The 64,313-nt window shown below is 36.3% G+C and overlaps 2 protein-coding genes and 1 long non-coding RNA gene across 3 annotated transcripts; 2 read left to right on the forward strand and 1 right to left on the reverse strand.

Moving 5' to 3' along the window:
- Positions 1 to 5,271: 5,271 nt before the first annotated feature.
- On the reverse strand, positions 5,272 to 5,928 carry LOC127813957 (uncharacterized). Its single transcript, XR_008026251.1, has 3 exons — positions 5,815 to 5,928; positions 5,653 to 5,724; positions 5,272 to 5,567 (listed from the first exon to the last, which is right to left on the reverse strand). It is a non-coding gene; the product is annotated as an uncharacterized LOC127813957 (long non-coding RNA).
- Positions 5,929 to 18,191: 12,263 nt separating this feature from the next.
- LOC127787496 (uncharacterized) lies at positions 18,192 to 19,662 on the forward strand. Its single transcript, XM_052315557.1, has 2 exons — positions 18,192 to 19,406; positions 19,462 to 19,662. The coding sequence occupies exons 1-2, from the start codon at positions 18,192 to 18,194 to the stop codon at positions 19,660 to 19,662; spliced, it is 1,416 nt and encodes a 471-aa protein (XP_052171517.1).
- A 25,440-nt stretch (positions 19,663 to 45,102) lies between these two features.
- Positions 45,103 to 45,766, forward strand: LOC127787040 (14 kDa proline-rich protein DC2.15-like). Its single transcript, XM_052314883.1, has one exon. The coding sequence runs from the start codon at positions 45,199 to 45,201 to the stop codon at positions 45,571 to 45,573; it is 375 nt and encodes a 124-aa protein (XP_052170843.1). The 5' UTR covers positions 45,103 to 45,198; the 3' UTR covers positions 45,574 to 45,766.
- The last annotated feature ends 18,547 nt before the right edge of the window (positions 45,767 to 64,313 follow it).

The following is a 64,313-nucleotide window of genomic DNA, read 5'->3' on the forward strand; positions in this document are numbered from 1 at the left end:
TTAATGCATACGATTTTATAATTTTACGTGTCAGGGACCTCCAAATGATTCAAATCACATATAAAATCAAAATTGAGGTAAAATTGGAGTGAATCGTGATTCAAATCTATAAAATCGTTGAAATCGCAAGTTTGATAGCGATTTTAACTATTTCACTTTTGACTCCAAGAAAGGTTAGAGACATAAAGAATTTCATCTCTAACCAGTACTATATTAATTCTTATTTGATGGTTGCCTTCTGCCTTTGCAAACCCTTATCTCTCTCAAGCCTCAAACACATTTCAGTCACAACCTTCTACCACCGTTCCTCCCCTTTCCATGCAGTTGCTCGGTGCTTAGTGCCACTGTCAATTCACAACTCCAATTGCTCTATGTCGCCATCGATTCACAAACACAAGCTATTGGGTTGTTGGCTTGGCTAAGCCATTGTGAGTCCATGACTCTATCAATTCACTCACACATGAATCAAATCGACATTCACCTACTCAGTGTCACCATTTCCCTTCGTGCAACACGAATTGATTCAGCACACTCATAGCTTTGATTGCTTGATGTTGCGGTTGTACCATCAAGTTAACTTAAAGACTGAGTCAGACTATTAGAAATCTCGTTTTCTTCTTTTGCAATTTTTTGGTCATTTCATGTCTATATCCACCTTCTAGCTTGTATAGGGACAGTGACAAATTAGTTCACCCTACCACCTATAAGGAGGCGATATCTGATATCGATGCCTTAAAGTAATAGATAGATATGGAATCTCAGATGGAGTCTATGTACTCCAACCAGATTTGGATCTTAGTAGATTTGCTCAAGAGAATTGTTCTTGTCGGGTGTAAATGAATCTTCAAGAGAAAAATTGATTTAGATGGATAGATTTCAACTTATAAAGCTCGATCGGTGGCAAAAGGTTATCGTCAGTGTCAAAGTATTAACTATGATGAGACTTTCTCACCTGTCGCAATGCTAAAGTCCATTAGGATTATGTTAACCATAGTTACTTACTATGACCATGAGATCTAGCAAATGGATGTCAAGACAGCTTTTTTGAATGGATTTTTTGAAGAAGAGATCTATATGGAACAACCGAATGGATTTGAGTCCACCAATCCACATCAGGTGTGTTTGCTGAAGAGATCGATATATGGTTTGAAACAAGCATTGAGAAGTTGGAACATCCGTTTTGATTACGAGATCAAAAGGTTTGGTTTCTTGAGAAATCCAAATGAACTATGTGTATATAAGAAGGCTAGTGGGAGCAACATTGTGTTCCTAATCTTGTTTGTAAATGATATTCTAATTATGGGTAACAGTGTGGACATGATGATGTTTACGAAAGCCTAGTTGTTTAGAGTATTATCCATGAAGGATCTAAGAGATGCTACCTATATATATTTTGGAGATTAGACTTTATAAAGATAAAGTTAGAAAATTGATAGGTCTCTCTCAGAGCCTGTATATAGAAAAAATGCTGAAGAGGTTTAACATGTTGAATTCTAATAAGGGGCAGTTTCCTGTCCAGGTTGGAATTCTCAACGGTTTGGATCCTTATGTATGCGATGATATGTATGAAATTGGATATTACATACGTTGTGAGTGTTATAAGTTGATATCAATCTGATACAGGTGCGAGTTACTGGATCACAATGAAGCACATTCTGAAGTACTTGCGAATGACTAAAGATCTACTGTTGATTTATGGAGGGGGTGATTTTTATATGGATGGATTTACTTATTAATTTTCAATCGGATGTTCATGATCACAAATCAACATCTGGTTTTGTATATCTCTTGAATGGTGGTGTTGTGAGCTAGAAAAGTTCCAAGCCTTTAATCACAGCAGATTCAACCACTGAAGTCGAGTATGTTGGGGCATGTGATGCTACTAAGGAAGCTGTTTGGATCTGAAAATTTCTTTTGGAGGTTGATGCGCTTCTGTCTATTCAATCACCACTACCTTTGTATTGTGACAACAATAGAGTTATCATGCAGGCGAAGGAACCTAGGTCTTATCATAAGTCCAAACACATTGAACGTCGATTTCATTTGATTCGCGAGATTATAGCACATGAGGACATGCAACTCCAGAGAATAGATTCAACAAATAATGTACTTGACCCACTCACCAAATCTATGACTTAGTCACAGCTGGATCAGCATCTTGAGAAAATAGGTATTTGATTCCTGCCAATGGTGACACACTAAATGTACATGTGATGTATTTTAATATTAGTGTAAGTGGGAGATTGTTAGTATTGCGTGCCCTAATGCTAGAGTTGGATGACATCTAGTGGACTTGTTTTATGCATTCATTATATATTTGTATAAATCAATAAAAGTCAAGATTTTCTACATTCATATTTTCTCCAATCAATTATATGAATGAGTTCCTAGATCTTCTATGTGAAAATCTTATTCTCAAGGTGTTGAAACTGTAATATCCTAAAATACGGAGATAAATAATAATTTATATTGTTTTGAGGAAATGGGTAATTAAGATAACTAATTATTTTATTTGGGGGTATTTATGAAAATAATGAAAGAATAAAATAATTTAATGGTATGTGGAAATAATTGGGGATGTATGAGAATGTGATAATCTATTTGGGTAATTTAGGAAATGTTGAATTATTTAATGGTATGTGGAAATACTTATTTATTGGGTTAATTTAAAGAAAAATATTTAATTATTTTATTTTTGGTGGGTAGGTATTATTTGGAAAGAGTTAAGATATAAGTGGTCATAACATGGTCCAATGGAGGTGATGGATGAGGGAGATGTGTTAGTGTATTAAGTCAAGTAGGATATGTAATAGACTTGGACTTGTGGGAATACTAGAAAATGATGATATGGAATGTTTTGGAGAGTGTGGGATGTTGTCCTGAGAATTACGAATTCATTTTGTTGAAATAGAGTTAAATGCGAGTTTAATAAATCTAATTCATTATAATAGGTGTGTCTCCCTGATTGGTTTGAGCTAACCAACGAGTCTATTAAGGAGGGGAGAACTCTAATATCCCAAAATTTGGAGATAAATAATAATTTATGTTGTTTTGAGGAAATGAGTAATTAAGATAACAAATTATTTTATTTGGGGGTATTTATGAAAATAATGAAAGAATAAAATAAATTAAATTGGTGGATTTTTGGAAGTTTTAGGGTGTAAGTGGAATAAGAATGAATTGGAGTTTGGGGGTGTGTGTGTGAATTTTGAAAGTTTCTAGGTGCTGGTGCAAATTCAGAAAGAGGGCCAGATGTCTTCATATAATTAATTTGGGGCGTATAATTAATGAGGGAAGCGACCAGCCCAGCTGGTCGCATGCGCGGGTGCAAAGGTGGGGGTCGCCGGATCAAACCCGCGTGGGCACACGCGAGGCTGGGGGTTTTGCCACTTTTATTCGGCCAGGGGAGGGCCGAAACGACGTCATTTCGGCCCTAAGGTCGTCCTGGCGTGCGCGGTTCCTGGCTACGCCACGTGACCAAGCCCCTGCCCTTTGTTTTGGCTAATTTAAAGGCCAATTTCGGCCTTCTTCAAGCCAGCAATTCCAAAGAGCAATTGAAGAAGAATGAGCAGGTGCCGAAGCTGAGAATGGAGGGAATTTGGGAGCAAAAATTAGGATTAAACGCGGTTTAATCGAGGTTTAATTAGCCAGGTGAGTAGAGAAATATGTATTAAATATTTTATACGATTGGAATTTTATTTTGGGTCCGATTTTGTTAATTTTGGAAGTTTATGTTAATTTTTAGCGTGTATTAATTTGGTGGCGTGCGAGCGTAAAAACGCTGTAAACAGCTAAATAGAGGCAAGCTCTTTTCCACCTTTGTGAGCTCTTTCCATTTTATGAATTCCATGCCTTTCCTTAATTCATTTCGATTTCGCGTATTAATTATATGAATTGAGGATGTTATTGGCATGATTTAAGTTAAATTAAATATGAGACTTGTTGGGGTTTTACTTGTTATGTGTCTACGAGGGTTTGTACTACCCCTATTCCTTTCGAAATGATATCGAACCCAACTTAGGGACTAGGTTCCTAGTTGTGCAGGTTTATTTATGATTTTCTCGGGTATGGGTCGATTAGAGCTATCGAGCAGTGGGGTAGGGGTCGGCTGTTGGGTGATGTTAGAGTAGACTACTGTACGGCCCTAAAGTGGACCATCGGGTGGACACTCCTAATCATTGACCATTGACCGGTGCCAGACACTACTGACTAGCTCTGCCATTATGTGACTTATTGCATGGTTTGATATGTTGTATTATCGCTCATGGTTTGATATGCACATGGGTACGAGATGTATGTTGGGATATTCACTTACTGAATATGCTTGGAGACGGACATTCTAGCATGGTTAGATTGCATCTGGCATGGGCACATGCATCGCATGTGGTTTACTATGTGGGTAGAGCATGGCCTGATGCCTGGATGTATGGGTGCTAGTGTATCACATTGTTGCTCACTACGCTATTGCATTTTTATGTGCATTGCATGGTTACCAACAGTTCACTAGTCTTGGACGGGAGGACCGTTCCGAGGGAGCCTACGACTCGGTTATTCTACAACTCGGGTGTCGGGAAGACCGACACGAGCATTCGGGTGACGGGAGCACCAACCTGGGACGGTGCACACAGGTTTGTTGGAGGCATATGTTGCCTTTCAGGGCAGCGACAGGTTGGTATGAGACTTAGGTGCCGTGTGTCTTGTGTGGGCCCCAAGGACTGATATGTGCTTTCATTTACGCTTTTGTACTGTGTTGGGCATCTCATGGCTTGTGTGTGCTTGGGGGTTGGTGTTCTGGGGAGAGTTTATTGGATATATTCAGCCTGTAGCCTCTTTTCTTTAGGCTTGTTGAGTCTCTCGACTCACTTTGCTTTCCATCTTTCCAAGCAGCGACAGTGTGGAACATGGGTAAGGAAGTCAACTTCTAGCGGCAAAGTCGGTACGGTGTATAGGTAGTTCCGTCAATTTGAGTCATTCCCCCGTCAGCCCTAGTTGACTCTGATGTTTGAGTAGAATTTACTCTATTATTTTTTACTATGCCAGGTCATTCCTCATGTCTCATGTATGTTGACACAGGTGTCTGTATGTATTTGTTTATCATGCGACCGCTGTGCTAGCGGAGTACCCGTAGTGCATACATGTGTATAGCTTAGCTTCCGCTGTTTTAATTCTTGTGTATGCATGCTAGGGTAGCTCCAGTCTTGTGTTTCATTCTTTATCCTTTTGTAGGTGCTCCCGTTCGGGTAGTCTGGGTGGTTGGGATTAGGGTTGGCAATGGTTCGGTTCGGTTTCGGTTTTTGCCAAAACCATAACCAAACCAAACTTAAATTCCTAAAACCAAAACCAAACCAAAACCCATTTGGTTTTAAAAATTTAAAACCATAACCAAACCATTCGGTTTCGGTTTAACCATGGTTTTTTTAGTTTAATCCATACCAACAAACAAAGACAAATAACATTCATAAAAATTTTTGATAATTTCACAACAAATAAAGATAAATACTAATAAAGTTACCTTATTCTTGTATAAAGTTACAAAACTTCTTGGATATAAAATCACATCTCCAAACCTACAATTGTTAAGATCAATAAATTAATATTTGCATAATTAAATTATAATTTAAGCTAAAAAAATTTAGCTACGAAAGTTAATACCTTCATCAACAACATCAATATCTTCTTCATAAATTGATGCATATCCATCTGAAATGAATGAGCCAACTCCATCTAACAAAATTATAAATATAGAAAATAAATTAATATGAAAATGTTAAAGTCTTAACAATAAAAAATAACTAGTAAATGAAATAAATTCACCTTTTTTCATTTCATTTGACAACCAACTTTGGGCACACATCAATGCTTCTATTGTCTTTGGATGAAGTCGATTACGATGAGGACTCACCAGTCTCCCACTAGAACTGAATGCCGACTCTGAAGCAACAGTAGATACAGGAATGGCTAATATATCTCTTACAATAGTTTGCAAGGTAGGATACTTCACCCCATTCACTTTCCACCAAAGTAAAATATCAAACTGACCATTATCTACTATAACATCTTCATCCAAGTAAAGGTTTAATTCAGTTCTGAAACTAGTAACTTTAGTAGTTTTCCTCTTTTTAAGAAGAGATTGATATTCATCATCAAAAGAAATGAAATTCTCTCTTAGAGTGACGCTCCCATCCAATGTACATTCTTGGTTATTCACATCATTCACTTTGTTCTTTTTAATGTGATATTCCTCCATCAAATCATAACAAAGGTACTTGATGCTACTAATTTGTTCATCATAGTCATAAGGATAGACCTTAGGAGAGTAAAAATCAAGAAAAGTCATCTTATACCTAGGATCTAACACTGCAGCAACACCCATCAACTTATGAATCACATTCCAATATGCATTAAACTTATCTGACATGCTTTTTTCCATTGTACTAATCACTTCATTGGGAGACTTAACCCACTCATTCAATGTCAACTTGACCTTACAAATTATTGGAAAGTACATATTAGCAGTTGGATATTTTGTCCCAGAAAACAACTCAGTTACATTATAAAACAACTCTAATCTGTCACAAACATCTTTTGCAGTTTCCCAATCCCCGTCACTTGGCACATTCTTATACTGTGATTCAAATAATTTAAGTCGAGGAAACACAGACTTATAAACCAAAGCAGTTTTAAGCATCAAATAAGTAGAGTTCCATCTAGTAGGACAATCCAAACCCAACCTTTTAGTATAAGGCACTTTCATTTGTCGACAAACGTCCTCAAACTTTTCTATTCTTTTTGGAGATGCTGTCCAAAAAACTACACTTTCCCTCACATTATCAATGGCATGCTTAATCACATCTAAACCAATCTTAACAATAAGATTCAAGATATGGGCAGAACAACGCATATGCAATAAAGATCCACCATTCAAAAGACATCCAACATTCAATTTTGCTTTAATCTTACCAATCATACTATCATTGGTAGAGCAATTATCCACTGTAATTGTGGATAATCTTGAGTCCACATTCCACCCAAGCATAGCATCAATTAACACATCGATCAACACATCACTTGTATGAGGGCAAGGGACATAGATAAACCTAAATGACATACAATTATAAATTATTAGTAAATTTAAAGTTTAGAACTACAATTATCAAATTTAACAACAATAAAACAATATACTAAGTTAAAAAATACTTGTCATATCTCAAAATTTTGCTATGCAATGTCCAAGACTTATCAATGAAATGTCCTGTAACAGCCATAAAACCCCTTTTTTGGTTACTAGAAGTCCACATATCCGTTGCAATAGCCACCCTACTGTCAATGTTTTCAATCAAACTCATCACTTTATCCCTTTCTTCAGTGTAAATCCTCATGATATCATTCTTCAAAGTATTACGAGAAGGACACTTGAAAAGAGGTTGAATGGTAATTGTGAAATCTTTGAATCCACTATGCTCCACCATCGAAAGAGGATAATCATGCATAATGATCATCTTTCCTAATTTCTCTTTTCCTTTTCTTTCATCATATGGACCGGAAGAGATCTCTCCTTTCAAATCAGATTTTATAAGCATTTGCCTTATATCTCCTACCAATCTTCTCTTAGGACACCTATTGAGATGTTGCTTCATAGTTGATGTACCATTTGTTGATTTACCCGCAAGTAATTTCTTACAATAGTTGCATTGATACTTAATTTCTTTATTAATGACCACTCTTTGAAAATGTTTCCATACATCACTTCTACCACCAATTTCCTTATCATAAACATTTACGTCTTGAGAACTCTCCACCAGTATTGATTGATGAGTTTGTTCACCGGACGAAGATCCGCTCGCAAAACATTGTTGTGTGCTACCACTTTGCGAGCATGCCATATTCTGTAAAAATTTACACAAAAAATACAACAACCTCAACAACAAATGAGCATGCCATATTCTGTAAAAATTTGCACAAAAAATACAACAACCTCAACAACAAATGAGCATGCCATATTTTATAAAAATTTGCACAAAAAATACAACAACCTTAACAACAAATGAGCATGCCATATTCTGTAAAAATTTGCACAAAAAATACAACAACCTCAACAACAAATCAAGCATAAATAAGTAAACAAAATATGACCGAAAAAAAAAATCATACCAATAACCAGTTATATGAGAGCCGAGAGACCGGCAGAAGGCGAGAAGGAGGCGGGCGAGGCTGACTGGCAGAAGGCGAGCAAGGGCGGGCGAGGCTGACTGGCAGAAGGCGAGCAAGGGCGGGCGAGGCTGACTGGCCGAGCCCTCGAGCAAGCGTGGGGGAGAGGGCGAGAGCCGAGAGGCAGAGGGCGAGCGAGGGCGAGAACCGAGAGGCAACAAGGGCGAGCAAGGGCGAGAGGGGTCGAGCGAGAGGTCGGAAGGCAAGCGAGAGCAAGAATGGCAGAGAGCTAGGGCGAACGAGGGCAAGAGGGGCCGAGAGCAAGAGAGGGCCAGCGATGGCGAGCAAGAGAAATAGAGAGGCAGAGAGTGAAGGCGAGCTCCTGCCGACAAGCAAGAGAAAGGAGACGCAAGGGTGAGAGAGATCGAGGGCGACCGAGAGCAAGAGAGGCCAAGCTGAGCCCTAGCAAGAGAGATCGAGCGAGGGTGAGCGAGAGCCGAGAGCAAGAAAGGCCGAGTCGAGACCTAGCAAGAGAGATCGAGCGAGTGCGAGCGAGAGCAAGAGAGATGCGGAGAGCTATAGCGCGCGAACGAGCGAGAGCAAGAGAGATGCGGAGAGCTAGGGCGCGCGAACGAGATAGAGCGAGAGCCAGATCCAGAGAGGAAGGAGAAGAGAAAGGGAGAAGAGAAGGGGGAGAAAGAAGGCCAGATCGGGTGGGCTGGGGTGGGTTGCGCGCGGATGGGTTGGGCTTGGGTGGGCTGGGGTGGGTTGCGCGCGGGTGGGTTGGGCTCGGGTGGGCGCGGGTGGGTTGGGCTTGGGTGGGCTGGGTTGAATTTTTATATAATACATATATTATATATATATTATACCTATTTTATTATATATATAATATATTCGGTTCGATTTGGTTCGGTTTGGTTCAGTTACCCACTATTCAGTTCGGTTTCGGTTCGGGTTTTGGTTTGGTTTTAGTGAAAACCATAACCAAACCATACCCATTGAAACAGTGTTCGGTTTTTCCCCAAACTAAACCATTACCCAGTCAAACGGTTTTTAACCGCGTTGACCGGTTCGGTTTCGATTCGGTTCCCCACGATTTCGGTTACAATTGCCATCCCTAGTTGGGATATCCGGGTGGGGGTGTAATAACCCGTTCCCACTTACGGGCGCCACCGGTAAATAATCGATCGGATTACTCACCCGGCGAGCCACAACTGAAGGGTTGGACTATGTTTTAATAGGAAACGCCCTAGGTGGGAACTAGGCTTCGTCCTTCCCTTTACTCCACTCAGGAATCGGTCTCAACTCAAACAAGAAAAACTCAGCAGACTGAGACCCGAAACCCGAGTGAGCTTCGTCTCTCTTCAACTCGCCTCAAGCAAGCCAGAGGTGACCCAGGCACAAAGCTAGCATAACAAACATTTTGCTGAGTATTGGGGATTTATGAGAACATACCTCGCTAATCTTTACTTGGTCCGAAACTCGGCTTCTCCAACTAAGCCGTATACAACGAACAATCTCACAATCATTTATCACACCATGATGATTACAACAATTAAATACATTTAACGTTCAACAACACATACATTTATTCACAAGGGTATACATACATAACACCACATGGCTACGCACAAGAGAAAATAAAAAAAATACACAACTCGGGCAACACCGCTAGTTGCCACCACAGCCTCCCGGCGCCATCCCTGCTTGCATCTGGACTTGTAACATCTACACGTGAGGTAAAACCTCATGAGTCATAAAGACTCAATAAGGGTGCAATGCATGTAAATATGAATATAACCATGTTTATGTATGCCAAATGCATGCAAATGAGGCTAGGCCATCTCGTCCTCACAACCCTCCAAGGTTTGAGGCATTAACCTATCAGCCCTCACAACATTAGTCCTCCTTATGACCACAGGTCCACTAGATCTCGCATCACGCAAGTGTTAACTACTACATGCAAATGCAACATAAAAACATTATCAAACACATTTATCAACTTGCAAGGCCACCTCCACATGGGGCCATCTCTTACCTGGCTCGAAGCCTCATCTCTACCTCGACACGAATTCCAGCCTGAACCTCAAGTTCCTCTAGGATCACTGCCTTCTCGGTCGAACCTAGAGGCAAATAGGAAAAACCCCACAATATCAAACATTAACCAACGCCTTCACTTTTGCTTACACTGCAAAATCACCCATCAATACTGTCTCCAAACAACACTAACCACGGCATACACCAGCCATCAATAATTTCCAAACAACCCCGACCCAGGGTTTAATCCAACAAATAATTATTCTACAACATTTCACATAATGCATTTAATTTGAAAAGAAATTAGTAATTTACCTTTACTCATTTCTGGAGAAGAAATTCCAGAAAATGCCCATATCGGCGCTGCCTCCTTGACCTCAAATCTTGTGCCCAAATCTCACTCTCGGGCCTCCAGCAAGCTCCTCGGGCCCCAAATTAATTTCCAGAACTTTCCATAATTTTTCTAGAATTTTTGGCTATTTTTCCTTATTTCCCCTTTCTTTTATTTTCTTTTATTTCTTTTTCTTCCACTACTCACCTTCTTCTCTCCCGTGCGTGCGGCCTTCCTCTGCTCATCTTCTTCTTCTTCTTCTTTCTTCTCATGCACCCACACATAGCAACTCGGCTGCGCACGCCGGCCGCCGCTGCCACCAACTCGCCCTCGCCATCAGCTTCACGAGGCCAAGCCACCGCTCGCCACCCTCAGCTGACCTAGCTTCCACCGCCGGCCTTTGTTCGCTGCTGCTCTGCTACATCCATGGCTGTCGGCCGCTACAGCCATTACTGCTGGCTGCATCCGCCTCTACTGCCATTGCCGACGTCGCTATAGCTGCTGCTTGCGCGACCCACTGGTTGCCTCAGCTTATTCCCGAACCACCCGCTTGCTGGCTGCTCGGCTCGACCTCCCTGGCTGGCCAGCCATGGCCGTTGCATCCTTGGGTGCTGTTCGGTTCCCCGGCCAGACCTCATCCGACCTCTTCTCCCTCGATCTCGCACTCTCGCCAATGCTCTCTCTCTCTCTCTCCCTTTCTCTCACGAGCACTCTTCCTCTCTCATGAGCTCTCTCTCTGCTCTCCATCTCTCACCTTCTCTCGGTTTTCAAATAGGCAGAGACACTAAGCTTCATGGAAGCTTCCTCGCGCACCAGTCCATATATATATATATATATATATTACATCTTTAATCCCTCTAATTCTCATTAATTACACTTGAGGACCCTTAATTCCACTTAGGAATTTTTAATAATGACATTTGGGCCCTCCAAGACCTATATTAATTTTCATTAACCCACACAAATTCTTGATTCTTTAAAAATTAATAATCGGCATCTACTTGGGAATCTTGATTTCGACTCTACACCTGCATAGAACCTTTATTTGACCCGAAAACACTTAAGGGTTACCTTACTCAGAAAACCGAACCACCCCTAGGGTCCCCTCAGCTTCCAGGAGGTCCCCCACGACTATTCGGTATCAGCATCCACTCGGGCTTATACAAAATTTATTCCAACAATTATTCCCGATCAGACTGCTTCCTGCATCATAAACCTAATCTTGAGATGCTCACCAATCTTTTGCCCTCTTTTCTGGACATCCTAGTCCCGGGGCACTCCCTGCCACCAATTCGACAATTTTATTAATTAATTTCTCGAAACCGACTCTTGGGGCTTCCCGGACCACCCAAGATCCTTTCAAAATAATAAAAAATTATTTATTTTCAATACCATGTGATACCGGGTATTACACGGGGTGCTTACAGAAACTGTGTGACAGAATTCTTTGATAATAGAACTTCTTAAATTTTTCCTAATCCTTAAATTCTTTGGATGAGAACTCTAATCAATCGAGTGTGGACTACCATAGGGGTTACTATCTCATTTGGTATGGAGATACCGATGGAAGGGTGGTGTGCCAAGAACTATATATGACATGAGATGTCGCTAGTAGATCTGTGAGTGGCCATTGGGGAATAATTAGTCGAATGTGACGCTGATGACTAACCACATAGCTTAGTAGATAATGGTCGAGTCATCAAGTTGTAATGGTATGTTGATCCTTAAACTTAAATTGGTACCGTTGTTTTATGTATCGGTGTGTAATATTTGCTAATAAGTTGAACCATCCAATTGGGAGATGAGAACGTTCATTTATGTGGTTCCGTATTGCTGGTATATGGAAACAGGTGTTGAGAATTGGATCTGTCGCCCTCGTTGAAATCTGATGGGGTGAATGTCCTATGCGATCTACTATTAGTGTGATAGAACAATCCCTAGTTAGGGCAAATTGAAAGTCAGGAAAGGTGTTTCCTGAGATGTTATCTAGTCACATTAATAAGGTCTGACACATAGTTACTAAGTTTGTCACTCAATAGCTTTCGTTCAGTCAAGATGTTAGGTGATGGAATAATTGTAGCACACGATAATCGTCAACTATAATAAGTTCACTTGAAGTGAGACTTTACTGCCACCTATATTGTCATGAACCATTATTTGGCGCTATTTAGGAACTCTTGGATTATCATAGAGATTTGGAAACATTTCGATGATGGGTTAAGGGGTTGGTTGATACTGAAAATGATTTCGATATTATCTGATTGCTAGCAGGTAGTGAACCTAGAAAGTCACACACCATATAGTATTGCGTTTGATATCGACATCATGTACCCGAAATGTCTCTGGAAGTGGTTGGTCAAAGGTTAACCTTTGGCCCCCCAACAACCAATAATTAGGCTACCATGTGGCAAAAAATTGGAGAGGCTGGTGGGGATAGGCGGCGGACGTGAATTTAAATTGGAATTTGGAAGGGGAAATGATTATAGAGAAGAAAGATTAAGGAATTGGTGAAAGTGGAAGGGTTTAATAATTGAAATTGAAATAGTTTAATTAATAAAAAAAAGAATAGTTTAATTATTGGAGGGAGAGAATTATTGTGTGAGAGAGAGAATTTTTAAAAGAAGCAAAGGGCTTTCTGTTTCAATTAATTCTTCTTCTTTCACGTTGGTTTCTTCTTCTTTTTCTTCTTCTGCTTCCTCTAAAAATATTCTGTTGCTAAAAATTTTATCTATGAAAGTCACGCGTATAATTTTGAAATGCAGGTGTTGGTGATAAACAAAATCTTTGTGTCTAATATGGGAAGAGATAACCGAAACGATACCTTACTGCATACTAGGTGTGGACCGACTAGGACCACCACAGCTTGAGGTGGATCCAGTCTCAATACAAAAACGGTTTATGTACTCCATCCCTTCATTGATTAGCATGTATGCATTTATTTATATTCATTTATATTTTATAGTCACAACTTGAGGTGGATTCAATCTAGATACCCAAGTTATGTATGGTGTGTATATTATATTCTGTTACGTGTATTTGATACATGATAAAAATTTTATTTTTGTCTATATCACCATATTAGTGATTTCCTTCACCCCCACCCTAAATGGAACAATATTTATCCCTAATGTGAGAGAAGTAAAACTACACCACACAAGGAACAACATATAACCACCACTACAAAAAATCAACGTTTTAACGACGAAAAATTTCGTCGCTAAAACATAAAAATCCATCGCTAAAAAATTTAGCGACGGATTTAGTGACGGGCACCTTTCCGTCGCTAAAAAGGGCGTAGCTGAAATTTAGCGACGGGGTTAGCGACGGGAGTATTTTAGTGATGGAATCAACGACGGGGGTTGTACCCATCGCTAATCAGCGATGATTTTAATTTTTTTTATTTTTTAGCGACGGGATTGACCCCGTCACTAATTCTGTCGCTAAATTCAACCCCAAAATTTAAAATTCAACCCACTCTAGGCCCCAGCCACCCCTCATCTGCGCCACGTGGCCGCTCCTCTACTCGCCACCTGGCAGTGCTGGGATAATACTCTCAGCAATTATCTCATGCTCTTAACAAAATTCAAACCCCCAACCTCTCATGACAAAGTTTCACGCACGAGCTAGCTGATCTGGAAGCCTTCTTGTTCATTAATGTATATAAAATATATTTATACTATTCTCTTTCAAATATTTCAAAATTATATTTATACACCAATATTTCTCAAACTTATTTAATAATATTAATTTTAATATTTAATGTTAGTAAAGGGAAATGAATATTAATTTTAATTTTATTTCGTTATTAATTTAAATAAAACTTTATTAATTATTATATTAGTAGTAAAAAATTATGTTTTGATTTTGATTTTAATTTTAATATATTTAAAAATTATTAGTTTAATTTTTACTAACATTAATGTTAGTAAAAATTATTATGATATGTTTAAATGTAAACTTTTTAATTTTTTATTTAATTTTTTATTTTTTAGTGACGGGTTGACTGATCGCTAAATTTTAATTCTTTATTTAATTGTTTTTTATTTTTTTAGCAACGGGAGTGACCCCGTCGCTAAATTTTAATTTTTTATTTAATTGTTTTATTTTTTAAACAAAATTAAATAATTTTTTTAATGGGGTTAATCCTGTCGCTAAAAAATAAAAATAAATAAATAAAAAAATTTAAATGTAGCGACGGAGTTACACCTGTCGCTAAAAATTAAAACAAATTTAAATAAAAAAATTAAAATTTAGGGACAGGATTTCCATCACAAATTCCGTTGCTAAATTTAGGGATGGGTATTTCGTCACTAATTCGGTCACTAAATTAAAAAAATATTTAAAAAAATTAGCAATGAAAATTCCGTCGCTATTCATCCCTAATTAACGACGGAATAATTCCGTCTCTAAATGCGATTTTTCATATAGTGCACTTAAAAGGGAGATTAATATAACTTGAGTTGAAACACAAAAAGAAAAATAAAAGAGAAAACCCAAAAGAAGTAGAGAAGGGAAAGGTTGCCACACTATAAAAAAAAAAAAATGATTTAGAGACAAAAAAAAAAAAAATTGTCTTTAACAAAGACGAATTTTGAGGTGGATGACCAAAAACACAAAAAAAATATATATATATTTTAAAGATAAAAAATATTCATCTCTAAGTCAAAGACAAACTCAGAGAAGGAAAATTTTCATCTGTTTTTGAGAATTGTTTTTCATTAGAAACAGATACAAAGATAGAATTTTTTCATCTGTGATTTTAGGAATGAAAACATTTTTGTCTATGGATATTTTTCCATGCCTTGTATAGAGACAGAAACATTTCATCTCTAAAATGGATACAGAGACGAAATGTTTTTATCTCTGATTTTAGAGATGAAAAAGTTTGTTTTTGGATATTTTTCTATCTCTAGTATAGAGACAAAATATTTCCGTGTCTAAAATGGATTTACAGATAAAATAAATTTTGTCTTTGATTTTAGAGATGAAAATGTGTGCGTCTCTGGAATTTTTTTCTTTTGTCTAAAGACAGAAAACTTTTCGTCTATGGTATAGAGATTGAATGCTTCTATCTTTAAAATGAATTTAGAGAAGGAATATTTCTGTCTGTAAAATTTTTTTTGTCCAAAGATGAAATTTTTTTCCCATCTCTAATTTTCATATATATCATCACAACCCTTCTTCCTCCTCCATTTTGCACACGCTAAACCTTAGATTTGACCACTGACTACCCAATCCGTCTCTGTCGTTACCTGCCGTTGTTGTCGCCCGCTGCCATGCACTTCCCACCACCACTACCAATCGCCCTACTCCTCTACCGTCTGTTGCCATTGACCGCTGTTCGCTGTAAAGCCATCACTGTCTGCTTCCACTGCCGTTGTCGTCCGCTGTAAAGTGTCTATTGGCATTCCATGTGAACTGTGCATTGGAGGGGGGTCTTTGTGTTGAGTACAGAGAAAGCAGAGCCAAAGGCACCATTGTTGCTGGGTTCTACAAGGCCCACATTAAGTTGTGGAATAAGGTACAATATTCTTTTACATTTCATTAAATTACACTGATCTTTTATCTTTTACACAAATTTTTTAAAACTTTTCTGAAGTGTGAATGATGCATTGTCTTTGTTTTAATCAAAGACAAATCTTGATTTTTATCTAGTGGGTATGGGATAGGAAATTATTTTTAGATTGATGTTTGTTACGGGTATTTCCCGCTCTACTACATGTGGGCTAGACCTAATTCGGTGGACCAGCCCAACCGATTGAGATCCAGGAGACCTAGAGTCAAGGCCATCAAAGCGAGCTCGTCGTAATACCTCTAACTTATCAACGTACGTATTCGGGCGAGATCCCAGTTGCATTTCGAAGCGAGCCCCCAACGATCCTTGTGGTCCATTGGCTCAGCCGATCAGCTCGCATAACAGAAATGATGTAAGCCACGGTATATAATTAGGCCAAAGGCCGCCCTAGTTGGACTATTCAGGCCCATTTTCTCGGCCTAGTTGGTCGGCCTATGCCAGCCCCATCCTGGCTCTTTCACAACAATATCATTACAACCGCACCTGGGTTTTCGGACATTCACCTCAGATCCCATCCTCATTAATGATGGATCTCATCCTTATTAATGACAGATCCCATTCACATTAATGAAAATCTCGTCGGCACCTTGCTGCGATAGGGACATCCCCGTCGGCTATTCTATCCCATCACCTGCATACGTACAGCGCATGCAAGAGGGCTTCTTCTCATATATATATCGACTAGCCTTTCCAAGGGCCGAGGTATGAATTCTTTTCTACAAACACCCCATATATTTGCTTACTCGCTTATTGACTTGAGCTTCGGAGTATCTTCCAGGGACGAGCCGGCTGCTCAGCGAATAAGACCAGATACCTCATTCTCTCCCTCTCAGATCCACCACACCAGTGCGGGCCAACAAATCACGGTCGACCAATTCTGAATGTTGACATTTCAGCGCTAGAGGAAGGGCTCGCTCTGGTTAACGTCAATGCCGAAGACAAGGAACACAAGAGGGTCCGAAGTAATGACCAATTGACCTGTGAATCATGCTAACCGTCTGTCGAAAATTCCACAAGATGGGGTAGTCGCGGCATCCACTTCCATGCCCCCCGGCTGGATCTATCCCTGGAGTTCCCAGGTCGTGCTCCTATCCGCCCGTGGCCCCTACCCCTGGCGCGGAAGTGACCTAGACCTGGCAGCGACTTCAAGAAGCATTGAAGAACACTATCATGCAGCTTGCTAACGTGGTTAAGGCGTTAGCACAAACGCAAGCCCAGATAGCACCGGTGCAAGTGGGGGCTTCTCGACCTCCAGGCGAAAGGCCCCCTCCAGAGGAAAGAGAAGTCAGAAGGGATACGCGGTGAGCTTGATCGGTCCACTCCTCCAACCTACACTCTCGGAGGACGAAAGGACGATAGTGCCATGGTGAGGAGCCGGGGGTGCACCTCGCCGAACGAAGGGCCGGTGCAAGCCTTTGCAGAAATCGATATAAGGGCATTCAAGAAGGAAGTCGCCAACTTGAGAATCCACGACGCAGGGATTCCTCGGTCAGGATCAGCAGTAGTCACGCTGCCCATCGCTACTCCCCTGATCGTGAGAATAGGGGGCGACCTCCCCCGCGGGACCACCGCCACTCAGAGCAAGGCACCGCACAGAAAAATCAGCTCCCCACCGGGTGATCAGTGAACCAGGACCCTATGGTAGGGGAATTACTGTTGAGAATTCAGCAGGTAGAGGCAAAACATGGAGCACACAACCAGAGGGAAGGCCATGAAGAAAAGACCTCATTTTCTAGGGAAATCGAGCTGGAGCCCTTTCCTCACAGATTTAAGGTCCCCAATATCCCTCAGTACAATAGGGACAGCGACCCTTACGACCACCTGGACGCCTTCAATGTTCAGATGAACCTGCAAACTTCCAGCTCCTTAGCAAAATGCCGAGCTTTCCCTGCGACCTTGGGAGACATACCCCGGGCATGGTTGAGAAGGCTCCACCTCCATAGTATTTGCGGTTGGGAGGAGTGCCAGAGAAAATTCACAAACCAGTACAGATCACTCTGAAGGCAGCTCGCCCCAACATGCCACCTCGCTACGATTTTCCAACGATCTGGCGAATCTTTGAAAGATTATATAGAAAGGTTCAGGCGTGATGTAAATAATATGGAAAGCCCTTCCAACGAAAGTATCCTGACCGCGATCTCCACTGGGCTTCATAAAGACGGGAAGCTCTACGAAAGCATTTACAAGTCACCAGTAAGAGACTTGGGCAAGTTTTATGAGCGAGCTACAAAGGAGGTTCAGTGGGAGGAAGCTTTTGGCTTGAAAAAGCCAAGCAACCAGAAGAAAGGGGGAGAGCACATCAGCCAAAATAAGAAGAGAGGTGACGATAACGCGCGCAAGGAAGGTCAAGGGCAGAGCCCCAATGATCAGACTGCCAAGAAGGTAAGATATGAGCAGGGAGTGGAACGACCTGCACGCCAAGGTCGGTATGACAATTACAGTGTCTTCTCTGATTCCCAGGACATGATTTTCACCACGGAGCGTAACAAGGACGACTTTAGAAGGCCTAACCCTCTAAAGACTCCCGACAAATATAGAACCAAGAGCAAATTCTGTGCCTATCATAATGAGGTGGGGCACACCACCTCCGAGTGCTGGGTGCTGAAGGATACGATTGAAAAACTAATCAGGAAAGGTCGACTACGTCACTATGTGGTGCGTCCTAGGGATCAACAGTCAAAACAGCCAGCCCAACTAAGTCCTCACCGAGCTCCCGAGCCGGACCAAACACCCACGGTGAGAACCATCTTTACTATTCATGGAGGGCCTCATATCACAAGGACTTCTGACAGATCGCACAAACGATACGTTCGGGAAGCCGACCACCTTCTGCTCATCGGGGATGGTAGTCAAGGAGAACCTTCAAAGAAAGCCCGAATGGCTTCAGATGACATCTTTTTCACCAAGAATGATTCCAAAGATTTGCACTGGCCGCACAACGATGCCCTTGTGATCCGAGCTCGGATTGGCAATATGGAGGTGCGGAGGATCATGGTGGACACAGGTAGCTTGGTAAACGTCATGTACAGAGGGTGTTATGACCAGATGGGGCTACGGCCAGATCAGCTGATAGCATCTCCAGAGCCACTATATGGATTCACTAGCGACGCAGTAATCCCGAAAGGACGTATAAAGCTCCTACTAACAGTTAGAGGAGCGGATCTCCAAACCACGGCAATGGCAGATTTCCTTATCATTGATAGTCCCTTAGCATACAACGTCGTCATGGAGAGACCTGTCATGAATGACCTGGACCTAGTTATCTCAACCAAGGCCTTGACCGTCAAGTTCCCAACCCTGAATGGGACTGGACATGTGAGAGGTGAGCAATATTTAGTAAGATACTGCTATGATGAGGCATTGAAAATAGGACTCAGTGGAAAAAAATGTGAATATGGTCTCTGGAGGGGAGGCCCGCATCATTAATAGCCGGGGAGTCAGCCACGACCTGGACTTGCTCGACATGGATTGCGATCGAGCTGCCAGCCCGGCAAATGAGCTGGAAGATGTTGCAGTCAGTAACCACGATGCTGAAAGGCGCCTTCAGATAGGCAAAGGTCTATCCCCCTAGGTAAAATCCCAGCTGATTGATTTCCTTAAAGCGAATTTGGATGTGTTCGCATGGAACCACGAAGACATGGTGGGAATAGACCCAAACGTAATGTAACATCGACTCAACATCAATCCCAACTATAAGCTGGTTTGTCAGAAAAGGTGTAACACCCCAATTCTCGGGAGCGTTAACGTAACGTAAGATTCCGGGGATAAATTTTTTTCAAACAAAAATCCAACACAAAAACCATTCCCCGAAGATCCCGTTACACCTTCTCAGTATATCAACTATGAACCATTAATAAACCAAGACAGGTTCACCAACACAAATGCGGAAGCTAGATCGAAACCTCAACAGGTCATAACCAAAACCACTTTATTTATATATAAAGTTGCACCAACGTTTACATGACGTTTTCAAAAGTAAATAACATAACTGAAAAGACATAATGTAAACTATCCGCTAATCGCCGTCACTCCTCGACGATTCCTTTCCCTTTTGCACCGCTGCCTTCACCTGGAACGTTTGAATATTCCAGGGACAAAGTCCAAATTAGATGATGAATCATCTAAGTGAGAGTTCAAAACACATTTTTCATGAATAATGCAAGACATGAAATAAACCAATATACCCGGTAAGCCCTAGCTCAAGAGAATTCCCACGCGCTTAACCCTACCATGGGGAAAGAGCAATCTCTCTAAAAGCTATGCCACCACACCGACTCGACGACACGACGACGCGACGCGATTCTAGCTTAAATGGGGCTGCCAACGCATCTCACCAGAATACGTTCCCACCTTAAGCATCCAGGAACCACCATACAATCCCAACTCCAAAATTTCACATGGACCACCTAGTCGTCCTAGTGCAACTTCCCTGGCCAAACGGCCTGGCACGGAAATCAAGGCAGGCTATCCTGACATGCACACCCAGCATCAGATACCCCTATTATTCCGTCACGCCCTTGGAGAATTACGGCTACACTATCCAGACAACATCCTAGGCTGACATCCCACATGAACAACACAGTATGGATCACCTAGTCGTCCTAGTGCAACTTCCCTGACCAAACGGTCTGGCACGAAAACCAAGGCGGCTATCCTGACATGCACACTAGCATCAGATACCCCTATTATTCCGTCACGCCCTTGGAGAATTATGGCTACACTATCCAGACAACATCCGAGGCTGACATTCCATACGTACACATAAAACTCAAGACAATGCCACAATTCACAATTCAATGCATTGTATAAACAACATTTATAAAATGCAATGCACAGTTCAAAACGTTTAGGGACAAACCTCTCTCATAAATCCAACCGTCACCGGTTACCATTTTAATGCACAAAACCATTTTGCATGAAATCACCATATGTTCAGATAGAACAAGTACAATAAATCAAGTTTTGGAGGAGAACCACTCATAAGAAAGCCAAATTTTGGTAGCGAACAACTCACCTTGAACGAAACTCAGAACACCTCGAATCTTGTGCCCAACCTCAATTTTCGTGCAACTCCTCAAGTCTTTTAACCAAACCACCTCCTTACAGGTCCTCACGCGCAGCCTAAGTGCTCTACGCGTGTGATGCCTCGCGTATGCTTTAAAAACTCTCTATCCACTACACCCGAAGCACTCTCGTCTAGCACAAATGTATCACAACTTCGAATGAGAGAATCCTTAGCCTTGAGCCCCTATTTATATGTTTAGGAAACTTAGCCACCAAGAAATATATATTCTGCAATCATTTCAAATCTTTCAAAATCTTTTCCAATCATTCCAAATCTTCTAATATTTTCTATAATCATTCCAAATCTTTTGATATCTTTGCAATCATTCCAAAATCTTCTAAGATTCTCTACAATCATTGTAAATCTTCTATAATCATTCCAAATCTTCTAATATCTTTTATATATTCATTCCAAAATCTTGTAAGATCGTTGCTATCCAAATCAAATCTTTTCTTATCCAATCAAATCTTATACAAATCTTATCTTTAAAGTCATCATGAGCCTTCATCTTATCTCTAACGTCATCATGAGACTTCATTCTTATCTCTAAAGTCATTTATGAAGCTTTTTCCTGAATCTCCCAAATGCCCCTAGTAAAAAGATTTCAAGAATTACACTTTGGCCCGAACTTTTGGATAATTGCACTTAGACCCTTTTCAACATGGTCCCCGGGCTAATTTTTAATTGCATTTTAGTCCCTGAAAAATGGACTAATTGCGCTAATGCCCCTAATTTTTCGGTAAATTACACTTTTACCCCCAACCTCAAAAATTACGATTTTGCCCCCGGCTCAAAAACTGAACTTCTCTTTAAAGACCTTTATAACCCTTTGAAATATCCCAAAACACTCTCTTTAAAATTCCGAAAAAATATCGTTTCGATCTCCCTCCGTCAATTTCGAAAAAACTGCACTTAGGCCCGAATCTTCGTTTTAGCTACAAACCCTTTTGTTTCTTCCAAAAACTACTGAAGGGTTACTTTATATGCCAAATATGAACTTCCTTGGGGTTCCATTGACTTCCCGGATGCCCCGTACGATAATTCGGTATTTCAGCCTAAATCACAATTGCCTTTTTTTTAGCTGTACCGGGAACCGTTCCCGATCCAACTTCTTTTGATGCCTAAAATCATAACTCGTATTACTTGTCGATACTATACCATTTTCCTTGGCTATCTAGGGTCCAGGGTATTCCCTCTGACTAATTCGATCGTCCAAAGTTGCGTTAGTGTACCCTATAGTCTTATTTTTCACAAAGTCCATTTATGCCCTTCATCAAATATTATTTATGACCTCAAATCATTCTCGGGTATTACAAAAGGAGACCAATGATGGCTGAGCATTATATGGCCCTAAAAGAAGAAGTAGACAAGCTTTTGGCAAGCGGGTTTATCAAGGAGGCCTATTACCCGACCTGGGTGGCTAACCCGGTCTTGGTAAAGAAGAAGAATGGAAAGTGGAGAACTTGCATCGACTTCACGGACCTAAATAAAGCTTGCCCAAAAGACAGTTTTCCTCTGCCTAGAATCAACCAGCTCGTAGATGCAACGGCTGGCCACCAGCTTTTGAGTTTCATGGATGCCTATTCAGGGTACAATCAGATCCCTATGAATCCCAATGAAGAAGAGCATACATCGTTCATGACGGATCGGGGACTATACTGCTACAAGGTAATGCCCTTCGGACTGAGGAATGCGGGTGAGACGTACCAACGACTAGTTAACATGATGTTCGGGGATCTAATCAAAAAAACCATGGAGGTATACGTTGATGATATGCTGGTGAAGTCCAGATAGACCGCTGACCACATCATCCACCTAAAGGAAGCATTTCAGGTCCTGAGGAGGTACCAGATGAAGTTAAACCCACTCAAATGCTCATTTGGTGTGGCTTCTGGAAAGTTCTTGGGGTTTATGGTGAACGAAAGGGGGATCGAGGCCAACCCTACGAAGATCCAAGCTCTACTGGACATGCGATCACCCACTAAGACTAAGGAAGTGCAAAGCCTTAACGGACAGGCCGTCGCCCTCAGTAGGTTCGTCTCCAAATCCTCTGATAAGTCTATCCCATTCTTCAATGTTTTGAAGCAAGCAAAAAGTTTCTTATGGACAGAGGAGTGTGAAGACGCTTTCCAGCAGCTGAAAAAGTACATGGGGCGAGCTCCCCTCATGTCAAAGCCAAAGGAAGGGGAGGAATTGATTGTCTACCTGAGAGTGTCTGAATATGTAGTTAGCGCCGCACTAGTGTGAGAAGAAGATCGGATGCAACACCCAGTGTACTATGTCAGCCACAGACTACTCGACTCCGAAACAAGGTACTCCCCAATGGATGAACTCGCCTTTTCCCTAGTGATCGCATCCAGAAAGCTATGCCCCTATTTCAAAGCTCATCAGATTGGCGTGCTGACCAAACATCCACTAAAGCAAATCTTACAGAGGCCTAACTCATCCGGCCGCCTACTCAAGTGGACTATTAAGCTCGCCCAATTTAACATAGAGTACAAGCCAATGACAGCCATAAAGGGACAAGTACTGGCAGACTTCGTTGCAGAATTCACAGGACTGGTGGAAGAGCTCGCCCCCTCAATCTCTCCAATCTGGGAATTATTCGTTGATGGTTCTTCCAGCGAGCATGGTTCCAAAACTGGCGTACTCTTAATAAGCCCAGAAGGACATAAGATCCCCTATGCACTAAGGTTCGGGTTTAAAGCGACCAACAATGAAGCCGAGTACAAATTACTGCTGGCTAGTCTCCGCTTGGCCAAGGAAGTCAAGGTAGAGCGATTAAAAATCTTCAGCGATTCCCAGCTTGTGGTCTGTTAGGTAGAAGGGGAGTATCAGGCAAATGGCCCAAAGATGGCAGCATACCTTCAGAAAGTTTGGGAGTTGTTTCACCTATTCGAGGAGTGTGAAGTAAATCAAGTCATGCGGAGCCAGAACTCTCACGCCAACACCCTAGCTCGTTTAGCGTCAGTTGGGGATGCAGACTCACTGGGGGTCATCCTCGTAGAGTTCCTGGCATCACCAAGCACTGAAGGGAAAACTGAGACGTTGAGAATTGAGCTAAGGCCAAATTCATGGATGAAACCAATCACTGACTATCTGCAAGAAGGGAGGTTGCCAGGCGATAAGCTAGAGGCACGACGTACTCGCTGTAATGCCTCTAACTTATCAACGTATTTGGGCGAGCTCCCAGCTGCGTTTCGAAGTGAGCCCCCAGCGATCCTTGTGGTCCGTTGGCTCAGCCGATCAACTCGTAAAACAGAAATGATGTAAGCCACGGTATATCATTAGGCCAAAGGCCACCCCACTTGGATTGTTCAAGCCCATTTTCTCGACCCAGTTGGCCGGCCCATGCCAGTCCCATCCTGGCCCTTTCACGACAACATCATTACAGTCGCGCTTGGGTTTTTAGGCATTCACCTCAGATCCCATCCTCATTAATGATCGATCTCATCCTCATTAATGATAAATCCCATCCACATTAATGGAAATCTCGTTGGCACATTACTGTTGCAGGGATGGCTGCACTCTCACCCTGCAATTAAAACACAAAACAAAACATAATAAAAATTTTATATTTTTTTCTTTATTTAGGCGAGAGGTTTATACTTGTCAGTGTACGAGTGCAGTTGTAGTTCAAATTTAAATTTATACTTTCTGGATGAGTCCAGGTCGTCCACTGAGAGATTTATTTATGGCAAGAGAAAAAGAATGTCACACACACGCATATGCATTTAGATGGATTGATAACATGATTTTTTTATGGTTTTTTTTTTTAGATAACAAATACTAGAAAATATAGCAAGACAGAAGTTGAAATAAATACTGAATGTGAGAATATGAAATTGGATAGTACTTGAGTTAAGACAATTTCAGTACTAACCCGTTGATTCCCAAATTTTAGCATAAAAGATTAGCAACATTAATTTTAATTTCAGATATGAGGGTTTGTTATTAAATGTAATTAGAGATGATGATAGTTCTAGTTTAAGCAATACTCATACATGATATGTGAGATTCTAATTTAAGCAATTACCATAAATCCAATTACAATTAATATACAAGACAACTAAATTAATCATCTGGGTTTGGGTATGATAGCGTTTCCAGTTCTAGTAACTCTCATGCGTGACATGAAAGCTCTAAGTTAAGCTTACGCTCCAATCCAAACCTAGTGATTTCTCAATAATTAAGACACACTCATACTGAAATTTAAATTAATGTTACTCATTTAAAGTGCAGCTTTCTTTGGGAATCATTGGCGTTGGACACTGTCCTTGCCTTAACCCAAGATTAGATTTAGCTACTCATTTCCATTTAAAAGTTAATTGACATGAATTTAAACGACGTAATTTAAATAACAGAATTTAAATAACAAGAATTAAAATAGTAGAAACTAACCGGCCATTTAGGCGATGGATAATTAAAAGACATGAATTAAAATTGTAGAAATTTAAAGGCATAAACTAATCGGCCATTTAGGCGGTGAATAATAAAGTAACCATAAATGACATAAGAATTTAAAAGAAGAAAGAAAGAAATAAGATCACAAGAGAAAATACTAAATAAAATGAGATAGAACAAAAGCAATTCTCAAAGAGAGAATTCTAAGGAAATAACTAAATTTTGATTAAGAATAATAATCACACTTACAAATGCAATCAAGTGAGCTATTTATAGGCCACAAGATGCAATACAAACCACACAATTTCAATTATTCAACTAGACATAATTATATCTAATGGGCACTCACACACTTAAAGTTAAATGGATTTTAGCTATAATACACACCTAATATTAAATGGATTTTAGCTAAAATACATACCTAATAAAGCACTCATAAAGTTAAATGGATTTTAGCTATAATACACACCTAATAGTTAAATAGATTTTAGCTAAAAAACACACCTAATAAAGCTCTCATATAAAAAAATAAAAATAGATTTCTATAAATTGGTTTTAAATCTTCATTAGGATTAAAAATAATCCTTAGGCCTTCTCCAAATAATATCTTCCATGGGTTGCTCAAATTGGGCCTTAATTCTTCATGGGCTTAAATTCTTCATGGACTTGATTTTTCATGGGCTTGAATTCTTCATGGGCTTTAAGTCTTCATGCCTAAAAAAATAATTTAATGTTATTAATAAATTATATTATATATATATGTATTACATATGGCACATATATATATTAGATTATATTATATATATATATTACATGCAAGCATATAATGATGTATATGTATTTTATATATTATTATTATTATTATTATTATTATTATTATTATTATTAAATTTTACTTTAAAATTTCATTTCATTCATTTTTCAATTTAAACTTGCATATAACCATAAAATATATATTAATATCTAATTTAAACCATTTTTAAGATCAAAAGAATGGTATAATTATAACAAATTTTTTACAAAATTAACCACTAATCATACCCCCAACTTAAACATTGCTAGTCCCTTAGCAATCAGATTATACACCTGCCAAACTTTATTCACAATAACTGTATGAATGTAAAATTTTCAAATTTGAAACCAAAATGCATAAAATCGAATAAGTAATTTAGTATTCTAAATCAAATTTTTGGTTAAAGGTCATACAGTCTCAGGAATGGAAATTAGGATAACCAACACACAGACTTATTCCCTCGAAGTTTTGACATCAAATCTCACTATAGATTTTCTCTCCAATAAAAAGGATTCCTCAGGTGTACACACAAGGAGGTGCACCGTTATAAGAGTAAATGCAGAACAAGTTCAAAACTCGGTGCCGTCCCAAATACAAGGAACGTATTTTCATGAAAGAACAAGGAAATTGACAGAGCTTCATGATTGGAATAATGCTCTAGATGAGTAACTTCTGAATTTAAACATGATTCCCTACTCCAAACTCGAATTTTGAGATCACATGATTTATAGCATCAAAAGGGACCAGACTGGGTTGTAATGGGGCTATAAGGTTAATACGGGTTGTCAAAGAAAAGGTAGAGTGTGCAAAGGGTGTGTCGGGATTTTTTATTTTTTTTAGCATTTATTTTGAAACAGTTATGCTGAATAGCTAAGAGAATTTGCCCCCCTTTTTTTCACTTTTTTTTTCTTCTTTTTTTTTTCTTCTTTTTTCTTTTTCTCTTTAAATATGAAAATAGATAAACAGACTAATTCCCAAAATCACACCAGGTTGGATAAAATTCATATGGTTATGGGTTAAACGAGGGTAACGAAATAAATTGTACTACAAATGGCTCAAATGGGATAGCAAGTGAGGTTAATGTAAAGAAAGAAAAAAAAGTTAGTAGGCCCAAAATGAAAGAAATTGATCCCTCTATCATGCTTCTACAAAACGATGTTACTCAGTCATCTAATTCAGAGTTTGAAACCAGTCAAACTTATCCGCTATCATACTAGACATTCAAAGCAAATTGATGTTTTGAAGCCATTGAAAAGATAAGATGAACAATAAAGCATATTTAGAGTAAGTGTTATTTCACTTAGAATTAACGGTTATTAGGCTCAAACACTCACTTGGGTAATAGTCTCCACTTCTGTTGAGGGATCATACAGTGTACTAATCAGCTAATTACTGTTACCTTTGACTTTATGACCGATAACCAATTTTTAAATTTTGAATCCCCGATAAATGCAAATTAACTTATTCTAATGCATATACGTTTTCAAATAAGAAATCAATGCATTCATGTTTCGTATTGCAAACTTAACCAGCTATCAGTGCATAACTTCAAAACTTTAGGAATAACGTTATTTAAAATACATTTTTTTTTTTTAATAAGAGCAGATAAAGATAATCAATTCACACAAGACTACAAACTAGCAATAGCAAACTCACAGTTAAATATGAACCAGATAATTCATAACTAAACCTTACACCCCCCAACTTGAATTGCAGTAATAAATTAGGGTTGTTAGGAATACCTGTAACTCCACAAGTCCATTTTGCTGTGAACTGCTAAAACTTAAACAACAAATGAGCACACCATATATATATATATTTATATTTTCATACCAAAATAAAAATTGATGCAAGTCATAAGATAAAAAAATGCGTCTCAAGAGTACAAAAAGTACTCCTTACTCAGCCATCTTATCAAAGACTTTGCCCAACAACATTCCACAGTTTTTTTTTTTTTTTTAAGAACACAACCAAGAAAAATCCTGCAAGTTGTACAATAACTAGATGCGTCTCAAGAGTACAAAAAGTACTCCTTACTCAGCCATCTTAATAAAGAGCATTTCTCACAGTGATAAATCTAAATTAATCGGACCCCTTTTGCGCTTGTTACTAATTGCCTTAGACCAGTCTATCCGAAACTCATGAGGATCGTACTATGGAACATAAGCGTGTAATTTCTCTAGCAGCTTATCAATGGTGGATGCAGAAATGAGAATCTTTCTTGCTGAACGAGAAATGAATTGTTGGTCCACGCCTGATCAAGAAAAGAGAGTAACCCATCGAAAAAATGGTTAACATTTAAAAGTCCAATGGGTTTGGTATGGAGATTACTCTTGGCCCAGGAGATTATACAAAAGATTTCTTCAAGTGTTCCAAAACTTCCTGGTAAAGCAATGAAGGCATCTGACTGATAAATCTTACAAGCCATGCGCTCAGACATAGAAGTCGTTTCTATAAGTTGACTGCGTGTAATCCCGGAAGTATGTGGTTCAGCTAAAGGGATTGGCATTACACCTACCACAGATGAATTTCCAAGATGTACAGCTTGTGAAACATAACCATTCAATCCACGACTTCCCCCTCCATATACCAAATTAATTTTTTTCTCTCCTAATTTTTTACCAAGTTCGCTCACTGCAAGTGCGTAACAAATATCGCTCCCAAGTTGAGAGCCACAAAGTACACATATGGTATTGATTCGACAAACTAACTGGCCTTCCATGTTTGTTCCTTTTGTATGTCCTGAAAAGAAGTTTGGCGATCAAAAGTAGCTATACAACAATTCAACAAGAAATAAATACAAACAAAAATCATGCGTATGTATAAGTAATTGTGATTGTGGCTCACATCTTCCTCTGGTTTTACGTCCAGAAACGGTTTAAACACTTTCTAAGAAGCGGGGATAAGCTTCCCATCCAATTTTCTTATAGATTGGCAAACAGGGTCGTTTTTAGTCAAATTCCCAAGACTATAGCGTTGGTGGTCACTTCTGAACTGGGTCCATAAAGCAAGAAGTTCTCTTTACACTATTCCACATGGATGCGTCTCAAGAGTCAATCGGATATCATCCAAAGACTCCTTACTCAGTCCATCCTTTATGAAACTAATTTTATCTTCTCGATTTATGGACGTAAACCCTACAGATTTGCATCGTGTGTTACAAGTCCATCGAGCACATTTGTAACAACCATTCACTCTTCTCGCTCTTCTTTTCTTCGCAAAACTACTCTTCCCTAAGCCTGAAAAATGCTTAAAACTAGGTGAAGTTTCACCAGCTAATCGAACTTTTGCTTCGATCAGCCAACGAATATCTTCAGGGATGTTATTACGCATCAACAGCCTAAGTCTTTCACACCTAGCAGCATAAATTTTTTTCAAATCATTCTGCGGGAGAGATGGATAGTACTTGTGAATTTTTGAGAGATAAAGATCAATTTTAAAAATAAAAAAAAAAAAAAAAAAAACTATACTGAGAAGAAAGTAAAGAACTATAAACTTTACAAAAGGGATGAGAGTACCTGATCAGAGAATAACACAGAGAGAAGATTGAGCTCAAGAAGGGTGACTTACCTCATATAGATATGGAGTCTCTTATAGAGCAATGGTCATCACTATTCTACACTCGAGTCGAGGCATGCCATAATTGCACCATCAAGCTTGGCGTCTCTTTTTTTCAACGCTCGGTGCCTCATTTTTCAACATTTGGCAGTGTGCCTTATCCTTTATAGGGCAATGTGATTGCACTGCCCAAGAAAAGATGGCTACCACCAGCGTCAATTCTGTCTCTCTCAATTCAAATTTTTTTTATTTTATTATTATAATTTTTTTATTGTTTATTTTTTTAATTTTTTTTATTCTTATTATTATTATTATTATTTTTGATTTTTTTTTTAATAAATGTTTTGTTTTAGAGGCCCAATAAAATCATACATACCACACAAGACAATATTATCGAGTCTAATAAAATTATTTGCACAATGGATCAATTTCAAACACCAATAAATCAACACCAATAAATTAAATACACCTTACCCCCAACTTAAATTGCGCATTGTCCTCAATCGGCAATAAAAGGATAGAAGATAGGCATACCTGGTGGTCTTCAATGCATGAACTCGTATGTAAAAAAATTTATTTAGACTGCACATAGAGAAACACTATTTGAATCAAAGTTAATTAAGTAATGTAGAAAATGAACAACTTATATATATACTTCTTTATTATTTTATTTTTATTTTATTATTATTATTATTATTATTATTATTATTATTATTATTATTATTATTATTATTATTATTATTATTATTATTATTATTATTATTATTATTATTTATTTAATTTTTTTATTTTTTATTTATTTTTTAATTTTTCAGATCTAGAGACATCCATTTAACCTAAATGGAAAGGTGGTCTTTTAACGTCAGATTCCCAGACGACATGAAACTTCCCTTATTCATCAGATGATGGTGGATCATCCAAATCCACAACTCCTTCATTCTCTTCAACACTACCCTGGTATGGTTTCAACCTATGACCATTGACTGTTAGAAGCTGTCCTGACTCTGGATTTTCTATCTCAAATGCCCCATATCCTGAGATGGACTTGATTACAAAGGGGCCGACCCATCGAGACTTCAATTTTCCTGGGAATAGATGCAATCGAGAATCATACAAGAGTACCTGTTGCCCTACCTGAAAGCTTTTTCGAATGATGTGCCGATCATGTAACTCTTTCATGAGAACTTTGGCCAATCGTGCATTTTCAAATGCTTCATTCCGAATTTCCTCAAGCTCATTCAATTGGAGCTTCCTAGATAAGCCTGCTTCAGTTAAACTCTTGTTGATCTTATGAATTGCCCAATATGCTTTATGCTCAATTTCCACCGACAGATGACAAGATTTACCGTATACTAGCCTATAGAGAGACATTCCCAAAATTGTTTTGTAAGCTGTCCTGTACGCCCAAAGAGCGTCTACTACTCTTAAGGACCAATCCCTACGATTAGCAGCAACAGTCTTTTCCAATATGCGCTTAATCTCTCTATTGGCTAACTCGGCTTGACCATTGGTTTGGGGATGGTATGGTGTCGCAACCTTATGCAGTACACCATATTTCTTCATTAATCATGCCACAACTTTATTACAAAAATGGGAACCCCCATCACTGATGATTGCTCGTGGCATCCCAAATCAACTGAATATGTTTTCTTTCAAAAATTTCACTACCGTCCTATGGTCATTTGTTCTGGCTGGGATTGCTTCTACCCATTTGGACACATAGTCAACAGCAAGTAAGATGTATTCATGACCAAATGAATTGACAAATGGGCCCATAAAATCCATACCCCAACAGTCAAAAACTTCTAACACTTGGATCGGATGTAATGGCATCATGTTTCTCCTTGACAGACTTCCTAACCTTTGACATCGATCGCAATTTGAACAGAACTTGTACACATCCTTGAACAGTGTCGGCCAATAAAATCCACTCTGAAAATGTTTTTGCAACTGTTTTCTTGACAGAAAAATGGCCTCCACATGCAAGAGTATGACAGAAATTAATGACACTTTGTTGCTCATGATCGAGTATACATCTACGGATGATTTGGTCAGGACAATACTTGAAGAGGTAGGGCTCATCCCAAAAGAAGGTTCTGACTTTTCTGAAGAATTTATGCCTATCTTGCTTACTCCAATGGTCTGGGATCAGACCAGTTGCCAGGTAGTTCGCAATGTCGGCATACCAAGGGACAACAGATGATGCACAGATAACATTCACTTCAAACAGTTGCTCATCAGGAAAATTGTCATGAATTGGTTCATCAAATTGTGTGAGATCTTGACTTGGAATCCTTGACAAATGGTCAGCCACCACATTTTCTACTCCCTTCTTGTCTCTGATTTCAATGTTGAATTCTTGCAAGAGTAAGATCCATCGAAGGAGACGGGATTTTTCATCTTGCTTTGTGAACAAATACTTCAGAGCAGCGTGATCAGTAAAAATATACACTAGTGACCCTACGAGGTAAGATCGGAACTTGTCCAGGGCAAAGACTGTTGAGTTCTAACCTAGTCAAGAGGGGGGGTGAATTGACACCTTTTCAAATCTTTAATGCAAAACTTATGCACGTATATATATGAGAAAACAAATTTAATATAAACCAAAATTGTAGTTGAGAGTACGGGAGCACTTAAATACTAGATGGATAATATGATATCCGCCAGCTGTGCTAGTATGTGCTTAGATCCAATATACTCTTCAAATTACAACTTGGTGAAAAACATGTGATTTGAATGCACACAATAACAAGACTTTAAATAAACCAAATGGAATATTGAATGAGTACAAAGAATGATCAATTAAAGCAAATCAGAATATAATAGCCAACAAGAATGTAGGCCTTAGGATTTGGCCACACAAAAACAAAAACAAACAAGTATAATCAAGCAAGAATAAGTAAAGAGTGAAGAGAAGAAGGACACAGCGATTTATAGTGGTTCGGCCCTTATGGCTTACATCCACTACCTAAGGATTCCCTTCCTTAGGATTTTCAATCAAATCCACTATATGAAATTTTTCTTACAACCATCAAAGCCTTCACTTGGCTTCACCACCACCAAACTATTTCTGGAGTCTCACACTCACTAGTTTGGATTTTGTACGCTCTTCACAAGATACAAGAATAGTAGAGATTGAGGAATAGGGTTCTCTCAAAAATAATACAATGAAGTGTAGAGAACTCTCTTAGTTTTCTCTCAAGAAGATAGAGGAAAAGAAAGACTTGGAGAGAATGAGAATCTTGGCTAATGATGTAGAAAATGATAGGGCTTCCAAAAGTTGTTCCAAAGCCTTCAAGAGACCCTTTTATATAGTGCTAGAGAAGGCTTTCCTTGATCAATCTCAGCCCTCCATGTGTCAAGTCTTCAAGCCAATCTCAGCCCTTCATTTGAATTCTTGATTTACCTTCTATAATCAGCTAACTTGATTGATCATCAAGATCTTTGACTTTTGTTGATCTCCAATCAGCCTTGAATGAGCAAATCAATTCCAATAATGCATGGTTGACTTTAAGGATTAAAATATCAACAAAATCCTTCATAATTCTTGCAAAATCGACCATAAATAAGAACTAATCAATTCTGACTTCTAGTTGAATCTTCAATCACCTTTGATTGTGCAATTGGCCCCTTAGCTTCCATAACAAGTATAGCTAATTTGAAATTTGAATTTAAACCTCCAAATGGTGTAAAATCCATCCAGATATTCTCAAATAATGAAGCAAATTTGTCCAATAATGAAGATATCAATTATAACTTCAAAAGCCCTTAATTGATCAAGTTTCCATACTAAAAATGTTGACAATAAGAAGAGAATCAATTTGTGTAGCTGAATATATGCAAGATATCCTTAGAATATTCTCCCATAATGAAGATATCAATTAGCTATAATGAGGATATCAATTAGTCATAATGAGTAGGATAATTGATTCCATGATTTGAGTAGAGGATCCTTTTAATGACATAGAATCAACAATAAAGGAAAGTAATATCAATCAAGGTTTAACTTTTAAACCTTAATTTCCTCCATTAATGATGAACAATAATGCTGAATCTTTAACTTCTCTATTTGAATGCAATTCAAATATTCTTCCATATTTAACTAAGTAAAGAAGCTTCTAAGAACCTTTAAATTTACTCCATGATTCTCTTACCATATTTAGACCAACAAGAAGATGTAACCTTGATGAGTGTGCTCCATGTGGCTGCCATGTCATCAAAATGCCACATTAACAATGCCATGTCGCCAAGTTACATATATGGCAACTCCATATAGTGGACTACTCCAATCTCCTCAAAAACTTCCATATATATCTTTTGAACTTCCCATTCTAAGAAGAACTTTCCATTCATAGCTCAAATACTCAAATTTCTAGAAAGTTCTCTAAAAACTTGTTTCCATATATAATGAAATCTCTATATAAGTATAAGAAGTTTCCATATATAACCTGTGTCATGAAATCACTAAAGAATAGCTTTGTAAGCCTTATGAAGGCTTCATGCTTTGTTAGAACATAAAATATAAATTCACATTCACACATGCCAATCATCAATCATCAAAATCTACACTCAACAAAGACAACTGCTAGTAACTCTTTCTCTGTAGTGGTGTAATTCTTTTGTGCCTCATTAAGAGTTTTGCTAGCATAGTATATCACATGAGATTTCTTATCCTTCCTCTACCCTAACACAGCTCCTACCGCGTAATCACTAGCATCGCACATAAGTTCAAATGGGAGGGACCAATCAGGGGACTGAATGATAGGTGCTGAAATGAGTGCATCTTTCAATTTATCAAAAGCATTTTGACAGGCAGGATTCCATTCAAACGGAACATCCTGAGATAACAAATGGCACAAAGGCCTTGTTATGGTGCTAAAGGAAGCAATGAATCTCCTATAAAACCTTGCATGTCCTAAAAAACTTCTGATGTCTTTCACATTCCTAGGGGTGGGGAGTTTTTGAATTGTTTCAATTTTTGACCTGTCTACCTCCATCCCCCTAGATGAAACGATGTGCCCCAAGACTATGCCCTGTTTCACCATGAAGTGACATTTTTCTCAATTGAGTGTCAAATTTGTTTCCTCACATCTTGCAAAAACCTTTTTCAGATTCTCCAAACAGGCCTCAAAGTTATTTCCATAAACAGAAAAGTCATCCATAAATACTTCAACAATCTGCTCAACCATTTCACTGAAAATGCTCATCATACACCTTTGAAATGTGGCTGGAGCATTGCATAACCCAAATGGCATGGGCCTGTATGCAAATGTCCCAAATGAACATGTGAAAGTAGTCTTCTCTTGATCTTCTAGTGCAATTTCTATCTGATTGTACCTTGAGTACCCATCTAAGAAACAATAGTAGGCTTAGCCTGCTATTCTCTCCAAAACTTGATCCAAGAAAGGCAAAGGAAAATGATCTTTCCTTGTCACAGAATTAAGCTTTCTATAATCAATGCACATACGCCATCCTGTCTGGATGCGCGTGGGAATCAGTTCATTGTTCTCATTTTTTACAACAGTGACTCCAGACTTTTTGGGTACTACCTGTGTTGGACTTACCCACTTAGAATCAGAGATTGGGTAAATTATTCTAGCATCCAATAGCTTAAGCACTTCTTTTCTGAAAACTTCTTTCATGTTGGGATTTAATCTCCTTCCAAGAATATCTTATGAGTACAGATCAAAGGGCTAATACCTTGCAAATCTGAAATGGTCCATCCTAATGACTTCCTGTGTGCTTTTAGAACTTCTATCAGTTGTTGCTCTTGTTGAGGTGTCAAACTTGAAGAAATCACCACTGGGAATGCTTCCCCTTCTCCTAGAAAGACATACTTCAAATCATTGGGCAATGGCTTTCTCTCAGGCGTGGACTGATGGCTATCAGGAGCCATGAGCTTACTGTCCAAGTTCTTTAATGGCTCTAAACCAGGCATCCATGTAGGCTTCTCACTTTCTTTGCTTATGACTTCCACTTCTTTTATTTCTTCAAGATCTTGATTTCCTTCTTTGGGTCTTCTCATGAACTCTTCAAAATAGTCATTGGTCAGTATTTGGATCAAGTCTACCTCCTCCACTTCACTCTCAGTGTCCTAATGTTTGGCTACCCTGAAGATATTCATTTCTACAGTCATGTTCCCAAAAGATAGCTTTAACACACCATTTCTACAGTTGATGATGGCATTTGATGTGGCAAGGAATGGTCGACCTAAGATGACTGGCACAGGAGGTTGAGGCCCCTGATGCGGCTGGGTGTCTAAAACGATGAAGTCCACTGGAAAGTAGAACTTATCGATTTGTACCAGAACATCCTCCACAATTCCTCGTGGAACTTTGACTGATCGATCAGCCAGCTGAAGGGTCACTCTAGTGGGTTTAAGCTCACCTAATCCTAACTATTGATACACACTGTATGGCAACAAATTGACACTAGCTCCTAAATCCAAGAGTGCCTGATCAACCTTTTGACTTCCTATGATGCATGTAATGGTTGGACAGCCTGGGTCTTTGTATTTGGGAGGAATTTTCAATTGGAGAATGGCGCTGACTTGTTCAGTCAGGAATGCCTTTTCATGCACATTCGTTTTTCTTTTGACAGTGCATAGATCTTTCAAAAATTTTGCATATGAAGATGTTTGTTTGATTGCATCTAATAATGGGATGTTGATTCTCATTTGCTTAAACACTTCATATATATCTGCATTTTGTTGCTCTTTTTTCAAATGATTCAACCTTTGTGAAAAATGTGGTTTGGGCCTGTATTGAATTTCTTTTTCATCTTCTTTTTGTTTTTCATTTTTCTCATTTTTTTCATTTTTTTTATTTTTTTTCATTTTTTTCATTTTTCTCCACGGTAGATTCATGATCTTTTGGTTCATTTTCGTCATCAACATGTTGGTTTATCCTAGAATCAGTTGGTTTCTCAATTATTTTTCCACTTCTTAGGGCAGTCACTACTTGCACTTGTTCATGAGTGTTGGTTTCACTGTTTGAAGCTTCTACCTGGTTGGTTTGCCTAATTGGGTTAGGATTAGTTTGGGATGGAAACCTTCCGGGTTCTCTCACACTCAATGTTTGTGTTATCTTGGTCAACTGGCTCCTAATGTCTTCTATGGCTCTGTTTGTTTGGTCTTGATTTTTGACAAGCTGAGCAACCTGATTGTTGATACCTGTTTGACTTTGGATGAACTGGTGCAATGTATCTTCCAAAGATCTCCTATGAGGAGGTTGGTAAGTATTGGATGAAGAACCTTGATTTTGTTGGAAGGTGTGTTGTTTTGTAGGGAATGGAGGTTGAGAATGATTTCCAGAATCATTTCTCCAAGAAAAATTGGGGTGATTTCTATTATTGGGATGGTATGAATTGTAGTTCTGATTATTCCCATAATAGGCTCCACTCTGATTTTGATTTTGTCTCCCCTCAAAGTTGTGTGAATGATTGTTATTAGTCTGCCCATACAATACCTCCTTGAAAGCAGGTAGGGTAGGATATTCTTCAGTTGAATAATCTGTTGCATCACACACAGCACACTTTACTTCCACTTGATTAACAGATTGCACCTTTTTGGGTTGCATGTTTTCAACTTTCTTTGTTAAAGCAGTTAGTCTTGCATTTAAATCGTCACTCTCATTCAGTTGGTATCTCCCTCTAGGTTGTGGATTTTCTCTTGAATCAAGAGCAGATGTTGGACCAACTTCCTAGTTCCTTGTATTCTCAGCCAATGTGTCAAAGAAGTGGAAAGCTTCTTCTAAAGTCTTCTCATAGAATTCTCCATTGCACATTGTAGAAACTAGCATTTTCAATTGGGAAGTGAGTGAATCATGAAAGAAACTGACCACTCTCCATTGCTCAAAAGCATGGTGCGGACAAATGTGAAGAAGGTCTTTAAACCTTTCCCACGCTTGACCAAAATTCTCATTTGATTTACAGGCAAAGTTCATGATTTGTCTTTGAAGAGTAGCAGTTCTGTTGGCAGGGAAGTATTTTTTTAAGAAAGTTGTTTGCATTTCTCTCCAAGTTCCTATAGATCTAGGTGAGAGAGTGCTTAACCATATTTTTGCTTTATCTTTCAGTGAGAATGGAAAGAGTTTTAATCTTATGACATCCTCATTTGCTGTATGGTCCATGCAAGTGCTACATACTTCCTCAAATTCTTTCATATGAGTATATAGATTTTCATAATCCATGCCATGAAAAGTTGGCAACAATTGGATTGTGCCAGGTTTGAAGTTAAACCTATGATGGTTGATGGGAAGAATAATGCATGAGGGGGTTGTTTGCCTAGGAGGATGAAGATACTCCTTAAGGGGTCTGATCATACCCTGATCAATGGGATCAGGGTCATCGTGGTCACTACCATGTGCAGACATGTTGTGTGCAAGTGGCATGTTCGCATTGTGTTGAGACATGAGTGGTTGATATTCTATAGTTTTACCTGACCTAAGTATCATACACTATGCACAAATAAAAATAAAGTAAAAAGAAACAGAGTTACCGAATTTATCAGGAGATGCCTCTTCTTATATATATATATTTTTTCTTTTTGTTTTTGCCTCAATCTCCCTGGCAACGACACCAAAATTTGGCTGCACTCTCACCCTGCAATTAAAACACAAAACAAAACACAATAAAAATTTTATATTTTTTTCTTTATTTAGGCGAGAGGTTTATACTCGTCAGTGTACAAGTACAGTTGTAGTCCAAATTTAAATTTATACTTTCTGGATGAGTCCAGGTCGTCCACTGAGAGATTTATTTATGGCAAAAGAAAAAGAATGTCACACACACGCATACGCATTTAGATGGATTGATAACATGATTTTTTTATGATTTTTTTTTAGATAACAAATACTAAAAAATAAAGCAAGACAGAAGTTGAAATAAATACTGAACGTGAGAATATGAAATTGGATAGTACTTGAGTTAAGACAATTTCAGTACCAACTCGTTGATTCCCAAATTTTAGCATAAAAGATTAGCAACATTAATTTAATTTCAGATATGAGGGTTTGTTATTAAATGCAATTAGAGATTATGATAGTTCTAGTTTAAGGAATCTCCATACATGATATGTGAGATTCTAATTTAAGCAACTACCATAAATCCAATTACAATTAATATACAAGACAACTAAATTAATCATCCGGGTTTGGGTATGATAGCGTTTCCAGTTCTAGTAACTCTCATGCGTGACATGAAAGCTCTAAGTTAAGCTTACGCTCCAATCCAAACCTAGTGATTTCTCAATAATTAAGACACACTCATACTGAAATTTAAATTAATGTTACTCATTTAAAGTGCAGCTTTCTTTGGGAATCATTGGCGTTGGACACTGTCCTTGCCTTAACCTAAGATTAGATTTAGCTACTCATTTCCATTTAAAAGTTAATTGACATGAATTTAAACGACGTAATTTAAATAACAAGAATTAAAATAGCAGAAACTAACCGGCCATTTAGGCGGTGGATAATTAAAAGACAAGAATTAAAATTGTAGAAATTTAAAGGCATAAACTAACCGGCCATTTAGGCGGTGAATAATAAAGTAATCATAAATGACATAAAAATTTAAAAGAAGAAAGAAAGAAGTAAGATCACAAGAGAAAATACTAAAGAAAATGAGATAGAACAAAAGCAATTCTCAAAGAGAGAATTCTAAGGAAATAATTAAACTTTGATTCAAGAATAATAATCACACTTACAAATGCAATCAAGTGAACTATTTATAGGCCATAAGATGCAATACAAACCACACAATTTCAATTATTCAACTAGACATAATTATATCTAATGGGCACTCACACACTTAAAGTTAAATGGATTTTAGCTATAATACACACCTAATATTAAATGGATTTTAGCTAAAATACATACCTAATAAAGCACTCATAAAGTTAAATAGATTTTAGCTAAAAAACACACCTAAAAAAGCTCTCATATAAAAAAATAAAAATAGATTTCTATAAATTGGTTTTTAATCTTCATTAGGATTAAAAATAATCCTTGGGCCTTCTCCAAATAATATCTTCCATGGGTTGCTCAAATTGGGCATTAATTCTTCATAGGCTTAAATTCTTCATGGACTTGATTTTTCATGGGTTTGAATTCTTCATAGGCTTGAATTCTTCATGACTTGAATTCTTCATGGACTTTAAGTCTTCATGCCTAAAAAAATAATTTAATATTATTAATAAATTATATATTATATATATATGTATTACACATGGCACATATATATATTAGATTATATTATATATATATATATTACATGCAAGCATATAATGATGTATATGTATTTTATATTATTATTATTATTATTATTATTATTATTATTAAATTTTACTTTAAAATTTCATTTCATTCATTTTTCAATTTAAACTTGCATATAACAAAAAAATATATATTAATATCTAATTTAAACTATTTTTAAGATCAAAAGAATGGTATAATTATAACAAAATTTTTACAAAATTAACCACTAATCAAGGGACATCCCCACCGGCTATTCTATCCCATCACCTGCATACGTACATCGCATGCAATAGGGCTTCTTCTCATATATATATCGACCAGCCTTTCCAAGGGCCGATGTATGAATTCTTTTCTACAAACACCCGATATATTTGCTTACTCACTCACTGACTTGAGGTTTGGAGTATCCTCCAGGGACGAGCCGGCTGCTCAGCGAATCAGACCAAATACCTCATTCTCTCCCTCTCGGATCCACCACACTAGTGCGAGCCAACAAATCACAGTCGACCAATTCTGAACGTCGACGTTGGTTCTGGGTACATATATTATAACTAATTGATTACAAGTGTAATCAATTAAACACTTTCTCTTGTTTTTTGTTAAATATTTGTGGGTTTTCATTTCCTTCTAATGGGTTTTCTTTTGCTTGCAGCAACAACAAACATGGGAATTCAAGATTGTGGCGAGAGATCGTGAGACCAAGGAATAACATAGCAATAGCATGGCAATTCTGCGTGTTATGGATGGATCTGTAGGTAAAAACTTGGTAGTGGTGTTAGCTCTTCGGAAATTAGAGATGCTTAATAGTGATTCTAGTGTTGTGATGACTTTTGCAAGTAATGACTAAATTTGTTTTTTAACTTCCTCTAGCCTTGTTGTTTTATTTTAATGTAGGGATAAAATTTAGAATATATTAAATATATATATTTATACATATACACACACAAAGCAAGGAAACACTTTAGGGACAAAATTTTTTAGTTTATAAAATTAGAGACATCTGTGTACTTGAGATTATCGTCCTTGCGTGGTTCTCCGTTGCTCGTATCCTCGATTTCAGCAAAAAAGATAAATCGCAGGTAGAAACTTTATTTCACTGTGTAGAGTAAAAAATCGAACTCAAGACCTACTGATGCAAATCTCCATTTATCATGGCCCAATCACTTAAGCTGTGCCATGGGGGCATGAACCTGTGTACTAACTTGATGATTAGAGGCCACTCCAAGAGAACCCCAGGCAAACCTAACCCTTGTTTTGCAGGGCACAATTTCCTAACAGTGAAAAAGCAGAGTAAAATAATCTCAATTGAGGCTCCTAGGACCTTTTGACTACCATTTCTTATTGCTGTGAAAAAATAGCCACATCAATACAATATATTTATAAATCTCATATGATATAATATTTTCATATAAAAATATATATGTAAGTATATATTTTATGGTGAAGGTTGGTCTAGGAAGAATGATTATGAATATTTTTAGTACATATGCATCACAAGCGAGGTTAAGTAAGGAGATAAAAGCAAAATTCTAGGAGAACCTAGAGGAACTCATATGAATGATACCAAGAGAAGAGAAAATAATTATAGAAGGTGACTTAAATGGTCACATGGGTAGAAACGAAAATGGCTATAGAAAGGTACATAGAGGGTATGGATTCGGGAAAATTAATAATAAGGGTAAGTCTATTCTAGATTTTGTTATGGCATATGGGCTCATCATAACCAATACTAGATTCGAAAAATGGGACAAACACTTAATCACATATAAAAATGTCACATCAAGCACCGAAATAGATTACTTCCTCATGAGACAAGATGATTGGTTATGTTGTAGGGATTGTAAGATGATACCAATGGAGTGTTTGACTACTCAACATAGACTTTTGGTACTTGACGTCCAAGTAAGAAATTAGAAGAGAAAAAATCACATAAAACAAAATTCAAGAACTAGGTGGTGGGAATTAAAAGGGGAGAAATAATTAATCTTAAAAAAAAAAATAAGGTGTAGAAGGGAATGGAATGGAGAAGAACAGACAAACCAAATGTGGAGGGAAATGGCTTCTACCCTAAGAAGCACGACAAATGTAGTCTTTGGAGAGACAAATGGTAGAGCCCCAAATCTTAAGGAGTCTTGGTGATGGAATGAAGAGGTATAATTGAAAATTAGAAATAAGAAAACCTGTTATAAGGCTGTATATCAGTGCAACAATAAAGAAACCCTAAAAAATTATGTAGTGAAAAAGGCAGTAAAAAGAGTTGTTAGTGAAGCAAGGTCAAAAACATATGAGAATCTATATAAACTACTTGATACAAAAGATGGAGAAAGGGATATATATAAATTAGCTAAAACAAGAGAAAGAAAAACAAGGGATCTAAATCAAGTGAAATGTATAAAAGATGAAAATCAAAATGTATTAGTGAATGAGGAAGCGATTAAGGAGAGATGGAAAGAGCATTTCACAAAATTATTCAATGATGGTGGAGACACAAGAGTTAGGTTGAGACATCTTAGTAACTCCGAAGGGAATGTGAGCTATACATTTTATCGACGCATAAGTTCAAAAGAAATAAGGCAAGTATTAAAAAAGATGAAAATTAAAAGGCAGTGGGACCGGATAATATACCAGTAGAAGCATGGAAATGGATGAGAGAAGATGACATCTCCTGGCTAATGAAATTATTTAATGCGATTCTTAAATAAAAAAAAATGCCAGATGAGTGAAGAAATAGTACTTTGGTTCCTATATACAAGAATAAAGGAGATGTTCAAAACTATGAAAATTACAGAGGAATTAAGTTAATGAGCCATACTATGAAACTCTGGAAGGGAGTAATAAAGTAAAAGCTCAAAAAAGAAACAGACGTCTCAGAAAATTAATTTTGTTTCATGCTTGGTAGGTTAACAATGGAAGCTATATACCTACTGAGGCGCCTAATGAAAAGGTATCAAGATCATCAAAATGACCTGCATATGGTGTTTATAAATCTAGAAAATGCCTATGATAGGGTTCCTAGAAAAGTATTATGTAGAGATTTAGAGAAGAAATGAGTCCGAATAGCCTATATACAAGCCTTTAAGGACATGTATCACGGTACAGAGACAAGAGTTAGAACGTGCAGAGGGAATACTGAACCGTTTAAAATTACAATTGAACTGTATCAAGGTTCTACACTAAGTCCATATTTATTTACTTTAGTAATGGATGAACTTACTAAACACATTCAGACAAATGTGTCATGGTGTATGCTATTTGCAGATGACATATAGTGTTGGTGAATGAAACAAAATAGGGAATGAACATTAAGCTTGAGTTGTGGAGAAACAATTTAGAATCTAAGGGATTTAAATTAAGTAGAAGGAAAACATAATATATGGAATGTAAATTTAGTAAGAATGCAAGAGTAGAGAATGTTTATAATAAAATTGGAAGACCAAATCATACAAAGAAAATACCATTTTCGATATTTGGGATTAGTGATTTAAAAAGATAGAGAAATTCATAAAGATGTTATGCATAGAATTGAGCCAGGTTGGCTAAAATGGAGAGATGCATTAGGGGTGTTATGTGATAGTAAAATTCCATTAAAATTGAAAGGAAAATTCTATAGAACAACTATAAGATTAGTTTTGTTATATGCCTCAGAATGTTGGGCAGTTAAATATCAGCATGTGCAAAAGACGAGCGTAGCGAAAATAAGGATGCTAAGATAGATGTGCAGCTATACAAGAAAAGATAAAATTAGAAATGAGGTTATTAGTAATAAGGTAGAAGTAGTGCCAATCGAAGAGAATATATGAAAGAGACTAGACTAAGATAGTTTGGTCATGTGAGAAAAAGATCAAAAGACGTTTTGGTGAGGAGAGTTGATGAAATTAAACAATTAGTCAAAAAAAATGGTAGAGATAGACCCAAAAAGACTTTGTGAGAGATATTAAAGTTTGATATGAAGTGTATGGACCTAAATAAAGATATGATAAAAAACAGAAATACATGAAAGTCTAGAATTTATGTAGCCGACCCCACATAGGTTGGATATGTTATTCTTATTTTTGAACTATAGGGGTCCAAGTGCATCTTATTCTAACTTTATCTGTTTAAAATTAATGAAAATTATAGATAAATGCATTTAAATAATCAAAAAATATATATATTAAGTTGACCAAAATATGTAAATTCGTATATAAAAAGGGACCTTAATTTTGTCAGAGGTGGTTGTAATCAAAGAAGATGACATGGCATTTATATATACACACACATAAATACAATAACAAAGTTTTTGCATGTTTCGAAACTTCACACCTTGTACCAAACAAGAATTAAGATGTATCTGTTCATGAGCTTACTAAGTGGGCTTTGAGAATGGATCATAGGGCAGTTTCAGTTTTAGATCTCTTGGACATAGCGTGAGATGAGAGTAGGGGTTATTCGTCATCTTCGCCCTTGAATACTGAAGAACACCCTTAAAGTAAATTTGCTAAATAGTTGTTATATACAGTGCCAAAATAATATTTAATATCATGCCCAAAACAATATTTTCTTTGTATCAAAATTCGTTTTGTTTGTAAAAAAAAAAAAGTTTGTCGACACTAAAATACAAACAACTTTTTAAGTAGTGATTTGGAAAATCAATTGTTTTTCATTATGATTTCTATTCATTAGGGATAAATTGCTCTGGTTATATATAAGTTTCTCATTCAAGGAAATAAACTAATAAAACTGCCATTCTGACGTGGCTGAAAGTCACGGGACTAGTTTCCCGTGGCAATTGGTCAATCTTTTGATCCAAAGAGTCAAACATCACAAGAAATACAAAATTGAAATCTATGAGTTTGGATTAGAATTCATTATTTTTTGGCCAGCTAGATTCCAGGCCAGGCTGGCTTCACATGACTAGCTATTGTCCAAAACCTTGTAATATATATATGTGTGTGTGTGTGTGTATCTCTTGATCACGCAACAAACTCCATTCTATTTCTCTATAAGTTCCCAATAAGTACGTAGCCAATCTTCCAAAGGCTTGAACTTTAAAAGATGGGTTCCCCAGCTGCTGTTCTCTTTCTGGTCATTAACCTTCTCTTCTTTGCTGTAAGCGGCTGCAACACATGCTATTCACCTAAACCACCAATCCCAAACCCGACTCCTTCAAGTGGGAAATGCCCGAGAGATGCCCTAAAACTTGGGGTATGTGCCAAATTGCTCAACGGGTCTGTGGGTGCCGTTGTTGGAGCCCCACCAAATTTCCCTTGCTGCTCCATTCTAGGGGGGCTTCTGGATCTTGAAGCAGCTATTTGCCTTTGCACTGCCTTGAAAGCCAACATTCTTGGCATCAACCTTAACATCCCCATTTCATTGAGCTTGCTCATCGACACTTGTGGGAAGCAACTCCCTCCTGAATTCCAATGTTAAGAAACAGGGATTTCATTCAAGATGTATTATGTTTTGTAGCAGCTAGCATTGATTCCGTCGATGCTTACTTGTTCTTTGATCTCCATCGTTATGGTTATGTTTCTTTAGTTGGGTTTGTGGCAAGTGTTCAGTGTGACCTTTACACTGAGATTGGCTTTCTCATTTCAAGTCTAACGTGTCATTTTCCAGTTAATGTACGTGTCATTTTTTTTTTCTTGACCTACAACAAACTAAGAACTACGACTTGTTTCCAAGACTCAGATACATAGTAATTCATTGTTAAATTATAACATTACATCAACCGATATCGTGATATCATAATTATATTAAATATTAATTTTCTATCCCATGCTGGAAGAGCATGTGCTGTTCTCTTTCCACTCCTATGACCACATGAACCAGCGTCCAAGATGGATGATTTGCTTGCAAAAACCTGAAATCACTGATTTCAGCAATCATATATAGAACAAGGGTTTTCTATACATGAATTGCTAAAGACCCCGTAATTAATTAACAACAATTAACTAGTAGAAGCAATATTCTATTCATACAGAACTTTAATTATAAAGGAAACTTGCCAAAAAATGATAGGGCAATCAAGATTTAGAAATTTTATTTGAGAAAGAGGGGCTTTTTTTTTTATTTAAGATGAAATAAACATATCTAGTCACATTATTCTCTATGTATATTTTTTTAAATTCTATTTATATAATAGTACTCTCGTAGAAATCCTAACTAGTCAGATAGAAGCAGTTGCATGCTTAAAGAGAAAATAATTGCATACTTACAGAGAAAATAAAGTCTATTTGAACCAAATTATGATAATTAATGTGAAAAGATTAAACTCTCCTACTTGCAAATTAAGTTGGTATTTCCAAAGTGTTACAACAAAGTATAGCCGGGGAAGTGTCTTCGAGGGTTTTGAAGGTTACTTTAGATGCATCTTAATTTTGTTGCCCCCCTAATGTACCAAACTCTAATATATATATTGAACTGTTGGTTGCCCTCGTGGCTCTCGAATCAAAAGCGGAGTTTCATTGGGGCAGGGGGAATTGCCAACATTTTTAAGATTTTTCTTTTTCTTTTTTTGTATATTCCTTATTTTTCTCAAGATTTTTTTATATAAACTATAATTTTTCAAGTGATGTTTAGAATTTACTTATGGTTTTTGTAAAGGTGGCTTTGTATATCTTATACTAAAGAAAAATAAATATAATAACTTTATAAAATAAAGAGGTATATATTTTTCATTTTACTTTTACCTTAACCATTATATTTTGATTGAGCTTGTGCTAATATATATATATATATATATACACACACACATTGAATATATAATTATATTTAGGGTAAATCATATAAAAAAATACCAAACTTTCAACTTAATTTCAATTTTAAAACAAATTTTTTAATTTTCTCAATTCACACCTTCAACTTAGCTTTTCGTTTCAATTTTAGAAAGCAGTTGCTCGCTGTTAATTTCCATCGTTAAATGATCATGTAGCAAGAAGCAATTGCTGATTGGGCAATGAAGAAATTGTCGATTGAGTAATGAGTTGCCATCTCTCCTATCGTTTCCCTTCTTTCTTTTCTTATCATCTTTAACAAATACTCCACAACGACGACGGCCACCATGGTTGTTTCTTTCTCCCCACTCCTCCGTCTCTCAGTCTCAGTCTCTCCCTTTCTCCCCCAACCTGGGCAATGGGAAGAGACTGTGGTGGTAAGATTGCGACAGTCGAACATGCATGCCAGAACAACCTCGATGTTTGTGAGCAATAGTTTCAGCCGATGGTTCAATAGCAGTACGCGACAATGGAGGCAAAGTCACAACAATTTACTAGCGGCAGCATATATAGGTATGAAAGGTTGAAGAAGGGAAACGAGAGATTTGAAAGGGATCGGACAAAGATATTTAAAAAAAAAAAAAAGAGGGCTGCACTGTTTATTATGAGATGTGACGGCGACTAATGGGTTCTAAGGACAGTGGTCATAATGGCTCTTAGCTTCATCAAAAAAGGTCAATAGAGAAACGATGGAGAGCGGCTAGAGAACAAAGAGAGAATGGAGGGAAGAAGATTGGTCGGAGAAGAGGAAGTAAGAGAAGATAAAGATAATGGCGATAGGCAGTGGCTTGAGGTAGTAGTCAATGTGGTTCCGTGGTTATATTGCACCGGTGGAGATTGGGATTGAGGAAGGGAGAACAAAAAAAAGAGATTGGGTGTAAAATAAATTACAGTTATCTGGCCTGATTAGTGGAATAATGTGGTAATGGATTGCAGTGGTTATCTTGATGGGAGAAACCACCTGGAATCGCTACATTAAGTAGTTATCAATTCTCTCTCTTCTTATAAATTGACATAAAACGACAAAAATATAGACTATCTTAATGATTTCTACAACTAAGGTCAGGATAGGCAAACTGATAAATTGAATTCAGATTACATTTTAAGAAGATTATGGCATCTTCATCATCAATCAATTCAGGTACGCAATTTTAATTTTTGCAGTACATAATCTAGCATGAAATCATTTCAATTTTACAATGTAATTAATTTGTGTGTTTATATAAGTGTTTATGAAATTCACAAGTCACGATTACACGTGGTATCAGAGTGTGGTTATGAAAATTCTATGATTTCTTGTCTCAAAAGGTGAATCGCTCACCCCAAGCGCCCTTACACCCGACTCGACAGAATGTGAAGGGGTTAATCATGGTGACTTAATCAAACACAGTGATTAGACCAGTACTCACTGAGCACAAGGAGCCCCCTCATTTTGAGAGATTGCTCCCACACTGTCGCTGGCGAGACTCGATCATTGGTCCTTATCCCAAACTTCACATTGAAAGCACTTTGTGCCCCTAACTGTGACCAGCTGAGCTATCCATGCGGCTTGTATGATTTCTACCTTTACATAAGAATGTTTGTACATGAGGAAAAGGGAAAAAGCTGATGGTTATGGAAAATAACTCACCGCTAGATGCCAAAAATCGCTAGAAGTCACGAATTGAGGCTATATGAACACAGATCATTTGATGAAAAAGATGTTGGCGGTGAACTGTGATAGTGGTGGAGATAATTATTGGCGATTACCGACAATTAAGGGCAGTTTTTGCCATGTCCCATCATCTTTTCTAGCTGTGGCCTTTCGTCTCTACCACGATCTTTTTTCTTCTCAAGTGATTACGATTGTTGTCTTCTTCAATCGTGACCCCATCTTCTTTGGTTTAACCATCATAATCCAACGATCAAAGGTTGACTATCGTTAGCTAGTGGAGGAGAAAATTGTACAATGCCAACAAAGGCTTAAGTTTGTTGTCGAATGAGGAAGAAAACCGACGACCAAAGTTGTCGGTGATGAACTTAATTACAGAAAATGATAGAAACAACAATAGCAATTAGGAAAGTAGAAGAAACCCTAGGCTATTTTGAAGATGATTTTAGAGGATGGGTCGGGTAAACCTGATCCATTATCTATGGAGTTGGATTCGGTTAGCTGCACCAAATACCAAATCCACACAAATTTAGATTGGGCTTAACCGAACCCACTAAACTCGATCCATTGTCACTCAACTACGAAGGCTATATTTAGTAATTATGGAAAAATGAAGGTATTATTGTTATAGTTTCATAGTCACCAAAGTGACCAGCTAGAATATTTCACATGCATAAATAACAATTTATCCATAGCATTTAAAATGTCTATAAAGATATTACATAGATAAATTGTGTTTATTAATCATTAGACTTTTAAGGTTTACCCAAAGGTAGATCGTTAGTCATGATTAATGAGCATGATTGAGGTGTCTTAGTATTTTAAAGAAATATGTTTATATATTCAAAGATATCAAATGTATTTAGTTAGAAATATCTTACTCACCTAATAAGGTTAATGTATAGAATTTATTTATGATAATATATAGTAGTGTCTACCCAAAGGAGAAATAGTGTATACTTAATAATTTAATATCTGAATCTATTTAGAAATTGATTATGAGCTTTCAATTATGTAGCTATTACAGTCTAGTCACAATCATCATTCGTTACTCTATTTAATGGTTTGAACTTCTTTGAATGAAAGCAAGTCAATTTCCACTTAGGGATTCTGGATATTGACTTGGCTCTATTAAAAAACAAACCCACCGCTCTTAGGGAAACAAGCAGTGAGGATGAGAGGTCCTATTATGCATCATAGGAATGGAGTAGCAAGTTGAGTCTTATGTTTCTAAAGATGACCATTGTTAACAATATTAATTCAACCATTCCACAAATAGAAAATACAAAAAAATACATGAAGTTAGTGGAAGAATGTTTTCATTTTGCTGACAAGTCACTAGCTGGTACTATGATGGCAAAGCTCACGATCATGAAGTTCAATGTGTCGCAAACTATACAAAAGCACATATTATTGAGATGACTAATATTGTTGCAAGGTATTGAAGCCCTTGGGATTAATTGTGGAGGATTCTAATTTTCTGGTGCAATTCATCTTGAACTCACTACCTTTTGAATATGGGTCATTTTAAATTAACTACAACACTATTAAAGATAATTGAAATGTGAATAAATTAGTCAGTATGCTTTTTCAGGAGAAAATAAGGTTAAAGAATCAAGAAAGTCACTTTGTTAATCTCATTGGATAAGGCTAGGAAAAAAATGAAAGGGAAAGATAACCAGCTTAAGAAAAAAAAATGGCTTGCTAATGCTTCTCTAGCTGAAAGGAATGAATGCAAAAAGAATAGATGTCATTTCTACAAAAAGTTTGGGCATTATCAGAAAAATTACCTAAAACACAAGGAGTGTTTTGAAAAGAAAGTTAATTCAAATACTTTTGTATGTTTCAAATCAAATTTTAGTGAAGTTCCCTACAATACTTGGCGGTTAGATTTTGATGCTACGACTCATGTGTTTAATATGATGCAGGGATTCATTACTATCAAAACCACAAATCCAACTGAAGATTTTCTATTTATGGGAAATCATATGAAGGCTCCAATTAAAGATATAGGGATTTATAGATTGATCTTGGATACTAGTTATCACATAAACCTATTAGAGACTCTCCATGTACTTTCAATTTCTAGGAACCTTATTTTTGTTTCAAAGTTGGATATTCCTAGATTTAATGTAAAGTTTGGATTTGGTAGTTTTAGTTTATTTAAGAATGCTAGAATTGTTGGTTCTAGTGTTCTTATTAATGGTTTATATAAATTGAAACTTGAAAATGTTTTTGTTATTTCCCTACTTACTATGCATCATAATATTGGAATTAAGCTAGCATGTTAAATGAATTATTCTAGTTATTTGTGACATAAACTTTTAGATCATATATCCAAAGAAATGACAATGAGATTGGTAAATAATGAAATTTTACCTAACTTTATCTCAGGATGTGTGTGGATTGCATTAAAGGTAAATAAACCAAACACAATATGAAACAAGCCATAAAAAGTACGCAGCTTCTTGAACTTACATACACTAACATTTGTGGACCGTTTGACACTCCAACTCATAATGAAGAGAAATATTTCATGACCTTTATAGATGACTTTTCACATTATGGTTATATCTATTTTCTTTATGAAAAATCTCAATCAATAGATGCCCTTGAGGCTTACATAAAGGAAGTTCATAGGCAATTTGATAGAAAAATAAAAGTTATTAAATCTAATAAAGGTTGTAATTATTATGGAAATTATAATGAGTCAACTTAGTGTCTGGGTCCATTTGCCAAACTCCCTCAAAAGTCATGACATATGAGTGCAATGTACTATGCCAAACACACCACAACAAAATAATATAGCATAAAGGCATAAACATTAATGGATATGGTTTGGAGCATGATCAGTAATGCTTGATTACCAAGTTTTTAGGGATGTATGCACTAAAAATTGCAACATATTTGTTGAATAGAGTTCTTAATAAGGCAATTCAAAAGACAACTTTTGAATTGTGGACAGGAAGAAAACCTAGCTTAAGGCACCTGCATGTTTGTGGTTATCTAGCTGAAACGAGAATATATAATTCACATGAAAAGAAACTAAACTCTTGAACAACAGTGATTACTTCATTGGTTACCTAGAGAAGTCTAAAATTTACATATTTTATTATTCAAACCATAGTTCTAAAATTGTGGAAACTAGTAATGCAAGATTATTAGAAAATGGAGAAGTTAGTGAGAGTGATCAACGTAAAAAATGTGAAAATAAATGAAGAGTATAATAATGTAATAAAGGCAATTAGGGTAGATGTTCCTTTACCCATAACTATTCCTTTTTCCATTATTATACTAAATGTGTTCCTAGTACTAAAGAACATTTTAATAGTACTAAACAAGTGGTTGAAGAATCACTACATAAAATGGTTGAAAAACCATTGTCTTAAGGTACTAGCTCACAAGCAACTAATGTAGATGAACCACAAGAAACGGTATTATGGAAATCTCAAAGAACAAGGAGCTTAGCCATTTTGGATGATTATGTGGTTTATTTGCAAGAGTCAGATTTTGATGTTGGAATTAAAAGGGATCTGATTTCGTTTTTGCAAACCATAGAAAGTGATCAATCAGATAAGTGGATTGATGCTATGAAAAATGAGTTGAAATCCATAGAATAGAATGATGTTTGGGATCTTGTTGAGTTACTGGAAGGTCGTAGAAGAATTAGGTTAAATGGGTTTTTAAGACCAAAAGCGATACCAAAGGTTATAATAAAAAAGATGGCATCAATTATAAAAAGTCATTTTCGCTTGTCTCAAAGAAAGATTCACTAAGGATAATTATGACACTAGTGGTTTAGTATGATCTAGAGTTACACTAGATGAATGTAAAAACTATCTTTCTAAATGGGGATTTGGAGGAGAAATTCTATATGGATCAACCTAAAGGTTTTTCCATAGAAAATAAAAGTTGAATGGTGTGTATACTTAAGAAGTCAATATATGGACTTAAACAAACTTCCTGGCAATGGTGCATCAATTTTAATGATACTATAACATCTTTTGGATTTAAGGAAAACATTGTTGATTGATCTATATACTGAAAGGTTAGTGGAAGCAAATTTATCTTCTAGTTCTATATGTTGATAACATCTTGCTTGTTGCTAATGATTTGAGCATATTACGTGAGACTAAAGTTTTTCTCTCAAGACATTTACAAATAAAATATATGAGAGAGGCATCCTATGTGATTGGAATTGAAATATTCCATGACGAAAAAATTCTAGAAATATTTAACATAGATAAATGTTCAATTGGAGTTGCTCCAATAAAAAAAGAAGACAAATTTAGTCTCATGCAATGTCTAAAGAATTACGTGAAACAAAAACAAATGGAAGCAATTTCATATGCTTCAATTGTGGACAATCTTATATATGTGCAAACTTGCATTAGGTTGGATATAACTTTTGCAATCGGCATGTTAGCCAAGTATCAAAGTAATCCTAGTCTAGATCATTGAAAAGTTGCAAAAAAAGTGTTGAGCTACATGCAAGGGACAAAAAATTATATGCTCATGTATAGAAGATCCAACAATTTAAAAGTGGTAGGATACTCATACTCAAATTTTGCATCCTTTGTTATAGAAGAATTAGTGGGTTGCACCCTATATTAGTCTTGCAACTTAATCAATTTAGTAAAGGTTATAAAGTATGCCTTTCACATGTCACTAAAATGTCAAATGAAATGTTTATACATATAATATGAAGAATCATGCACAAATATGATTTTCTAACCTTCACTAAGTAGCTCATCATTTACATTCACTCATTCAAACATGTAGTATGGACCAAGTTAAATCAAGGTCTAAAAGAAGATTATTGAACAAAAGAACGAAACGATTTTTTTTATTATAAAGCATATATATGTAGTTAGACATCTTGTTTAATTTTAATTTTTTATAATGAATTTATATACTTGTAGACTTAGGTCAAAGAAAAAATTGTTGAAAAAAATAACAAAATGATTTCTTTAATTATAAAACACATGTAGTTAGACATCTTGTTTAGCTTTGATTTTGTATCATAAGTTTATGTATTTATAAGTTTCATGATTTTGTCCTTCAAGGTTTCCCTTATATATGCGTTCCAAGTTGGTGGCCTATGTCTTCTCGCCACTTTGCTCATAATTTATAGAATTGTCCTTTCGCTTTTTAAATACATATCACGAAATGATTGATGACGTGGCAAACCCACCGACCCAACCCTCATCCATTAGTAATTATTATAGCAAGTCTCTTGTAGCTTGACTATTTAAAATTACGTAATATAAAGAATATAATTTTCCATGCATGCATTTCTAATTAATAATATTCAACATATATAATTATATTTTTTTCTCTATTTTTGTGAACTTTTATGGTTAAGGAGAGAAAAAATTAAAGCGAAGAACTATATTACTTAAACTCTTTAGATGTTTTTAAAGGTGGTTAATTTAAGTGATAAATCGACCCATTCCTCCTTATAATAAGTATGAAATCATGGGTTAAAAATTTAAAATGAACATTTTCTATAATTCTCTATGAACTAGAAGAAATTATATATTCAGATGGTGAGATAATTACATAGGCCAAGACCCTTATGTTTTGTCACCTCCACAACAATTGCTTAAATAAGTCAAGTGGCTAAAGAAGCCTCGATGTGTGTAGAAGATTTCAAGGATTGAATATGCTGAATTTTTAATTTAAAAAAAAGTAAATTTTTATTGAAATGATTACAACATAAGAATAGAACAAGAGAACCACATACAAAAAGAAATATTCTGAGTACCTGTGGAGCTAAGCTAGTTTGGTGTAACAATCAAGAGACTCCATTGGATTTGGATTTTGATTTGGACTGTCAAGTGTTTGATCATACGACGTTAATTCTGTCACCTTTATATTGATCAAAATTTAAGGTTAAAAGTAGTCATTCTTTAATTTTAGAATAATGGTAGATCCACCAAAATTAGGAGTCCGGCTGTCCGAAATCACTATTTTGTCTGTGAAGATAATTTAATGCGGGTCCCAGAGCCTTTTCTTCTAGCTGGGGCCATCCCTGTAGACCTGTTTTATTGCTGGTACTAATTTTACCCAGAAAAAGAAAATTACACCACTTAAAAGCTCACAAATTTAAGATTATTTATCATATTATAAGTAGTAATCAACATAATTACTTAATTATAATTTTGCACGAGGCTTTTGTCAATCTACAGGGGCTTACTCCCAGAAAATTGACTTTTGATTGCATACAAATGTTTAGCGCTAGCAATAGTGGCCCATACTCATAGTACTGATAATCTATTGTTTTATACAAGCAAATATCAAACTTGATATTATCAATAATTGAATTTTTTTACATTTTACAAATATTTTTCATATATTTTTTAAAAATAAAAAGCCACTCGTGAGCAATTAAGACTCGTTCACGTTCATGCATGTAGTTAAATAAATAAGCTTGAGTTGAATACTTGTATGTAGCTTAATTTTTAAATTCGTTTAATAAATAAGTTAAATTTGAATTTTAAGGTGTGAAGTTCATATTTGGCTCACAATTAAGCTCATTTGCTGCTCGTTAGTTTGTAAACTCATTTGTTACTTCATTAGAGGCCCATTTTTATGCTTGTTTAAAGTATATTTTGAAATAATGTATTCTTTATAATTGAGATTTTTTGTTGCTATATTATTTAAAATTCAAAAGTAATCTTTAAATTTAAAACTTTTAAAAAGGTTTTTATAAAACTCACTTAAAATTCTTTTAATCTAAATGAATTTAGCTTGAGTTTAGGTTCGAGCTCAACAAGTTTTTAAAAAACAAACTTGACCCTTATATTTTAGCTAGTCTCAAGCTCTGGCTTGAGCTCAAGCCTGATAAAATTCTTCATAAACAAGATAATGATAAAACTCTTCATAAACAAGATTATACTTTTATAGGCTTGGTTTAGTTTGGCTTGTTTGTAGCCCTAAGCTTTATGTCAGTGTCACAAGTATATTAATAAAACAACTCTATAAGAATGTTCAACTATATTACATGAAATCAAAATTTTTAAACAAACACAACAACATTGAATAAAAATTATTGTAATGATTCTAAAAACAAATAAAAAAAAACTTGCTCAATCGATTTAATGAGTTTAATATTCTAGAATCTGTACATAATTGTCTTATTGCCAATACTCTTAAATACATCTTTCTCAATATATATATATATATATATATGAGTAAGTTATCATTCATTTATTGAATATTGATTTCAAGTATTTTAATTTTTTAAGTTGTATTCTATTACGATATATTAATTTCTATGAAATTTTAAAAGGGGGCAACCTCTAATCATTTTACTATTTTTTGTAATTATGAATAAACCCTATTATGTGAAAAAAAAAAAAAGAATTGGAGGGGGCAATTGCTCCTCCCTTGGCCACTGATCTTATGTCACACCAAGATTCATAATCAATTTTTTTTTATAAAAAAAAACTAAAATTTGGTTAATAAAACAAATCCTATATTAGATGTAAACAACCAAGTACCCTCTTCGAATGTAAGTTTTTATTTAAAATATTCTATTTTTTTATTGTAAATGCATAGCACACAAATCAGCTCTCTAGTTAATATTATTATAACATAATTATATTTTCTCTTTTTTGATCAAATTAATATTTATGGTTGAAAACTATATTAGATGTTTTACTCAAAATTTACTAAAATGTTTAAAACCACTTATTTGAATTAATATATAGTTGCATATTGTAATAATTAGTGTTTTTAATCATCAATCTTGCAGTTATTTTTGACTCATGCCATATAGAACTAACTCAGCGTGAGAAGAATTCGTCGTCCACTTAAGAAAAAATAACATTTAATATAAAATCTTCCAGGCAGGCATGTATGCATGACAGATATAAATATATCTATATATATATATTTTTTGTATGATTTCATAAGATTCTGCTCGTGTATTGATTCAAGAAACAGCTGGCTCTCAAATACATACCACGATCCTTTGGATGGTTAAAAATAACGGCTATTTTTCCTGTTTTCTGCAAATCAAGGAATGGATCTTTCTGTCTCTAGCCAGCCTGCAACGTTAGGATAAAACCAGCTAGATAAATGAGGTTTGTATGGACCAGCATGCACGACGAATAAATCTTTGAAAGCTTCTGTCTGTTAACATGTTCGATGCTTGTACGTACGTACCATTCCTGTTGGCCCTGCTGCTGGTTTATGAATTTGCAGGTCTCCAATACCACCTCTCTCGATGGACCGACATCAACCCGTGAGCGCAAGTTGTCCAGGAGAATGATATGGCCTTTAAACAACAGGGTTTCCTCAATGATAAAAAGTCGGCTTTTTTTTGTCACCTTTGTCACGGCATTCGAGAGAGAAATAAATAATTCATTTTAGAAGTCGCAAGTTGGAACGGATAGACTTCAGCCCTATTCTTTATGATTGCGCAAGCCGATGGACATTCAGAAGTCGGAGGGACTTTTAATTAATGGGTTATAAGAATTTTTGTTAGGATTGGGTGGTACATACATAAACAAACAAGAAGAGAGATAGGGTTTAGAGAGTTAACGTGGTTCACTCTTAATACATCTAAATATTTTATAAATTATGATCTTATAGCAATAGGATAAATTTTTTTGTTATATATAGTATTTGTATAGAAAAAATCACAAATTTTTCCACTAAGCGGAAATAAAGTAAATGAAGGGAAAGAAGAACAAACACCCTTTATTTATGGAACCTTGACACTTGAAAAGACCACGGGTTGTGCCCTTGAAGGCCTTGGACCTCAGGTTGACACCCTAACCTCAAGTTTTAGTCAGTCCCTTAATTTAGTGCATGAAGGGTTGTGTTCCTATAGACAACGCCAATTGATGTTGTTTCTTTGTACCAATAGATATTATGACTTGAAGATCCACGAGGATTGAGATCACCTTGTTGTTTTTTATCAAGAAGTTGTAACTAGAAAACAAAGGTTAGGACTACCTAGGGGCATTCCTAGAATGGCCCTCCAATAATCAAGTTAGTGTGGAGAAGAAATTAGATGCCAACTTTTCTTTTCTTCTTCTTTTTGGTCTCTCCTCTTTGTCATTCAGATTCTTTAATTATATTAGCCTCTTTTCTCTCTCTTTGGATGCCTACTTAGCCTTCTTTATGTGGTGAGGTTCTATGTGTCCTGCTAGGGAAAGGCCCGATCCTACATGTATGTTCGTTTCCCTAATATGATTACCTTGGGTTGTCAAGGTTAAAAGGTTGTGGTTAATGTCATGGAGCCAATAGGGAACCCAAGGGTTTTGTTTTTGGGTCCAATCTGACCTAGCCCAGTTGGGTTCTGGGTCGAGAGGTTCGAGATGTTTGCTTTAATTTAGTGATTTCTGGTAGGTGGACCCCATAATTGCCAAGGTAACCTCGATGAGAATATGTTAGGTCTCCCCTGACATGGCTAGTTTACCTGTGCCTTTTCACAGTTCCCCCTCATCAAGGGGTCCCCCACTTGCTTAGTTTGGCAAAGTCACGTTGATGAAGTTCAACTATTGACACCCTAAGGCGTTCGGGCCCAATCTGATCTAGCCCGATTGGGTTTTAAGCAAAAGGTCCAGGTTATTCACTTAAATTTAGTGATTATTGCTAAGGAACTTGGGTCAATCAACATCAGGATATCTATCTCTGAACAGGATATACACTTACAGAAATTATATGGTTCCCACAAACAGCACCAATTGATACTTTTACTTTTTCGCACCAATAAATATTTTAACCACAAGATCCACGTGGCCCCATCTAAGATCGCCTTTTGTTTTTTTTTTCAAGAAGTTGTAACCTGCGAAGTAAAGATCAAGACTGCCCTAAGGCATTCTAGAATGGCTCTCCGACAATCAAGTTAGTGTGAAGAAGTAATTAGATGTCAACTTTTTCTTTCCTTCCTTTTTTTCAGTCTCTCGTCTTGTTGTTTAAAGTCTTTGGATATATTAGCCTCCCTCCTCTCCTTTTGGATTATGTGGCCTTCTTTTTGTGATGTGGTTTTGTATGTCCACTAGGGGCAAGGCCCCAATCCTGTGTATAGGTTTGTGTTCCTACTATGATTTCCCTAGGTTGTCAAGATTAAAGTGTCATGGACAATGTCGCGAAGCTGACAAGGAACCTAGGGCATTCGTCGAGTCCGATCCACCAAGACAAGTTGGGTTTGGAGTTGAGAGGTCGGTCGAGAGGTCCGAGAAGTTCGTCTTAATTTAGTGATTTTTAGTACGTGGATTACCTAGTCATCAAGGCGACCCTAACGTGGACATCATGCTAGGGACAAGTATTTCAGACCTGGTTGGTTTATCTGTACCATTTTGTATTTTCCCCTAAGGGCTGAGCCAAGTGAGGCCTAGTGGGGGAAGCCCCACTAGGCTAGATAAAAAAAAAAATGGTTTTATATTATTTTTAATCCACAAGTTTAACTCCCAAAATCAACACAAAATTATTATATTAAAGTTTAGCCCAAATAGGCCAAATGACCCAAACCCTCTAATTCTTAAGTTTTAATCCATTTCATTTTCAAATTTACCCCATTTGCTTGCTACTTGCAGACTGCAAAATTGAAAAACCTAAAAATTCAAAAAGCTATTTCGACGAAATTCCAGCACAAGCAACAACACCGAGACGCTAACATCACTCCAGCAAGGCAAAACTCGGTAACGATCCGTCCCTCCTCATTGTTTACTTTTTTTTTTTTTTTTTTTCTTGTTTGCCCAATTCTATTTCTTTGATTATTTCCCTTCATATTTGTTTCTTGTATCTTATTGTATTAGAAAATGTAGACCATATTTAATAATCTTGGTATTTTCTATATTGGTAAGTAAATTTTGCGAGATTAAAAACAAGACTTCAGCCATTGCCCATTGGAATCACAGAAGATCACCATTGATACTATTTGGATTTTCACAAATCTGGATGCGTCAATTGATTTGTTATGGTATTTTCTGTATTCTTGCAAAATTTTATGTATTAAGTCAAGCATTTATGGTATTTTTCTTTTCTATGTTCTTGCACAATTTTCTCTTAATTCCTATATTTTTAGATTTTTAATCCTCACCCCCACTGAATCAAAATCCTGTTTGCACCACCCCCACATCAATATGTTATCAATTTATAAATATATACTTGCGACAAGCAGTAAAATCTGCTGCAATTTTTAAAATTACTAAAAAAAAATAAGATCACTAAATCAAAATCCTGACTCTGCTCTGTTCCCTCCACCCCCACCCCCACATCAATATGTTATAAATTTATAAATATATACTTGTGACAACCAGTAAAATCCGCTGCAATTTTTAAAATAACTAAGAAAATAAGATTTTATTATATAAATCTGGTGACAAACTATGTCCACTAGAAAAAAGAAGTTGCAATATTTTTTAATAATTAATAAAATTATCTTTTATATTCTTATTTGACAACGTAGATTGTTGGTCATAAAATCTATCACAAATTTTTTTGAATGATTCAAAACATTTTTTTATTTTTTTTTACGTTTTCCTGCATTTTGTGATAGACACATCCATTATCCCAGAATCGGTCACAAATTTGCTACTCATAAAAAATATTTTACCAAATTTTATGAATAATTAAAATATTTTATCTAATAAATATTAATGAAAATAATTTACAAGACAAAATTTAATTAAATTTTACGACTGCTAAATTCATCGCCAATTAAATTGTAAGTTTATAATAGAAAGAGCACTCTCACATGTGCTCAAACATCAAACCCTCTTGGAAGAGAGCAATAAAATAGCCCAATATAAGAAAAGGCCCATAAGCCCAATATAAGAAAATCTTTTGGGCCATAAAATAGCCCGTCTTGGAAGAGAGCATCAAGCCCTCTCTATCACATATGCTGAAGTATTGTCTTGGGGATAAATTAGAATTAGAAACTCATTTTGGAGGCGAGTGGCAGTGGAAACTTTATTCATTTATGTTCATGATAATGGATTCTAAACTTATGCTAAAATGAAATGAAAATATTAAAGCACAACAAAAAAAAAAAAGAAAAACTTGATTTCCTACCATACCTTTAAGTGTACACGTCTCTAGTCTAGAGTGGATGCCCAATTGCTATATAAACTGAATTGGTGAGATAGGATAATAGGGGTGTGTAAAATTTTAATTTAATCAAAATACTTAAATTGAATTGACTTAAATTGTCAATTCGATTCGATTTCTAACACAGTTTAGTTTGGTTCAGTTTTAAAATTTATAAATTTCAATTATTTTGTTCAATTTGATTTTGTGTTAAAAAAATTAAAATAACTGAACCGACTACATTTCAAAATGACATCATTTTTTGTCTAGAATAAAAGAAGAAGAATATAGAAAAACAAAAAAATCAAACCGAACAAAAGAAGGCGGCCCTTTGCCTTCAGCTCTTCCCCTCCATCTCTTGTCGTCGTCTCCGACCGATCCCAAGTTCCTAACCAATCGACCTTTCTCTCTACCTCCAACGCCAACGACTGTCAGCCCTATTCCTATCACCATGAGCATCTCTCTCTCCCTCTGACTCTTTTCTCCTACCACAAGCCATTGGCTTCATCGCATGTACCATTGTGTTTGACCATGGACGCCACCTTGGCAAACATCATTGCCTCAAACGTTACCTCTATTTCCTTCAACGATTTACAACATCTAGATTTCAGCCCTTTCGATAAGGTTGCCAATGACGTCATCTTGCTAGTATACACACACATGAATGAGGGTAAATATTTTGGACATTAAAACCTAGAACTACTAAAATTCGACCATTAGATCCTTTTAATTTTCAAGTATGTGGATCACCGAACCAACGCTAATCTAATGGTGAGTTCTGATTGTTGAAATTCATCATTGATAGTGGCTAACAACGTTTGTTTAAAAACGCAAGTTTTGATAATAAAGTTAATTTTATATCTACAAAAAAATTAACTATTTGATCAAATTCATTTTTACGTATATGAACCACCACAATTGAAAGAATTTGATAATTGATTGCGATCATTGGAATCACAAGCTGACTCGATGTCTGGTGGCAACGGTTTCAGTATGTTCTGTTTTTACCGATTTTTTCTTTCTTCTAATTTTTTGATTTTTTTTTTCTGTAAATTTCTTTAAAAAGGGTGGCCGTGCAATTGAGCCGATCTATGAGGCAATATGGGCCAGGGGTGCGACGGCCCGCTATCCATCCACTGTCCAGAGCGGGAAGTTATCGCTGCTCTGTGAAGCCAGCCTCACCTCCTCTTTAGGAGCCATGAGGCTCGGGCCTTCGCCCGGGCCGCATGACCCAACTCCCAACTTGGAGCGGGCAGGCCAGCATTTGCGGCCCCAGGCCCTGCCACAATGGGTTAAGCCATTGTCCAAGCCACCTTAATGCCCCCGCCCGGGTCACAAGCTAACGTTACTTAGCTCGGCAATTTTTTGATTATTTCAGTTTTTGATTTGTTTGATCAATTCAGTATGATTTTTTTAAAATTTTTGATTTTTTTTATTTTAACATTTTAGTTATTTTGATAACTAAACTGACTGAATACTTGTCCGAAGAGAATAAATGCCCAATCTCTATCTAAAGCTAAAACCAACAAATCAAAATTTTAAAATAAATTGAATTGAGCCATCTTAATGCTCATCCCTAGAGGATAAATGCCCAAATCTTTTATACCTAAAATGTTGTCATAATTATGTAATATCATACTTATATTTTTTAAATTGTAAGTTCTTTTGGTAAAATTTTATATATGATTATTAGTTAATCACATTATTTTATATCAAAATTTTGTATAATTTTCTTACATGTTATTAGTTATCATCATTATAAGATCATTAATTAATTGAGATTCAATATTTATTTTTCTTGTTTTATTTTTCCCAAATCCCAACTGAATAAAAGTAATTATTACATGAAATATATTATTATATTATTTTCTTTTTTTGATAAATTGCATCCAAACCTCATGTAGTTTAAGCGGTTTACACAGATTGCATGTAGTTTAGAAATGGTTCTAGAAATTATTGTGATGTAATTTTTTTGCTCAAACACCCATTTTTGTTACTTACACCATCAATTAAGCCCTAATTAAACTAAATTTAATTAATAAAACTCTAATAAAATTAAATTAACTAAAGTTAAAATAAAGAAACATAATACCTTAAACAAATGTCTATATATAGAAAACTCATTGGAAATCTATGGATCGGTCGATGGGTTCTTGGCAATCTAGAATCCATCGACGAGCCAATAGGTTTCAAAATCTAGAAATTTGATCTAAAAATTTAGCTTCCACTTAGGGTATAGGCCATTAGTGCCCCCTAAAAGAAAGGTCCAAAACAATTAGACCCCCTATCTTTTGAAATTCTGTATTTTGGCTTTTCTACATTTTTGAGGCCTCGTATCCCCAAAAAATAAAACACATGTGATCAATTTTAAAATTAATTATATTTTACATATTTAGTTAATTATTTTTTTTCCTTTTTAAAATAGGTTTGAACAATTTAAAATATAAAAATTAATTTTGGCTTCTTTCTAATATAGAAAAGTTAAAATTGATTGATGATGATAATTTAAAAAAATATTTAAATTTTGAAAATTTCATAAAATATGATAATTTGAATTTTTTTCAGAATTAAAATTTTTAAAAAAAATTATAATCATGGAAATAAAAATATCATTTGAGATACTAAATTTTAGAAAAAAAGTAATTTTTTTTTCAAATACATAAATAACTATAAAATAATATTAATTGTTACTATAATTTTAGTAAAAAAAATTTAAAATTAAAATTAATAAAATCATATTTACGTTTAACTATATCACAAGAAATATTAAGTAATTCAATTATATTGTCAATTGAAAATAATTTTTTTAAAACTTAAATATAAAAATTTAATCACTAATTTTACATATGGTAGAAAAGTAAATTTTAAATAATTTTTAATATTTATATATATTATTAAAAAATTACCAAAATAACTATTATTTAGAATATATTTTTAAGCCGCGCCTCTGTGTTCCTTTTTACCTTTCATGGGGTGGAAATCACGAAACAGGTGAACAACCATAGTGCAGATATCCATCATGCCCAACGTTGTCGAGTGCCCTGCCATTCATCCCCACTTTCACTGGCTTTCTTTATCAACTGAGTATCTCCATCAACGCTGTCCCCACTTTCCCTTCATTCGTGACCCATCTCCGCCGCCTTGGAAACTCTAATCTCTGTCGACGACCACCTTCCTTAAGCCGCCACCCCCCGCCCTCCTTTGCTTTGTCTTCGTCTGTTCCTTTATCAGTTGATTCCCAAAACCCACTGATCGGTGTTCTAGAATCTAGAACCAAATTCCAATCAGGTTTAATTAAACCAACAACATCAAACCATCTATGGATTTTATTTCAATTTAGAATGGAGATCAAACCCATCAATGGTTGTTTCTGATGATGGTGTCAAAAACCATTTGTCAAGTTTCCCTCTCGGATTTTCTTGCTAGCACAGAAAGTTTGAGAGAAGGTCTATTCAAAATGAATACAAATAATTTAAATTTTCAAGAAAAATTTATTTTTCGAATTTGTTCACTAACAATAAGAGTTAGAATAAATTACAATAATATTCAATACATTATCATCTTGGGCTTATTGCCCATATATTTTCAAAACAAAAGGGCACTAAGGCTTTTTAAAAAAAAAAAAATACAATAAGTCCTCTAGTTCTTGCCCTCAACATACACTCACGAATCTTTGAGGTTGGGACATCTCTGTA

The sequence above is a fragment of the Diospyros lotus genome, chromosome 12 (assembly GCF_014633365.1).
Source record: "Diospyros lotus cultivar Yz01 chromosome 12, ASM1463336v1, whole genome shotgun sequence".
In the NCBI taxonomy this organism is placed as follows: Eukaryota; Viridiplantae; Streptophyta; class Magnoliopsida; order Ericales; family Ebenaceae; genus Diospyros; species Diospyros lotus.

What these genes read in the sequence shown, in the direction of transcription:
- LOC127787496 (XM_052315557.1), top strand. Translation starts at nt 18,192, where the DNA reads ATGGAAAGCCCTTCCAACGAAAGTATCCTGACCGCGATCTCCACTGGG. An exon ending in CCCTGAATGGGACTGGACAT is followed by an intron (nt 19,407 to 19,461) that starts GTGAGAGGTGAG and finishes CATTGAAAATAG; the next exon opens with GACTCAGTGGAAAAAAATGT.
- LOC127787040 (XM_052314883.1), top strand. Translation starts at nt 45,199, where the DNA reads ATGGGTTCCCCAGCTGCTGTTCTCTTTCTGGTCATTAACCTTCTCTTC.